This window comes from Bubalus bubalis, chromosome 20 (assembly GCF_019923935.1).
Source record: "Bubalus bubalis isolate 160015118507 breed Murrah chromosome 20, NDDB_SH_1, whole genome shotgun sequence".
Classification (NCBI taxonomy): Eukaryota; Metazoa; Chordata; class Mammalia; order Artiodactyla; family Bovidae; genus Bubalus; species Bubalus bubalis.
This window is the reverse complement of record NC_059176.1, coordinates 34,840,728-34,912,816: the sequence shown is the minus strand read 5'-3', so window position 1 is coordinate 34,912,816 and position 72,089 is coordinate 34,840,728. Positions and strand designations below refer to the sequence as shown.

Below are 72,089 nucleotides of genomic sequence, written 5' to 3'. Positions count from 1 at the left end.
AGAACCAGACATGGAACAAAAAACTGGTTCCAAATTGGGAAAAAAAGGAGTATGTCAAGGCTGTATATTGTCACCCTCCTTATTTAACTTCTATGCAGAGTACATCATGAGAAACGCTGGGCTGGAGGAAGGACAAGCTGGAATCAAGATTGCTGGGAGAAATATCAATAATCTCAGATATGCAGATGACACCACCCTTAATGGCAGAAAGCAAAGAACTAAAAAGCCTCTTGATGAAAGTGAAAGAGCAGAGTGACAAAATTGGCTTAAAACTCAACATTCAGAAAACTAAGATCATGGCATCTGGTCCCATTACTTCATGGGAAAAAGATGGTAAAACAGTGGTAACAGTGTCAGACTATTTTCTTGGAAGAAAACTTATGACCAACCTAGACAGCATATTAAAAAGTTGAGACATTACTTTGCCAACAAAGGTCCATCTGGTCAAAACTATGGTTTTTCCAGTAGTCATGTATGGATGTGAGAGTTGGACTATAAAGAAAGCTGAGTGGCAAAGAATTGATGCTTTTGAACTGTGGTGTTGGTGAAGACTCTTGGGGTCCTTTGGACAGCAAGGAGATCCAACCAAATGAAATTTCCAAAGGAAATCAGTCCTGAATATTCATTGGAAGGACTGATGCTGAAGCTGAAACTCCAAAACTTTGGCCACCTGATGCGAAGAACTGACTCATTGGAAAGGACCCTGATGCTAGGAAAAATTGACGGTGGGAGGAGAAGGGGATGACAGAGGATGAGATGGTTGGATGGCATCACCAACTCAATGGACATGAGTCTGAGAAAACTCAGTGAGTTGGTGATGGCCAGGGATGCTTGGTGTGCTGCAGTCCATAAGGCTGCAAAGAGCTGGACATGACTGAGCAACTGAATTGAACTGAATGAATGTTTTTAATAACTGTTATTCATTAAGATCTGTTATTATTTTGCTTATTATTACTCTACGAATGTTGATATTTTCTTTGTAAAGAGTTAGCTCAAGTGTGATTTTAGAAAAATATTCTGGAGCCTATTAGTTTTTTCTGCCTTGGAGCAAATATTTTATGAAGCCATCAGAAAAATAGAAATTATATAGAAAACAGAAAAATAGAAATTATATTCTAGACTTCCACTTAGTTTTCTGGGGAAATATATATTTATATATATATGATATTATACATGTTTTAATGCCATTCTCCCAAATCCTCCCCCCCCCCCCACTGGGGAAATATTTTTTAAATATGCAGTGACACAGTCCTTATATTGAATAAACTTAATACTTAGGATAATTTTTAAGGTCAAATATTCCTTGCAATTGAGTATATCATACATATCAGATATTAAAGTCTGCTTTTCAAGCAGTGAAAACCTTTAAGCATTGCTGATATCTTTTAAATGAATATGTGTATTTCATCTTTATTTCCATCCTAAAAGTAACTGAAAAACTGTTAGGCTCCATGACCAATTGTTGTAAAATCGTCATTGCCCCCATTTTTGTTTGTCGTTTTAAAGTATAAATCTGTGAAGATGTTTGAATATAAAGATGACCTCTTTACAACCTACAGTTCTTAAAGGAATATACTAGAATATTAGAGAAAAAATAGTATAATGTTGAATTCTTATCTAAAGTGTTGGAGGAGAAAGTGAACTTAGGAATAAGGTAATATGATATCGAAGTGTGAGGTAGGAAAAAAAAAATTAAGCACTGGGCCAAGAGAATAGATCAGAGCAGTTTCCATTATTTCCTGGCAACAATTCTTTTAATTAAGGGGAAAAAAATGAAAACAGCAAACCGTGGAAGCATAGCTGCTTTAGACTGAAGGTAAAAGTTAGAGAACAGAAGCAGAATGTGCTTAGCAGACAGGCCATTGACTTGTCTGTAGTAAATCTAATTTTAAACTTCATATTCTTTCCTGAATTGATAAAATATCTTTGTATTACGAGCTAGAAAAACAAAGTGACTTTTCTTTAAAAATCCAAAACATTTTATTTCTTATCTGGTATATAGAAAGTTTAACCAAAAACATGGAAAGCTTAAAAGCCTTAGAACATTTATCTAGTGCACACCTGATTGTTAGACATAAATGTGCTTTCTAGTCATACGGTAAGTAGTTTTATGTAGAGATTTTATTCATTTCTAGGCTCTCAGTCTAGTATCCTTTGTCCATGGTTTTGTTAGTTAATAGATCACTTCTTGCCTGAGGCTCCAGACCCTCCAGACCCTCCAGACCCCTGGGATCCCTTTCCCACATCTTTATGCTCCTCCCCTGGCCAGTCCCTGATGACTTGCTTGCTTGTACATTGGCTACTGAAAACTGCCCACAGCATCTGTGCTGATGTGTGTGTTAGGGAACGGACATACACATATACACACACAGAGCTGAAAGCACTGGGAAGTTTATATCCTCCAGGGCAGCCCCTAGGTCATGACTGAGGGCTCTGAAAGTCCAGCTCCCTTGCCTGTAGCTGAGACAAACTCTGAGCTGAAATTCACACCCCAGAGCTTTCCTGGAGGTCAGGCTAAAGGCAAGCACTTTATCTTTCTCTTTTCTGTCCTGCTTCCTGGTCTCTTCCTGGTTTCCTCTAGGAGAAGTTCCTTAGTATACCACCAGCATGAAAATCTCACGGTTTACTTGCAAGCAACCTGATTTAAGAGATTTAGTTGAGTCAGACTTTTTCTTCCTGCTTTCCCTTTTTGGACTCCCTCAGTTAATAAACAGTGGTACCTTACCCATGAATGACTGAACTACAATGTCAGATTTTCTTGTTGGTAATCTCATTTGGAGAATTATGCAGTCGATCAAAGGGGACAGCCAGTTACCCACCGTGCTCACAGGTAGGAAACAATGGGCCAAGTGACTTGCTCAAGCTCATGGAGCAAACAGGAATGGAATGCCCGTTTTCTGATGTTTCATTTTGTGCTCTCTTCACCATTTGGTGTCTCTAGAACTACTGTGGCCCAGACCCCTGTAGGCACAAAAGAAAACAAGTTCCCCTTTTGCTTTTAGACCTGCATTGGCCAATGTTGTTGTTTAGTCTCTCAGTCGTGTCCAACTCTTTGTGACCCCATATACTGCAGCACGCCAGGTCTCTGTGTCCCTTACCATCTCCCGAAGTTTGCTCAAGTTCATGTCCGTTGCACTGGTGATGCCATCCAGTCATCTCATCCTCTGACACCCTCTTCTCCTTCTGCCCTTAATTTTTCCCAGCATTAGGGACTTTTCCAGTAAGTCAGCTGTTCACATCAGACACAGCTTCAGCATCAGTCCTTCCAGTGAGTATTCAGGGATGATTTCTCTTAAGATTGACTGGTTTAATCTCCTTGCTGTCCAAGGGACTTTCAGGAATCTTCTCCAGCACCACAGTTTGAAGGCATCAATTCTTCTCTCTGCCTTCTTTATGGCAGCTCACAACTGTATGTGACCCCTGGGAAAACCATAGCCTTGACTATATGGACCTTTGTCAGCAGAGTAATGTCTCTGCTTTTCAACACACTGTCTAGATTTGCCATAGCTTTCCTGCCAAGAAGCAATTGAGTTCTGATTTCATGGCTGCAGTCATCATCTGCAGTGATTTTAGAGCCCAAGAAGAGGATACCTGTCACTACTTCTACCTTTTTCCCTTCTATTTGCCATGAAGTAATGGGCCCGGATGCCACAGTCTTGGTGTTTTTAATATCTAGTTTTAAGCTGGCTCTTTTACTCTCCTCCTTCACTCTCATCAAGAGGCTCTTTAGTTCCTCTTTGCTTTCTTCTATTAGAGTGCTATCATCTGCGTATCTGAGGTTGTTGATATTTTCCCCACCTGTCTTGATTCCAGCTTGTAACTCATCCAGCCTGGCATTTGATGTGCTCAGTGTATAGATTAAACAAACAGCGTGACAGCAGATGCCCTGTTGTACGCCTTTCTCAATCCTGAACCAATCAGTTGTTCCATACAGGGTTATAACTGTTGCTTCTGGACCCACATACAGGTTTCTCAAAAGACAGATAAGATGATCAGGTATTCCTATCTCTTTAGGAGCTCTCCACAGCTTATTATGAATCACACAGTCAAAGTCTTGGCATAGTTGATGAAACAGAGATAGATGTTTTTTCTGGAATTCCCTAGCTTTCTCCATGATCAAGCAAATGTTGGCAATTTCATCTCTGGTTCCTCTTCCTTTTCTAAACCCAGCTTGGACATCTTGAAGTTCTTGGTTCACATAATGATGAAGTCTAGCATGCAAGATTTTAAGCATAACTTTACTAGCATGGGAGATGAGTGAATTGTCTGATGATTAGCATATTCTTTAGTATTGGCCAATATAGCAGCCCATATCCACATGAAAGTGAAAACATTAGTTGCTTAGTCGTGTCTGACTCTTTGTGACCCCATGGACAATAGCCTGCCAGTCTCCTCTGTCCATGGGATTCTCCATGCAAGAATACTGGAATTAGTTGCCATTCCCTTCTCCAGGGGATCTTCCTGACCCAGCGATCGAACCCTGGTCTCCTGCATTGCAGGTGGATTCTTTACCATCAGAGCCACAAGGGAAGCTCCCATATTCAATGAGGCTATTTAAATTTAATTTTAAATTAATTAAAATTGAAATAAATATTCAGTTCCTCAGTTGGACCAACCACATTTCAAATACTAAATACTGCACATCATCATAAAAGGTTCTATTGGACAGCAGGACAAGATAGTTCTGGACACTTTACACATAAAAAGTTGAAAGAATTTTGCTCTTTATGTGATTGATTTATGTTCTTTCTCCATCTCCTTTGCCTTTCCTTCTCCTCTTCACTTTGCTCTGTTTGCACATATAGGCTGACACAGGATGGTTTTCTCTGTGTAAACAATCTTGGGATTGATGCCAGGGTGAATTGCTACTTTTGTATTTACCATTACTAGCATCTGAATTTTCATAAAACACATCATGATGGTTCTTTTCATCTGTCAATTTGACTGGGCTAAGGGGATACCCTGCTAGTTGGTAAAACATTATTTCTGGGTGTGTCTGTTGAGGGTGCTTCCAGGAGAAACTAGCGTTTGAATTAGTAGATAGAGTAAAGCAGATGGCCCTCACCAGTGCTTATGGGCATCACCCATCCCCTTGAGGGCCTGAAGGGAACAAAAAGGCATAGGAAAGGAAGGCTTGAGCTGTCTGCCGGAGCTGAAACACCACTCTCCCCCTACTCCCAAACATCAGCGCTTCTGGTTCTCAGGCCATTGTATTTGACTAGGTCTTGGATCATTGGCTCCCATGGCCCTCCAGCCTTGGGATTTAGAAAGGAACTACACTACTTGCTTCCTTGGGCCTCCGAATTACAGACGGCAGATCATGGGACCTCTCAGCCTTCAGAACTGCACGCACCAATCCCTAGGAATAAGTCTCTTTCCGTGTTTCAGTATACATCTCGCTGGTTCTGTTTCTCTATAGAAACATGACTGTTACACACAAACTAGATGGGTTTTTAGTGACCACAAATCACATGTGATTAGAAAAGAAACTTCCCCAAGGACCTAATTTTTCTTTGTCTGGAATACTTGGGAAATAATTCCTGCTTTTTTACCTTCCACCAAGATGTAGAATTTGAGTGAAATTATGGAAATTTCATGATTATATTCTTTGCAAACAAAGATGGAGAAGCTCTATACAGCCAGCAAAAACAAGGCTGGGAGCTGACTGTGGCTCAGATCATGAACTCCTTATTGCCAAATTCAGACTTAAATTGAAAGAAAGTAGGGAAAACCCCTAGACCATTCAGGTATGACCTAAATCAAATCCCTTAAAATTATACAGTGGAAGTGGCAAATAGATTCAAGGGATTAGATCTGATACAGTGCCTGAAGAACTATGGACAGAGGTTTGTGACATTGTATAGGAGGCAGTGATCAAGACCATCCCCAAGAAAAACAAATGCAAAAAGGCAAAATGGTTGTCTGAGGAGGCCTTACAAATAGCTATGAATAGAAGAGAAGCTAAAGGCAAAGGAGATAAGGAAAGATATACCCATTTTGAAGAACAGCAAGGAGAGATAAGAAAACCTTCCTCAGTATTCAATGCAAGGAAATAGAGGAAAACAATAGAATGGGAAAGACTAGAGATCTCTTCAAGAAAATTAGAGATACCAAGGGAACATTTCATGCACAGATGGGCACAATAAAGGACAGAAATGGTAGGGATGTAACAGAAGCAGAAGATATTAAGAAGAGATGGCAAGAATACACAGAAGAACTGTACAAAAAAGAGCTTCGTGACCCAGATAATCATGATGATGTGATCCCTACCTAGAGCCAGATATTCTGGAATGTGAAGTCAAGTGGGCCTTAGGAAGTATCACTATGAACAAAGCTAGTGAGGTGATGGAATTCCAGTTGAGCTATTTCAAATCCTAAAAGATAATGCTGTAAAAGTGCCGCACCCAACATGCCAGCAAATTTCGAAAGCTCAGCAGTGGCCACAGGACTGGAAAAAGTCAGTTTTCATTTCAATCCCAAAGAAGGGCAATGTCAAAGAATGTTCAGACTACCACACAATTGTACTCATCTCATATGCTAGCAAAGTAATGCTCAAAATTCTCCAAGCCAGGCTTCAACAGTACATGAACCATGAAGTTTTCAGATGTTCAAGCTGGATTTAGAAAAGGCAGAGGAACCAGAGATCAAATTGCCAACATCCGTTGGATCATTGAAAAAGCAAAAGAATTCCAGAAAAGCACATCTTCTGCTTTATTGACTATGCCAAAGCCTTTGACTCTGTGGATCACAAGAAACTGTGGAAAATTCTTCAAGAGATAGAAATACCAGACCACCTGACCTCCCTCCTGAGAAATCTGTATCAGGTTAAGAAGCAACAGTTAGAACTGGACATGGAACAAAAGACTGGTTCCAAATAGGGAAAGGAGTATGTCAAGGCTGTATATTGTCACCCTGATTATTTAACTTATATGCAGAGTACATCAAGCAAAATGCCAGGCTGGATGAAGCACAATCTGGAATCAAAATTGCTGGGAGAAATATCAATACCCTCAGATATGCAGATGACACCACCCTTATGGCAGAAAGTAAAGAGGAACTAAAGAGCCTCTTGATGAAAGTGAAAGAGGAGAGTGAAAAAGCTGGCTTAAAACTCAATTAAAATAACTAAGATCATGGCATCTGGTCATATCGCTTCATGGCAAGTAGATGGGGGGAAAGAATGGAAACAGTGAGAGACTTTATTATTTTTGGGCTCCAAAATCACTCAGATAGTGACTGCAGCCATGAAATTAAAAGACACTTGCTCCTTGGAAGAAAAGCTATGACCAACCTAGGCAGCATATTAAAATGCAGAGACGTTTGCCAACAAAGGTCCATCTAGTCATATCTATATGTCCATACATAGTAATGTATGGATTTGAGACTTGGACCGTAAAGAAAGCTGAGCACCAGAGAATTGATGCTTTTGACCTGTGGTGTTGGAGAAGACTCTTGAGAGTCCCTTTGATTGCAAGGAGATCCAACCAGTCCATCCTAAAGCAAATCAGTCCTGAATATTCATTGGAAGGACTGATACTGAAACTCCAATACTTTGGCCACCTGATGCAAAGAATTGACTCATTGGAAAAGACCGAGATGCTGGGAAAGATTGAAGGCAGGAGGAGAAGGGAACGATAGAGGATGAGATGGTTGGATGGCATCACCGACTCAATGGACTTGAGTCTGAGCAAACTCCAGGAGTTGGTGATGGATAGGGAAGCCTGGCATGCTGGAGTCCATGGATTCGCAAAGAGTTGAACACAACTGAGCAACTGAACTGAACTTGTGGAAATTAATGAAAGCATGGAGAGTGAATGTAAACAGTTCTAAAATGTGTCTTTGAGTTTGTTTTTTCACACACAGTATAAGCCCATGGAATCATTTTTTGATTTTAATGATATGTTGTCATTTAAGAAACAGAAAACTGTCATTTCTTAAAAAATCAAGAACACATTTTTTTTCCTGAAAAAACTGCAATTTAGAAAAAATGACAAACATTTTGGTGTTAACTTTTCCATATGCATTATCAACTAAGACAGTCAATTTTTCTTTCTCTGAAGTAGAGTGAAACAAAGAACAGCATCAAACATGGGTGGAGTGACAAAGATCCCAAATGAAGAGGAGGAGGGGATACTTGTTCATGAGAATTTGGAGGCTGTCTTAGAAGGCCACAGTCTTCCCATGTGCTGCAGCGTTAAAGAACCTGCCTGCCAATTAAAGGAGATGCAAGAGATGCAGATTTGATGCCTGTGTCAGGAAGATCCCCTGGAGAAGGAAGTACAACCCACTCCAGTATTCTTGCCTGCAGAATTCCATCGACAGAGGAGCCTTGTGGGCTAGAGTCCATGGGGTTGCAAAGAGTCACACATGACTGAGCACACACACACAAACCCTCAGGCCCCCAGGGCTGGAAAGGTTTCAGGAGAAGGTGGGAGAATAAGAGGTTGAAAGTTGTTTCCTGGTGCACTGGGACGACCCAGAGGGATGGAATGGGGAGGGAGGAGGGAGGAGGGTTAGGGATGGGGAACACATGTATACCTGTGGCAGATTCATTTTGATATTTGGCAAAACTAATACAATTATGTAAAGTTTAAAAATAAAATAAAATTAAAAAAAAGAAAATAGGAAAAATAGAAAGCAATAATTGGCCATTTAGATTATCTACCTACTGTGAGAACTCTGAACATTTTAAATAATTATCTCAAAATATGTATCTTTCTGATTAGCATAAGAATGCAATTAAACTTGTTGAAATTAAAAAAAAAAAAGTTGTTTCCATCTCTAGTGGCAGGTATTTTTTGATAATGGAAGTAAATCTAGGTACTAGTTGTTGTTCAGTCACTAAGTCATAGGTACTAGTAGCTTAAAAAATTTAACGCTAAAATGAAAAGGAATTGTTTATAGTCAATTTAGATCGAAGTTCACCCTCTTCTCTCTACAAGCACTTTTAAAGTGAGATGCAGTTGAATATAGCATACAGCAATGGAGCCAACAGAAAACGTTATGTGTCTTGGAAAAAACGTAGATTTATTTATTTTTAGAAATCCTACAACACCCAGAAAAGTTACAAGTAGTTTCAACTACATGGTTAGAGACCTATTATTCAGATCAGATCAGTCGCTCAGTCGTGTCCGACTCTTTGCGACCCCATGAATCGCAGCACGCCAGGCCTCCCTGTCTATCACCAACTCCCGGAGTTCACTCAGACTCATGTCCATCAAGTCAGTGATGCCATCCAGCCATCTCATCCTCTGTCATCCCCTTCTCCTCCTGCCCCCAATCCCTCCAAGCATCAGAGTCTTTTCCAATGAGTCAACTCTTTATTAGGACAAAGTAATTTATCTTAAGGCTTGGTAAATATAGCACAATAAGTTACAGAATGCTAAAATGAATAAGGGTAACTGAAATCACATTTCTCTGTTGAGAATAATGCTGCATAATGAAGACAAAGAAAAATACATTAAAAGAAAATTATTTTTCATATTTGTTTACTTTTTAGTTTAATGAGATGACTCACTTGCTTGTTTACTTTTAATTTGGTTTAATGAGATGGCTGTAAGAGCAGTCCTTACTCCACCTAAGTAAATTTGGGACCTGAAAGTGCTAGTGAGATCATTTCCAAGTCTTAATTGAAGATATTAAGAAGTAACACCTCTGTATGCAAAAGGAAAATAAACTAATGGGGAGATCACTTGATATTATTAAAGAGAAAGGGTACTATTTTTTTTGTGTGTGTGTGTGTTTAATGTGGACCATTTTTAAAGTCTTTACTGAACTTGTTACAATACTGCTTCTGTTTTATATTTTAGGTTTTTGGCTGTGAGGCATGTGGGATCTTAGTTCCCCAACCGGGGATCAAACCCTCACTCCCTGCATTACAAGGCAAAATCTTAAAACACTGGACCACCAGGAAAGTCCCAGGTACTATTTTTAAGAGAAAGGACAGCTGTATCTGCTAAGAGGAGTGAGAAAGCAGGGAAAACTACATTGTTCTGAATAAAAAAGGTAGAGTTGGAGGGATGGGGTCAGGAGGAGGAGTGGTATTGCTTCTGAGAGTTCAAGAGGCAGAAAAAGGTGTTCAGGAGTCATGTGGGGAAGAGGTGCAAAGGGGGAAGGCGGTGGTAGTCAGAGGAGTTGGAGGCGGGAGTGTCACGTCTTCGTTATCTAATGTTGCGTACAAACCACTCACGTGTAGTATAGTGACATAATCACTTCTTAGGCTCCCAGATTCTGAGAGTCAGGTTTGGTTGGACAGTTGCCGCTCTGGTCTGTGTGGTTGTGGTCATCTGTAGGCTGGGGCTGTGTTCACCTGGAAGCCTGACTGTGCTGGAGGACTTGCTAGCATAGTCGGTATATCAGTGCTGGCTGTTGGCTGGAGGCCTCGTTCGCCACATGGGCCACTCTGTGGAGCTGCTTCAGTGTTTGCATGACATGAAAGTGAAAAGTGAAAGTGAAGTCGCTCAGTCGTGTCTGACTCTTGGGTAGCCTACCAGGCTCCCCCGTCCATGGGATTTTCCAGGCAAGAATACTGGAGTGGACTGCCATTTCCTTCTCCAGGGGATCTTCCCAAACCAGGGATCGAACCCGGGTCTCCTGCATTGCAGACAGACGCTTTACTGTCTGAGCTACATGACATAGTAGCTGGTTTTTCCCAGGACAAGCAATCCTAGAGGCCACGGTGGAGCTATAATGGCTTTTATGACTTAGCCTCAGAAGCAGCACACCAGTACTTTCACTACTGATAGCTCAGAAGCAGCTCTAATTCAGTGTGGGAGGGGAATACACAAGGGCAGAGGTGTGCCCAGAAATATGGATCCTTGCAGGAGGCCACAGGAGGCTGCCTACCACGGGAGGGAACTACAGAGATACTTCATAGGCATTTAGAAGTCAGTTGTACCTGTAGTACCATGTAGCTGTTTCCCAGACTTCTCACCCAATTTTCAGTAAATCTAAAACACTCACGGATGGCTCATGAAGCTGGGTTTGCTTTTGAGGCCGGCTTTAAGTGGGCTGGAGATGAGAAGTGAGGCTGCCCACAGATTTGGCCACATCTCAGTTACATATATACTTTGACATTTTTCCTTACATGAAGTGGTGAGTCTGAATTATATTTGTAGAAATGCTTATAAAAGTGGTGGGAGTATCTGATTTCTTTCTTGTCCTCTTCTAAGTCACAGATCACTTTTGTTGTGTTGCCTGAAATTACAGTGAGAGCATCTAGTTGTTTTCTTTCTCCTGGGCCATGTGTACCTGAAGGTGAAGACATATTCTTCTATATTTGACCTTTTATATTGAAATCATAAAAGCAGTGGGGGAAAATTCTCTCCAACCCCATTTTGGCCATATTGACATCCTCGGAGAGCCTCTTCTTCCATGAACACTTCCTCTCCCACCTCCTTTCGCTGACATGAGGCGGAGGAGAATTAAGAGACTTGAGGAGTCAGAACAAGAGATCTGAAGAGCAAAGGAGGCCGTGTCTTACTGGACAGTGCTCTGTATGGGTGGAACCTCTTTCTCCAGTTCATGTTCGTCTGCTGTTTCATGGGCAGACGCTTAATTCTGGAGAATGAGCTGCTCATCAAAAATAAAACTAAATAAAGGTGAACGTAGGGGAAACAAGTTTGATGCCATTGTGAAAAGGGCTGGGTGTCTGCCATGACTGTTTCAGGTTTAGTCGAGGATGATTTGCGCAGTTACGGGGCTTTGTAACTGTGCTTGGTGGCACAAAGCTCTGTGAATAGTTTCTCCCCAAACTGTTGTTGTGAACTGATGAAATGCTTAATAGTGTTTCCCTTTGGAATTCATTTTAACAGAGTTATTATTGTGATGAGGAGAATGTACTAAACACATAGTCTAATATCCATTTGATTTTCTGCTGAGGAGAATTACTGCAAAGGTACCAGAGCAGTTTGATCATCACAGGGAGACTTATTTTCAGCTTTGTCAAGCTGTGTATTGAGTTGCTTTGCCTTCATTTAAACGTTAAGTTCTGAAGTTAATTTCCAGTACATCCAGGGAAAAGACTCCTTGGTGTAAAGCAAAAAGCTACAAAAATGTGGTAAATTTAGTTCCCTCAAAGACTTTGAATTAAATTTAAATTCAATTAACACATTGAATGTCTGCAGGGAGCATGGCACTGTACTAGGTACTAGAATTTGAACTAATGCAGAGGTTCAAGAGGGTTTTCAAGTTAATGTGATGAGTTTGGATAGAGAAAAATCAATCATTTAGACTGCAGTCTTTTTGGAATCTACATTTCCTTGGGTAAATTCTCAAAATACTGTTCAATTTGGGCACTCCCTGGGAATGGAGTGAGGAGAGCAGAAACCATTCTTTCTTGGGCCTTAAATTTAGAATGAAGGAATATTTAGTATTGCTTTAATAAATGGTTTAAATAATAAAAACTTGAGCAAATGATAGCGTTACTTTCAGAAAGACACAAGGAGGACTCCTGCTATACACAGAAGTTAACATTTCAGATTTAGAACATATTTACGCTTTAAAATATTATTCTAAAAAATAAGCTGAATAAAGGGTATTTCTTTTAGTATCATCAGGACCCAGGAATGCTTTAGGAGAAGAGCACAGTGAGTCTTAGAACTACTAAAATTTACCAAGAACCGTGCCAAATTTTAGCAAAATAGTTCCACCTAAATGCCTTCAGAGCCCTCCTTACCTGAAAATGTTTTAAACACCTGCAGGTTATTTTTCCCTGCCAAAATCAGACAGGCTTAAAAAGAAAGCAGGTGTGATGAGTCCCTTTCTTGGGATGAAAGCCCATACTTTGCTGCTGACGCCAGCATCTGTCCATAGCCGGTCCCCAGACACTATGCACTGTTTCTTTGTCTCTGTTATGTTCTCTGTCCTGTTGATCCTGTGGGATTCTTTCAAAAGGTTTTAACTTAAGTCAGTATCATTTATTGAAAAGAACTTGCTTTCCCACTATACTCGAGAGGCGCTTTTGTTGTAGCTTAGGGGACTATATGTTGGGTTGGCCAAAAGTTCATTTGGGTTTTTCCATAACATCTTAATGGAAAGACCTGAACAAACTTTTTAGTCAACTCAGTGTTTGTGGGTCTGTGGTCTGTATTCTGTTTTGTTTCATTTTCTTGTTAGTCTATTCCTGCATCCATCCTATACCACCTTAATTACTGTGACTTCATTTTAATCCTTGCTACCTGAGAGACCTCTAACAATTTTTCTCAAGGTGGTTTTGAGTATTCTTAGGCCTTTTTAGGTCGATGCAAATTTTACAGCTTATCAGTCTCATCAATGACAGTAAAACCCTGGTGGGATTTTAGTTGGAATTGCATTTAATCTATAGAGCAAGTAGAGGAAATCTGAAACTTAACAATAATATCTTCCAATCCACAAACAGGGTACATATTATCATTTATTAAATAGTTTTCATTTCTCTCATAAATACTTTCTAGATAGAAGTCTTGTATAACCTAGATATATTCCTGGTATTTTGTTTTTTTCCATGCTACTGTGAAGGGTAGAATTTAAAAACTTATTTTCCAGTTCTTGCTCAGAAATGGCAATGCAAAATTTTTGTATATTGACTTTGTGTCTAGAGACTTTTCTAAATTCACTTAATTTTAATATTTTGCATTTAGACCCTTTTGGATTTTTCTATGTAGAAAACTATGTTGCCTACAGATAATGGCAATAAATGCTTTCATCTTCTGATCTTGATGCCTTTTATTTCTTTTCCTTGCATTATTGCACCAGCTAGGATCTCCAATTCAAAACTGAGCAAGTGAGGTGGTTGCAAATATGTCCTGCTACTGATTTCAAGGACAATGATTTTAATATATTGTTGTTGTTGACATCACTAAGTCACGTCTGACTCTCTTGGGACCCCATGGACTGTAGCCCACCAGGCTCCTCTGTCCATGGGATTTCCCAGGCAAGAATACTGGAGTGGTTTGCCATTTCCTTCTCCAGGGGTTCTTCCCAACCCAGGGACCAAACCTGTGTCTCCTGTATTGCCAGATAGATTCTTTACTACTGAGCCACCAGGGAAGCCCCAGGACAATGATTTTAATATTTTACCGTAAAGTATGATGTTTATTCTAACTTTCGTAGATAAGGGGGTAATTTTTATGGTATTTATTTCAATTATAGTATCTTCATTTTTTTCCTGCAGGTATTTTTTTTTTCTTTAGCCTATTTTTCTTCAGTGAAACACTGGGTCCTCCCACACACTATAACAATCTTATAAAATGCTTCTCAATACAGTTTTTCACATGGTCAAATCTGTCAGTTAATTAGCTCAATTTTTTTTTTTTTTTTTTTTTATCTTCCTGAAGACTGCATTCCTGCTGGTTACTTCTGGTCCTTCCTTTTACCATCATTCTGGGGATTCTCATGCCTTCTCCCGATTTTCAGATAATGCATCTGGTTCCTTGGTTCTCTTTTTTCTGGGTTCCCTCCCTGGTTTCTGTGTAGAATAATTTTAGCAGTTGCCTCTGGGAACCTATGCTCACCAGATAGCCAGTGCCAGGGCAGGTCTGTGGGAGCCTTGCTGGAGAAAGCTGAGTTTACTCTGAGCCAAGGGGCTTTAAGACAGAAAGTGTGGGTGGTGGCGGGAGGTGGAGGGGAATCAGGAAGAAACCAAGGAAAAGTGGAAGCTGCCATGCTCAATTCATGACAGTTCTGAGGCTGTTTTGATTTGTACAAAATCTCATTAATACCATATTTGACTTTGTATTTTGTGTACCATTTTCCAAAATGGCGGAAGCATATTTTAAAAATGAAATTCAAGCAAAGCATTTGTGAAGTTTCTGAAAATCACTATGCTTCTTGAAAGTTTGTAAATAATGAGTATTCATTCAACAAATAGCTAGCCAGTCTTTTGTGTGCCAGGCATCAATGAAAAACCTGGACATAAATCTCTGTCTTCATGAAGCAAGACTGACAATAAACATGATAAATTAGTTCTATAGAATGATAGATGGTGTGTGAGTGATTAGGAGTCCTGGACAGGATACAAATGCAAAGTGCAATTTAAAATAAGGTGGTGAGGGTGAGCTTCACTGAGGAGGTGATATTTGAGCAGGGATTTGAAGGTGGCAGGTGAGTTAGATATGGATGTATCGTATCTATGGATGGAGAGGAGCACAGCAAGCAGGGGAAGCATGTCTGGCATGTTTGGAAACAGAGGAAGCCAGTGTGGCTGAAGCTGAGTGGGCAAGAGCATGCAGTTGTCCAGGTTCCAGGACCATCCACAGATGCTCAAGTCCCTTATATAAAATGGTGTAGTACAGTCAGCTGTCTGCATCAGTGGGTTCTGCATGCAAGAGATGAGGTCAGAGAGTTGACGGGTGGTGACCCCTGTTGAGTCTCACAGGATATTATAAGTACCTGGACTTTCATTCTGAGTCAAACAGGAACTCTTGGTAGATTTGAAGCAGAGGAATAACATGATCTGACTTGTGTTTTTGGAGGAGGAGATTTCATTTTTTAAAAGTGAAGTATAGTTAATTTACAATGTTGTGTTTTGGGTATACAGCAAAGTGATTCATATATATATATACACACACACACACACAAATATATACAGATACAAATATATACAGATTCATATATATATGGATATATATATCCACAAACATACATATAGAAACACAGACATGTGTGTGTGTGTGTGTGTGTATATATATATAAAATTCTCTTTCAGATTCCTTTATTTTATAGGTTATTGCAAATAGTAGTGTGTATGTGTTAATCCCAAATTCCTAATTGATCCCTCCTCTCTTTTTGGGAACCACAAGTTCGTGTTCTATGTCTGTGACTCTACTTTTGTTTTGTAAATAATTTCATTTGTATCATTCTTTTTAGATTCCATGTGTGTGATATCATGATATTTGTTTTTCTCTTTCTGATTTACTTCACTCACTATGATAATCTTTAGGTTGGGTCTACTTATGTTGCTGCAAATGGCAATATTTCATTCTTTTTACGGCTGAGTAATATTCCACTGTGTGTGTGTGTATGTGTGTATAATCTTATTTATCCATTTATCTGTCCTATTGATGGACATCTGGTTTGCTTCCATGTCTTGGCTGTTGTAAATAGTGCTGCTGAGAACATAGGTGTGTGTGTATCTTTTGGGATTCCTGGATCATATGGCTACTATTTTTTGAAGCGATCACTTTGGATGCTGTGTGGATAAGAGCCAATAGGGGCCAAGGGCCAGAAGGTAGATAGGGCTGGTAAGAAGCTACTGAAATAATTCTGATAGGTGGCTCCAATAAAAATGTGTGGCAAAACCCACCACAATATTGTAATTAGCCTCCAATGAAAATAAATTAATTTAAAAAATGGCAGCAGCGCAGGTGGTGAGAAGTGGCTGGGTCACCCCCCAAACTTGGTGGCTTATCATTATCCTTTATTCTGTGGGTTGGCCAGCTGGTTCCTCTGATAGTTTCTTCTAGACTCACTCATGTGGGTGCATTCACTAGAAGACTGAGTGGTTTAAAGGTCCAAGACAGTCTTCTTCACTTGTTAAGGATCCTTGATTTTCCTCCACCCGGTTGGTTGCTCATCCTCCAGTACTAAACCAGTCCTCTTATGCAGTGAGGTGGGGGGTTTCAGGGCAGTGTTCCAGAAGAGAGAATGCGGTGCTGCGAAGTCCTCACCTAAAAAGTCTCATAATATCATTTCTGTCACATCCTGTTTTTTCCAAACAAGTCACAAGAGCAGTCTGGTTATAATGGATGGGAAAATAGATCCATCTCTAGATGAGAAGGGCAGCAAAGTCACATTGCAAAGGGACCTGCATTGCAGGATAGAAAGAATTTGTATCCATATTTTCAGTCCACCAAAATGCATTTAGTATTTTTGAGTGTAGAGGCTGGGTATGTAATGTGAGAGTAAGAAACACGAAGTGTGGCTCTAAAATTTTGGGTTTAAGCAACAGGCAAAAAGGAGTTGTCACAGTGAAGATGGGGGAAGACGGGGTAGATGAAATTTGTGAGAACAGCAGCATCCAGGCAGGGAAACTGGGGGACAGGCTCTGTGCATCAGCACTCAGTGTGCAGTTCCATATGAAGCCAGATTCTGTCTGAGGCAGATCTCCTGCCCTAGGCAAGGACTAGCTTTCGAGATGGGGAGTCTGAGCAGGAAGAGGATCATTCGTGGGTAGCGTTAGCTCAGTGAAAAGAGGGCAAGAGAAGGCCTCTGCATGGAAAATGAACCCTGATGTAGAGATGGTTTCCAGAGTGTGGACAGGAAGAAGCAAATAGGCCACAGGCAGGTTCCAGGAGGGAGTTTCACAAGACAGCCTACGGGCCCAGTGCTGCAGAAGTGGACAGAATAGCCTTGAGGGAAGATTGAGAGGAGTGCTCAGATAACCACTCCTTGGAAATAAGGATCAATACTTGTCATGTTCACCCCACACTACTGTTCCCCTGTGGATCCAGAGTTCTTAATGAAAAGATAGAGATGAGAGCGTGATTCTTGTTCAGTTGCTCAGTTGTGTCCAACTTTTAGTGACCCCATGGACTGCAGCACGCCAGGCTTCCCTGTCCTTCACCATCTCCTGGAGCTTGTTCAATGCCAAGCTAAGGTCTACAACAAAGCTGCTCTTGAATCTTTTAAATGTGGAATATGATCCACAATTTAAAGCCAACTTATTTTTCTTTGTTTGAGTGGGGAGAAGTCTCATAGAAGAACATCCGATTCTGCCCTAGGCATAAAAGGACTATCAATAGTACCCAAGAAAGAATTTTGAGAAGATGTGCACTCTATCCGGGCTTCCTTATGAAACTTTATGGCAAACCTCTGTGTGTGTGAGGGGTGTGTAAGTTGTGCCTGTATGTATCTGTAATATATTTTGTATTGGCAACAGTTATTAGATCAATGACTCAGATGGCGAAGAGAGAGAAATGTGCTGATCCCCAGGCTGGTGCACATTTTGGCTACAGTTTACAGCATTCCATGCTGTAAAGCATTCCTGCTTCTCAGGTGGCGTTGGTGGTAAAAAAAAACGGCCTGCCAATGCAGGAGACATAAGAGATGCAGGTTCGATCCCTGGGTTGGGAAGGTCCCCTGGACGAGGGCATGGCAACACACTCCAGTATTCTTGGTGGGAGAATCCCATGGACAGAGGAGCCTGGTATCTACAGTCCATGGGGTCGCACAGAGTCGACCACTACTGAAGCGACTTAGCATCCAGGCACACACGCATTCTACAAAAGATGGAATGCATCTCTGCTAGCTTGCTTTACAGTCCACCCAAGAGTAGGGGGACGAATTCTATGACCTTTGAAAGTCAATTTTCATCCCAAGATTTTACATTCCAATTACGTCTGATAGACTATTTAAATAAATGATGGTTTTTCTATTAGAAAAGAAAATTGACTGGAATTCATTCTATTTGAGCTGCAAAAATTCGAAAATAGGTCAACTCTTAATTATCCAGGGTAATAGGGAACATCTTGAATGGATTATCCTAAACCACAGGTAATTAACAAAATGTGCAAATTAGGCACTGATTCATAGCATTCATTAAAATTCCCATTTAAGCTACTACTTTAAGCAGCATACATTTGTAGATGAGCAAATCAACATGGTAAAAATAATTTTAAGATGGAAACAGGCTTTTTATTTTTTAAGGTAGAGTTGAAAATATATCCTGAGAGACTGGATGATCTGAAATATTTTGTCTTTTGAGATTCAAAACATTTATCTAGAGTTCCAGAGGCCGTTTGGCAGGTTTTATGATCTCATATTTGTAAAAGTGGGGGAGAGATTGATATTTTGCAACTCCTGGAAAATCTGCCCAGTGCCCTGAAACCACACTCTGCATGTTGGTGATCAGGCCTGTGAGGCCGTCTCTTCCCCTCCCCCAACACGTCCATGGATGAGCTAATAGCAGAACAAAGGCTGGAACAAGTGGGGAAATGAGGAAGAACTAGAGACATGCATACTAATAGCAGGGGTCCCCAGCCTCCAGGATCTAATGCCTGATGATCTGAGGTGGAGCTGATGTAATAATAATAGAAATAAAGTGCTCAATAAACGTAATGCACTTGAATCATCCTGAAACCACCTCCCCTACCCCCAGTCCTGTATTAGTCTTCATTTTAAACAAAACAAAAAAGCCCATCTGGTCTAGAAAGATCTGTAATTCTGCCAAATTAAATCTCTTAAATTACTGTTAAATATCTTTAAGTACTTTTTGTTATTCTAATATTATTTACTGAACTAATCCATGATATTAGTGATTTTGTTGATACGGATGATAATTTATTGAAACCTAGACTGTGCCCAGTATGACACAGGGCTCCTTGCTAACATTATCTCCTCCTTTACTTACAACAGCATCGTGCAGTGAGAATTACTCTCATTGTACAGCTGATTGGTGGAAATGTTAATGATAGCATGTAGGAGATCTGGGCTTTAAACCAGGGCCTGACGGTCTGATGCTGAACCCATGCTCTTCCCTTTGGGCCAATGGATTTCAAAGCATGCTCCTCTGTCTTGGTCCCTCTCCCCTCATCTTTCAGCCCCCATTTTCCCCTGACCATCCAAGTGTGCATCTCCTGGGAACTTGTTGAAAATTTAAATTCTTAGGCCTAACCCTAGACTTTGTGAATCATAAGCTCTGTGGTGGGGGCCCAGCAATCTGTGTTTAATGAGTTGTTGTTCACAGGATGTTTTGAAGCCTGCTCAAATTTGAGAACCACTGTACTATGCCATGTGTCCTTATTATGAGACCTTTATTATTTTTAACTAGAGACGTGGAATTAATTGCAACTGTTGTTAGATGAAGAGGGAGATCAACAGTCTAATTAAATTGGACTTTTTAACTGGACTTTGTTTCCAATTTCTTCCACTGTCAAGTTTTCTTGCTTAAAGCAGCCGAGAAAATCTTCCAAGTCAAAATCATTCAAGGAGAATCTGCTGCTGCTGCTGCTGCTAAGTAGCTTCAGTCGTGTCTGACTCTGTGCGACCCCATAGACGGCAGCCCACCAGGCTCCCCCCTCCCTGGGATTCCCAGGCAAGAACACTGGAGTGGGTTGCCATTTCCTTCTCCAATGCATGAAAGTGAAAAATGAAAGTGAAGTCGCTCAGTCGTGTCCGACTCTTCACGATCCCATGGACTGCAGCCTGCCAGGCTCCTCCGTCCATGGGATTTTCCAGGCAAGACTACTGGAGTGGGGTGCCATTGCCTTCTCCTCAAGGAGAATCTTGTATAGTCTAAATCAGTGATCTCCAAAGAGGACCACATGCAATCATAGGGGTGGATAAGACTGTTCACTGGGCTGTAGGAAGAAACTACTAGGATTTGTATTTACATTAATTTTTCCCTAAAAATAAGAGCAAAATAAAATGTACTGATATTTACCAGGGATTTCCCAGGTGGCTTAAGTAGTAAAGAATCCACCTGTCAATGTAAGAGATGCAAGTTCGATCCTTGGTTTGGGAAAATTCCCTAGAAAAGGAGATGGCAACCCAGTCCAGTATTCTTGCCTGGGAAATCCCATGGACAGATGAGCCTGGTGGGCTACAGTCCAAGGGTCACAAAAGGTTGGACATGACTGAGCATGCACTCAAATACTTTCTATGGGTCCAGAGTAACACATGAATTTCTGTATGTGTGCATGTACACACCGGCCCCCTGCCTTGTGTCCCGGCTCTCACACTTTGGCTCACCTTTGTACTCTAGCTGCTGTGTAGCAACCAGCTGTGTACAGGCATCACCTGTCAACCCCATCCTTCGGTGGTATCCCTCTCTTACCTGCAACTCTGGGCATATTCTACCTCTGTCCAGCCATTCTGATGCATTCACAGATCTGGAAGTGTAAGCTAATTGACTCATTGTAAGCCAGGAGCCAGTGGATAAATGCTTGCCTTTTCTATGTCCCAGATGAACCATCCTGAAGTACATTCTGCGTGACTTCTCATGGAATCCCTGTGTGGCCATCCTCACTGATGTTCAGTACTAACCAGCCCAGTTGTGCTTCTTTGCCTCTGATTCCTCCATCTCTTCCTTTATCTGGCTCTCACTCCTGTTCCCTTTGGTGGGATCATTTCTGAAAACAAACTCCCTACATAGATGCCAATGTCTTACAGATTATTTTCGAGAAGAAACCAGGCTAAGTAGGGTGCATGCTAAAGCACCTTAATGAAGAATATAAGAAACATTTTGGAGATGACTGGTCTAAAGCTTTAATTCTCAACAACTTCTTTTCTTATTTTTAAAGAAATGAGCCTGTCAGTTGATATTCTAATGCTTGTATATGTGCTACATCTTGACGCATGTTTGCTGTTTTCATGGGCATATTACCTATCATATAACTCTACCTCATCTTTTTGGACTCTAGGAAGCATATTAGATGCAAATCAGTAAGGGTGTATTTATTTGTAATATTCTTAAATTTACTGCAGTTAATAGATAGAGCCAATTATGTGTAGGCTTTAGTACTTTGTCGTTAATATCAAATATTTTTTAACACCTCAATGACTGCCTGTAATGCACAGACATGATGCAATCCTTTGGTTGAAATCCCTGTTGAAGGCCAACAGACCTGGGTTTAGAACCTTTAACTTTATTGCTAAAAGTAATTTTGCATGTTTATGTAAAAATTTAATTCATTTATTTGTAAACTGTTACATCTTTATGCTAGAGGATAAGGTAAGACCTTTTTACCATTTTATTTCTTGCTCAAAAATACCTCAGGGATGTTATGAGAAGGGCACCTCATTTCTTTTTTCCCCCACAAAACTCATAACCTTAGTCTAGTCACAAAAAAAATCAGACAAAACATCAGACAACCCAAACTAGGGACACTCTACAAAATACCTGTCTGGTACTCTTCAAATTTTAAGATCGTGAGCAAGAAGAGACCAAGTAATTGTCTAAATGCACCGTGGTATCCTGGATTGGATCCTAGAACAGACAAAGAATTCCAGTGGAAAAATTAGAGAAATAAAGTCTATAGTTAATAGCATTCTGCCAATATTAATTTCTTAATTTTCACAAATATACCTTGGTTTTGTAAGATAACATTAGAGGGAGCTGGATGAAGGGGATATGGAAATACTCTGTACTATCTTTATAACTTTTCTGTAAATCTAAAATTAAAAAAGAATTCAAATTTTTATACAGTTTTTAAAAATTACTTTGCATTTACAGCTCTTACAAAATATGTGCTGTATTCCCTGTGTTGTACAATATATCCTTGAGCCTGCAGTACACACGATACTTTGTGCCTCCCACTACCCTGCCTCTGTTTTGCCCCTCCCCCTACTGGTAACCACTGGTTTGTTCTCCATATCTGCTTTTTTGTTATAGTCACTAATTTATATTTTTTGGATTCCACATATAAGGAATACCATACAGTATTTGTCTTTCTATGTCTGACTGACTTCACTTAACATAACGCCTTTCAAGTCCATCCATGTTGCTGAAAATGGTAAAATTTCATTCTTTTTTATCGCTTAGTGCTATGAAATAGAAGCGATAAAAAAGAATGAAATTTTACCATTTTCAGCAACATGGATGGACTTGAAGGGCGTTATGTTAAGTGAAGTCAGTCAGACATAGAAAGACAAATACTGTATGGTATTCCTTATATGTGGAATCCCAAAAAAAAAAAAAAGAGATACCCCTCGTCCAAGGTAAGGAGCAATGGCTGTGCTTTGCTGGAGCAGCTGTGAAGAGATACCCCACGCCCAAGGTAAGAGAAACCAAGTAAGATGGTAGGTGTTGCAAGAGGGCTTCAGAGGGCAGACATACTGAAACCATGCTCACAGAAAACTAGTCAATCTAATCAAACTAGGACCACAGCCTTGTCTAACTCAATGAAACTAAGCCATGCCCGTGGGGCAACCCAAGACGGGCGGGTCATGGTGGAGAGATTTGACAGAATGTGGTCCACTGGAGAAGGGAATGGCAAACCACTTCAGTATTCTTGCCTTGAGAACCCCATGAACAGTATGAAAAGGCAAAATGATAGGATACTGAAAGAGAAGCTCCCCAGGTCAGTAGGTGCCCAATATGCTACTGGAGATCAGTGGAGAAGTAACTCCAGAAAGAATGAACGGATGGAGCCAAAGCAAAAAGAATACCCAGCTGTGGATGTGACTGATGATAGAAGCAAGGTCTGATGCTGTAAAGAGCAATATTGCATAGGAACCTGGAATGTCAGGTCCATGAATCAAGGCAAATTGGAAGTGGTCAACCAGGAGATGGCAAGAGTGAATGTCGACATTCTAGGAATCAGCAAACTGAAATGGACTGGAATGGGTGAATTTAACTCAGATGACCATTATATCTACTACTGTGGGCAGGAATCCCTCAGAAGAAATGGAGTGGCCATCATGGTCAACAAAAGAGTCCGAAATGCAGTACTTGGATGCAATCTCAAAAATGACAGAATGATCTCTGTTCGTTTCCAAGGCAAACCATTCAATATCACAGTAATCCAAGTCTATGCCCCAACCAGTAACACTGAAGAAGCTGAAGTTGGAACGGTTCTATGAAGACCTACAAGACCTTTTAGAACTAACACCCAAAAAAGATGTCCTTTTCATTATAGGGGACTTGAATGCAAAAGTAGGAAGTCAAGAAACACCTGAAGTAACAGGCAAATTTGGCCTTGGAATACGGAATGAAGCAGGGCAAAGACTAATAGAGTTCTGCCAAGAAAATGCACTGGTCATAACAAACACCCTCTTCCAACAACACAAGAGAAGACTCTCTACATGGACATCACCAGATGGTCAACACCGAAATCAGATTGATTATATTCTTTGCAGCCAGAGATGGAGAAGCTCTATACAGTCAGCAAAAACAAGACCAGGAGCTGACTGTGGCTCAGACCATGAACTCCTTATTGCCAAATTCAGACTTAAATTGAAGAAAGTAGGGAAAACCACTAGACCATTCAGGTATGACCTAAATCAAATCCCTTATCATTATACAGTGGAAGTGAGAAATAAATTTAAGGGCCTAGATCTGATAGATAGAGTGCCTGATGAACTATGGAATGAGGTTCGTGACACTGTACAGGAGACAGGGATCAAGACCATTCCCATAGAATAGAAATGCAAAAAAGCAAATTGGCTGTTTGGGGAGGCCTTACAAATAGCTGTGAAAAGAAGAGAAGCGAAAAGCAAAGGAGAAAAGGAAAGATATAAACATCTGAATTCAGAGTTCCAAAGAATAGCAAGAAGAGATAAGAAAGCCTTCTTCAGTGATCAATGCAAAGAAATAGAGGAAAACAACAGAATAGGAAAGACTAGGGATCTCTTCAAGAAAATCAGAGATACCAAAGGAACATTTCATGCAAAGATGGGCTCGATAAAGGACAGAAATGGTATGGACCTAACAGAAGCAGAAGATATTAAGAAGAGATGGCAAGAATACACAGAAGAACTGTACAAAAAAGAGCTTCATAGCCCAGATAATCACAATGGTGTGATCACTGACCTAGAGCCAGACATCCTGGAATGTGAAGTCAAGTGGGCCTTAGAAAGCATCACTACGAACAAAGCTAGTGGAGGTGATGGAATTCCAGGTGAGCTATTCCAAATCCTGAAAGATGCTGCTGTGAAAGTGCTGCACTCAATATGCCAGCAAATTTGGAAAACTCAGCAGTGGCCACAGGACTGGAAAAGGTCAGTTTTCATTCCAAGCCCAAAGAAAGGCAATGCCAAAGAATGCTCAAACTACCGCACAATTGCACTCATCTCACACGCTAGTAAAGTAATGCTCAAAATTCTCCAAGCCAGGCTTCAGCAATATGTGAACCGTGAACTTCCTGATGTTCAAGCTGGTTTTAGAAAAGGCAGAGGAACCAGAGACCAAATTGCCAACATCCTCTGGATCATAGAAAAAGCAAGAGAGTTCCAGAAAAACATCTATTTCTGCTTTATTGACTATGCCAAAGCCTTTGACTGTGTGGATCACAATAAACTGGAAAATTCTGAATGGGAATACCAGACCACCTGATCTGCCTCTTGAGAAATTTGTATGCAGGTCAGAAAGCAACAGTTAGAACTGGACATGGAACAACAGACTGGTTCCAAATAGGAAAAGGAGTTCGTCAAGGCTGTATATTGTCACCCTGTTTATTTAACTTCTATGCAGAGTACATCATGAGAAATGCTGGACTGGAAGAAACACAAACTGGAATCAAGATTGCCAGGAGAAATATCAATAACCTCAGATATGCAGATGACACCACCCTTATGGCAGAAAGTGAAGAGGAACTCAAAAGCCTCTTGATGAAAGTGAAAGTGGAGAGTGAAAAAGTTGGCTTAAAGCTCAACATTCAGAAAACGAGATCATGGCATCCGGTCCCACCACTTCATGGGAAATAGATGGGGAAACAGTGGAAACAGTGTCAGACTTTATTTTTCTGGGCTCCAGGGTCACTGCAGATGGTGACTGCAGCCATGAAATTAAAAGACTCTTACTCCTTGGAAGGAAAGTTATGACCAACCTAGATAGCATATTCAAAAGCAGAGACATTACTTTGCCAACAAAGGTTCATCTAGTCAAGGCTATGGTTTTTCCTGTGGTCGTGTATGGATGTGAGAGTTGGACTGTGAAGAAGGCTGAGTGCCAAAGAATTGATGCTTTTGAACTGTGGTGTTGGAGAAGACTCTTGAGAGTCCCTTGGACTGCAAGGAGATCCAACCAGTTCATTCTGAAGGAGATCAGCCCTGGGATTTCTTTGGAAGAAATGATGCTAAAGCTGAAAGTCCAGTACTTTGGCCACCTCATGCGAAGAGTTGACTCATTGGAAAAGCCTCTGATGCTGGGAGGGATTGGGGGCAGGAGGAGAAGGGGACGACAGAGGATGAGATGGCTGGATGGCATCACTGACTCGATGGACATGAGTCTGAGTGAACTCAGGGAGTTGGTGATGGACAGGGAGGCCTGGCGTGCTGCCATTCATGGGGTTGCAGAGTCGGACACGACTGAGCGACTGATCTGATCTGATTGTGTGTACGTGTGTGTGTATATACTTACACACCATGTCTTCTTTATCCATTCATGTGTTGTTGGACATTTAGATTGTTTCTTAAAGTTTATTTAAAGTAAAGAGAGAAACAAAACAATTCAGTGATTCCTGGCTCATGTGGGCAGAATCTTGCCTCCAGGTCACAGTGGGGATATCCTTAAGGAAAAATGATCTGTGAAAGTGTTTGTACAGAGAAGTGACATCTACCCAGGCAAATGGAAGTGTTCCATAATTTGTGGTATGAAGGCCCCAAACCTCCTTTCTCCCCTCATTTAGAGACATTTTGATACGAATTACTGAATTACATTCAAGATGCCAATTGGCATTACCAATGAATCTAGTTCTGTTTCATCAGGGGATTAAATGATGGGGTGATTGTCTTTTTAATTATCTTTCTATTAGTAACTCTCAGTAAGTATACTTCTGCTGTTGCCCTTAGGGTGCCAAACACTGGAGAAATGTAGCCCTAACTCTAAAAAAGGAAACCCTATTTTTGAATCAAGCATTTAATAAGTAAGAATTCAGCAAAGCGGCAGAATCTGCCCTTAAGAACCCCTGACAACTAAATATTCTGTTTTCAACTGATAATCATGCTGTCAGTTAAACATTTTGCGTTTTAAAAACAGCTGGATATATATTTTTTTCCTCTATGAGAGTTGGATGCAGAACTTTTTAAAAGTTGGTTTGCCACATGCCAGGATGCATGAGCAGTCACCAAACTGTTGTTTGGTAACTACCTCTTTTGCCTGAATTAAAGGGTATACGTATCTCATGTGAATCATTGCACCTCTCATGAGCTCTGCCAGCTGTATTTTTTGACTCATTTCATATTAAACCCAAATATAGGCTTAAAACCCTTTTGGGGTCATACTTAATAATCACAAAAGCAACATTTCTGAATCATGAAATTAGGTTAAATGGGAGATCAAACCTGGTTCAAATGAAAGGTGTTTTCCTTTTTAATCCTTCGTTTAGAAACCTGGCTGTGATAAATGCCAAGCAAGTCTTTGCCAGGTCACAGCAGTAAGAGCACAGAGGTGCCACGTTAGTATAATGTGATCATTATGTCATGGGACTAGAGGTATATAAATAAATCTGTCAAAATTTATCCATCCTTAGGTAGGTGACAAAATTTGGTGCCAGCTGATTTGTTTTCCCTTCTCTATCACAAAATTGATAGCAAAGTTTGAATGGAACTTGATTGTAGTCAGTTTTTTAAAGATGGAATTATGGAGAAGAAAGATCTTTTAAATCAGAATTCTGATTTCTTTCAGATAGAACCGAAACTGAACTAGGAAAAAAAAGCTATGAAATCTTGCCAATGATAACTTGTCTTTTTATTTTATTTTATTTTTATTTTGGAGTGTATTTGATCCACATTGCTGTGTTAGTTTCAGATATACAGCAAAGTGATTTACTTATACATACATCTATTCTTTTTCAGATTCTTCTCCCATATAGGTTATTACAGAGTATTGAGTAGAGTTCCCTGCACTGTACAGTATGTCCTTGTTGATTTAACTTTTATTTTTAATATTGGGTTGGCCAAAAAGTTCATTTACAACAGCTTACAGAAAAACCTGAATGAACTTTTTGGCCAACCCAATATTCAGTGACTCTTTGAAAATAGCACAATGATGTTTGTGGTTTTGACTTATGAAAATCAAGAGTGGAGCTGCTGTGTTGCAGGATGAGATGAGAATGGCTAACGGAAATTGCCCCACACAGCCCACCACGCTAAAGCCTGTGTCGCTCATATCTCATCACTGCTGAGAGACAGATTGGAGTCATGGGTGCAGCGGTGAGACTCCTCGTTCACCATCCAGCAAGCACATCTCAGATGACTTGTCATATGTATAGACACACTTAGGAAGTGATTGGACAAGTAGATATAAAAAGGAATCCAGTTGCTGGTACTAGTGATGGAAAAGCAAGTTTAGAAGTTGGAGGAAAACAACTGTGAAAATGAGTAGGTTGTGACGATCTCAAGTTTCAACCCTGACAAATGGTAAGAACTTCCTCTTCAGAACATGAAATGGTAGAATAGGATTTCCTTTGTAATCTAAGAAGACTACCAGTTGATTAGTAAGCATATATGGAACTGCTCATGATGGTTTTAGCAGACTCTAGTTGCCAAGGAGCAAGGGAGAGAATGACCAGAGATGATATCCATCATTAAAGGTCTTTAGACCTCTTGGGGGAGACAGAAGTAATCTAGAGGAAACAATTCAGGTACAGTAACTGGGCTATTGGAAGAGGCCAGCCAGGAAGACACACGGGATTAGGGGTCAGGAGAGGTGAGTGCCACCTCTTACAATCATCCCTCTTCAGTACTTCAAGAGGTAAAAGGGCTCCAGCATCATGGGCCCCAGTTTAAACACAAGCCCCTCACATATCGAGTGATGATGATGTATTGGTTAGACAAGGATACCTCTCAGAGTGATAGGGGGTTTCATGAATAATTATTCCAAGACAACTAGAATAATGGGGACTGTCCTGGGCAAACCAGGAGGCAAAGTCATCCTGACTCCTATACTTCTGGGCCCCTGGTTGATCCTTTTCATAGATTTTTTTTTTCCCAGTGAAAATTTTTTGTCCTTGTAGCACATGTATGGTTCTGTTTGGAATACACGAGTATACGTATCCTCATGTTGAGGATGAAGGATTCTCATGTATTAAAAATAGATAATCTGGTTGCCCTGCCCTCACCCCCTTACCACACATGTGTGCATGCACACCCACACACACTCTTCATGTAAAACCTATCTACTTTCCTGGACCAGATGGAATTCAAGCTTTCTCTCTCCTTTTCCAGGTCTTGTGGTTCTTCTTTTCTCTCACAAGCATTTAGCATATGTTACTCCATGTTACTCTTTTTTAAAGTTTCATATCTTCACTGCTCATATATAAACTATGTGCAATATAGTTTATATTCAAATATACATAAATATAGTCCTTGCTTATATGTAAGAAAATAAAGCTGAAAAGAAAACCCAGCAATCCCCAGAAAGATACATTGATCCAAGCAAAGTCTTCTGGTTACTTTCAAATGCTCCTGCCTTCACAGCATCTGGGCAGCCCATTTTAAATAATCACTGGTGTAGATTCAAATAAAATAAATCCAAGGAACTCGCTTTTTAGCTTTTATGTTGATGACAGTACCCTTATCTGTAAATACCAGTGTGCTTACTTGGCACATAGATATGTGCAGAATATGCGTACAGCATGCTATGTGTACAATGCGCTGCACATAGCTTATGTATGAGCAATGAAGATATGAAACTTTAAAAAAGAGTAACGTGGAGTAGCATATGCTAAATACTTATTGGAGAAAACAAGAACCACAGGACCTGGAAAAGGAGAGAGAGCTTGAATTTCATCTGGTCCAGGAAAGTAGAAAGGGTTTACATGGAGTGAGTGTGCGCGCGCGCGCATGCACGCGCACGTGTGTGTGTGTATGTGCGTGCGCTTGCATGCGTGGCAGGGGGTTGAGGGCAGGGCAACCAGGTTGTCTATTTTTCAGTTAATACATGAGGACATGAAAAATTTTGTTCTCTAATTTTGACTTGCCAAGTTCTATAAAACTCGAATCATCTTTTCTGCTTGTATTACCTCAGAATGTGAAGGTTCAATCTGTAAGACAGATGTGATTAAAACTCCATTCACTTCAGGGGTGTGTCACTCATACAAGTAAGTGTGCTTGAGGACAGTTGAGGGGAAATGCCTTTGTCTAAATGGTGCTCGGGCATAGCACAGGGGTCTTGCTGAAGCACTTTATTTCAAGGTAAATTTGTAGAAAAGCTTCATTTGTGAATGTGTTTTGTAGTAAATCCACAGCCAACTGCAGATTTATGGGCATCGTTATCCTGCTGTACAGATAGCTCCACCGTTGAATTTAATGAGCTGAAATAGGTGAACAGTTCATTCTAATCTGCTGGTGCCTGGGACTCCTGTAGTCCCTGGAATCGTAGAACATATGTCCTTCTCTTGTTTCAAAAACCAAAGGTGTCTTTCTGATAAACAAGTCTCTCTTGAGGGTAATAACATAAGAAGTCATTTTGAAGACATTTCCTTTGGTGCGTGGATTGGATGCTAACCTGAAGCAGCTACCTGTTGCGAAGCTGAGAGGTGATTTGTCAAACCCAAGATCCATGGCAGATTTGCTTTAAGTGATTCTTGTTCCTTTGCATGAGTTTATTACCTTGAATACCTTAGATTCTCTCATCCACATTTCCTTTACCTTTAGGAACAAACATCGGCAAGAAAATTCTGTAGTCCTAACGTGATAGCTCTGAGCTGATTCAGTTGTGTCTGTTCATAATTAGATAAAATGCTCATGAAAGACATTTCTAAAACCTAACTGGAAGTTCCACCATATTTTTAAACTGCTAGTAAGTGAATTCAGGTAAAGAAGTATATAGAGAATAAAACTATTAAGGGCTCTATTAGAAGCTCTGTAATTGCACGGGGCTGTGTTTATACATAGAAAGCACATTGGTAAAGTAAAATAATTGGTATATTTCAACATTGGTGCTCCTGGCATTTTGACTGGGATATTGTGTATATACGTACACACACACACCTGTCTAGCTATTGCAAGACTTTTTGAATCACTGGACTCCACATCATAGATGCCAGGAGTATACCCCAGTTGTTGCAGTCAGCCAAACCATCCGAACACAATTCTCCAAATGACTCTTAAAGTATAAATCACGGGAAAAGAGTAAACACTAATTGTCACTCAGTCATGTCCGACTGCATCCCAGACTGTAGCCTGCCGGGCTCCTCTGTCCCTGGGATTTTTCAGGCAACGACACTAGGTGGGTTGCCATTGGATCTTCCTGACCGAGGGATCAAACCTGCATCTTCTGCCTTGGCAGGCAGATTCTTTACCACTGAGTGACCTGGGAAGCCCCCCAAACACTGCCTACATATAACAAATTTCCTATTTGAAAAGTTTGTTTTCAAAGGTGATCTTGGTGGGTTAAAATGTGGAACCCACTTTTCTCTAATTTATGTAGAATTCTAATTATAATTCTATAGTTTATGTAATGAAAGATATAAATGATGACTATGTCCCTAGGCGGCTAATAACTTGCCTGGCTTCCAGGACTTGTATCCACAACTCCTACCCCCAAGGTCTTGGACTAAAGCCACTTAATTCCAACATTTAGATCTTTTCTTAAATTAGATTCTAAAATTAGATGTTTCTTAAAGTCTCTTTGAACAAGGAAACTCTAAGGAGTTATATATTTCAGGAGTCTATTAAATTAGAACTAGATTTTGGTCCGATCAAAACTTGTTACGGGCTCCAGGGAACTGGTTCTTCTTTCCTGCCAATTGCTGACATGATCCCTGTCTGGCGCTTGGATGCTTTCTCTCCTGTCTTGCTTCACTATTTGCTGCCACTGCTGGAAGCCTGGGTTCTAGTTCCCACTGGCAGATGGGGCCATTTGTTTTCTATCAAACATCACCTGGACATCTGGTTATTCCTACTTCTAGGCTGAAGATACCACATCCACAGGCTTAATATTTCTTCCTAAAGATTGTTTGAGTGCTTCCACTTTCCTTCATTATTCTGAGAGGTCTCAGCCCCTGCCTATTCTAGGATAGGCTTGCCTGAGCACTGGGCTCCCCAGCTGTCTCATTCTACAGTTGATGTGATGCAGCCAGAATTGGGTACCAGGCTGTAAGAAACAGGGAAGCAAGGCTGTTGCTGTGCAGTAATTAAACCAAACTAAAAACAAATTGAATAAGAAATACTTGCTTAATATTTAAAGCTGGTGCTTAAAGTGAAGTAGTTTTTTTTTTTTTTCAAAGTAATCTTGATGAAAGGAAAAGAGGACATACATGGAAATTATTTTAAAATTTTGAATTATCTGAGCCTTTAAGGCAAGTTCTTCAGATATGATGGCAATGACTGTTATGGTTAATTTCCCTTCAGAACTTTTGGATTTACTCTTCCTTGATATGGAAATATCATTAACACTACACTTAGGCTGATCAACTGTAATTAAGATAATTTTTTGCCTTACAAATGAAAAGATTTCCCCCGCCCTAGGATAATTTGGCAAAAAAAGAGTAGTGAATAGAATGAAGGAAAGCATTAAAAATAAATGTGTATGCATGAGTAAGCAAAACCGTAAGGACCTCATGGGAATAGCAGATCATGCACTTAAATGTTTATTATTTGGGAAGAGGAAACATTTTGTTTACTTAATATATGCTTGCATTACAGAAATCAAAATCCAAAGACAAAACATAAATAACTAAACAATTAGAAGTGACTCCTTTATGCCTATTTACTCCTGCTGAGCCAGTTGTCTTCCCCAGAACAGCAAATGTTAGACTTCTTGTATATCTTTACAGATAAATTGTATGCATATACTAGCATTTGTAGGCCCATGCATGAATTAACACATATACATATATAATCTATGAATTAAATATGTACATAAATTTGTGCTCAATGGGTATTGATGTTGGCCTCCAGGAATTAACATATACATATACATATATAATCTATGAGTTAAATATGTGGATAAATTTGTGTTTAATAGGTATTGATGTCTCTAAGGACTGGAAGGCTCTTGTCAAGATAGTAAAAGTAATGAGGTTAGGCTTAACTGTAAACCTTGTTAGACACACTTCTTTATAGTCCATCTTTCAGTCCTATGCTGTCATTATTGTAGACAACGTCAATAAAGGGATGGTTCTGTTGACATTATCTATGTCTGCCTGTTCCCTCTGGAGAGACAGCTGCCTACTGATATAGAGCCTTGTGCTGTCCTTGGCCACACATTTCCTGATCAGCTTGATTTTTTTTTTTTTTTTTTCAATTAAAAATTTTTTTTTGCTGCACTGGGTCTTCCTTGCACCATGTGGTCTCTTTGTTGCAGTGTGTGGGGTTTCTCTAGTTGCGATGCAGGGGCTTAGTCGCTCTGAAACATACAGGATCTTAATTCCCCAACTGAGGATCAAACCCACATCCCTTGCATTGGAAGGCAGACTCTTAACCACTGGACCACCAGGGAAGTTCCTTAATGAGTCTGATGTAAACCAGTTTTCCTCTGTGATTTCAGTACAGCAGTTATCCTGTGATTTCTCCTCCCCATCCCCCTCAAAATTCTCTCCACTGTTCTCTTGGGTTGGACGTGTTATTTCCTATGTTTTGTATATTCCTCTTACTTTACTTCCTCATTTTGGTGCAATACACTGACCAGTGACTTCCCAAGAAGGGATGTGTGCCAGGTGATTTTGGTAGATGTGACATCTTGTATCTCTGCCTATGTCTTTAGTTTACTTTTCCACCTAACTTGTGTGAATCTGTGTTGGAAGTTATTTCCTTCAGAATTTTGAAGATGTTCTATTATCTTCTATCTTCTAGTATTTCTGATGAGTCCCTTTTTAACTCCAGGAAGCTTTTAGGATCTTCTGTATCCTCGGTGTTTTGAAAGGAAGACAGTGATGTGCCTTACTGTGGGTATTTTTCCATCTATGGTGTTGAACATTTGATGATTCCCTTCAACCTAGAAACTCAAGTCTATTAGTCCTAGGGAATTTTCATGAATGATTTCATTTATGATACCCTCCCCTATTTTTTCCTCTCTGGAACTCTTACTCAGACTGTGCTAATATTTGGCTATTACATCAGCTATATTTGTTCAATATTTTTCCTCTCTCCTATTTCCATCTCTTTACTTTTCTACTCTTCCTTTGTGATTTTCTCCAGTGTGTCTTCTAATTATCCTATTGATTTAAATTGTTTTTGTTACTTTTTAATTTCCAAGAGCAGGATACTTCATGGATGTAATATCTGCTTATGGTTCTGAGGCTATTAACCATAGATTGTTATTAACTTTTTTTTCTCTCTGAAAAAATCTCTTTATTTTTTTCCAATTTGTGTTTGTCTCTCTCTTCTTGTTAACTGATTTTTATCAAATGTTCACTGATCCTTGGTTGTCTACTCAGGATTAAAATTGAGCCTACAGCCCTTGAACGAATGGGACTTTGAGTTTCAGTGTAGGCTGCTGCTGCTGCTGCTAAGTCACTTCAGTCGTGTCCGACTCTGTGCGACCCCATAGACAGCAGCCCACCAGGCTCCCCCGTCCCTGAGATTCTCCAGGCAAGATTTGACACTTATTTCCTCGCTATCTTGTTCTCTGATGTTACCCAGAGAAGTTGGCCCTGCTTGCCGCCTGCTTGGGGAGTAGAGGTTTGGCCCCCAAAGTTGTGGGAAAGTAAAGCCTGGGGGTGAAGTTCTCAGCACCTAGGACAAAGAATTCTTTATGCTTTGGTACCTTCAGTTCAGTTCAGTTCGGTTTAGTCTCTCAGTCATGTCCGACTCTTTGCGACCCCATGAATCACAGCACGCCAGGCCTCCCTGTCCATCACCAACTCCCGGAGTTCACTCGGACTCACGTCCATCGAGTCAGTGATGCCATCCAGCCATCTCATCCTCTGTTGTCCCCTTCTTCTCCTGCCCCCAATCCCTCCCAGCATCAGAGGCTTTTCCAATGAGTCAACTCTTCGCATGAGGTGGCCAAAGTACTGGACTTTCAGCTTTAGCATCATTCCTTCCAAAGAAATCCCAGGGCTGATCTCCTTCAGAATGGACTGATTGGATCTCCTTGCAGTCCAAGGGACTCTCAAGAGTCTTCTCCAACACCACAGTTCAAAAGCATCAATTCTTTGGCGCTCAGCCTTCTTCACAGTCCAACTCTCATATCCATACATGACCACTGGAAAAACCAAAGCCTTGACTAGATGGACCTTTGTTATACTTTTTATATGGTTCCCAATGCCTCAACTGTGCTCCAGTTGGTCCAAGGTTCAGAAACCCCATTTTCCTCTCTTGAAGATGAAACTTGAGGATTCTTCTGGTATTAGGAAGAGATAGTTATCTGTCAGCATGCTGTGCAAAAAGGGTCTAATTGCCACTCAAACAGCTGTAATAAAGTTTTCCTCATTTTATTCTGTGTCTCCATCACTCACAGTTCGAGCTGTAGCTGGAATTTACAATGCATATTATGTTATTTATCAGCTTTCCCTACTGTTGACTTCAGATTCTCCTGCCTTGGGCCTGTAAGTTTTGTCTCATGATCTGTGTTTCATCTTCTCAAATTATGTTACTGTTTTCTACAGTACTTCCCATCCTTGTGGATTTATGTCTTTAAAAAAAAAATCCCTTTACTGTAGTTAAATGGGGTTGGATGAGAAATTGGAATTATATGTATGTATTAAACCTTCTATTGTATGTATGTATTAAACCTTCCATTGTATGTATGTATTAAACCTTCCATCTTCCAGGGAAGCCCATCATCAGTCGTTATTTGGGATGCTGGGTTTGTGTTAGAATTCACTTTAATTTGCGTATTTTATATTCTGAAACTTCTATACTTGTTAAGGTTTTAGCTTAGTATAAAACAAAACACAATCCAATAAATAATTATTTTGAATATTAGAATTTTTTCTACTCCCAAAGATAGAAATTAGGTAAAATAAACAGAGTTACATGTAATGAAAGAGTGGAATATGATCTGAGGAAGAAATGAGATAACTTGGGGGTGTGTTTATAGCAACCACTAGATGGCGCCATTGACCAAAGTCAGCTTGGTTGTTTAGGTTTGGGTGGTGTGGGGTGGTGTCTGGGAGGGTAGAGGGAAATCAGGTATCAATAATCTTTCTGTGTATGGCCCTTATTTTTTTATTTACTTTTGTTATGTTTGGTCTGTCCATTCTTGGATATACAATGAGTTTTGGCGGGATTTCTGTTGTTGCTTGTATCAGCTACTCTGGGATTTTTGCCTTGAAGGTAAAATTTAAATAATAGATTCAGGGGAACACTCTTAAATGTGGTCAGAGAGCTTTTTTTTTTTTTTTTGATTAATCATGGTAATAGTAAATGCAGGAGAAAAAGCTGGTATAAATCTACCCACAATTCCTAAATTCTCATTGGCTAAAATCTGGTGTTTTCTTTCTTGATTATTTTATTTCTGCTGGGGATATCAGATAGTTCTTGAATTGCACAATAATGAAAAATACAGCAGGTATAGGGGAAAAAGGCAGTTCTTGTAGCTGGTGCTAAATATAATCTGAGACTTATGTCCTTAAAGTGAGATGAGCACTCCAGGTTTGGGAGCCCAACTGCTCACTATCTTTTTACAGGTATCTTTTTGTTTTGTTTTGTTAAGAGCTTCTTTTTGTTAAAAAATTAAGATAGCTCCTGATGTCTGTCTATCTTTAATTCATTTTCACTTGGTTAAATGCTGGTTTAATTAAATGTAATTAATGTTAAGTTTATATAAATCCACACAGGGTCACAAAAAGGGTTCAATACCTGTATAAAAAGGCCATGACTGAGGCTGACCATTTCAGGCTCAGTTTTTATAGAAACTGATAGCAACATGCTCCATGTAGAATCACAGAATTCTCTGAATCTCAACAATTTATAAATTTCCCTTTTGATTTGTTCCCCCATCCTATTTTTTATGGGAGAATGAGCTAATGTAGCTAGTGAGAAACAAATTAACTAAAAGGGGTGAAAAGCAGGTTGTGAGAGTTCAGGTCATACTCAGGTGCATAGAGGACAAAATGCATCTGGGATTACACAGACCAAATAACAACTGAAAGATGAAGAACTGAAACATTTGAATACAAATTGTGCAGTTTATGTTGTTTATTGAAACTATTGTTTTATGTTATGCTTTTCCTTGCTCACCTTCTCTTTTACATTTATAATGGAAATTATATGCAAATGAAATGTTGGTGAGGTTGCCTGAAATGAATTAAATTGAAAGGATAAGAAAGATATAGTTCCTACGTATTTCCTGATTAAAACTTAAAGGAAGTGGGAACCGAGGAGAGGAATGGGAACAATATATTTGGCCTGTTCTTTACATGAAGCTTATTTGAGATGATTGTGGTTTGAGGTACAAAATTTTATCCCCCCAAACATCACTATTTCCTTTTCTTATGTTGTCCATTTTTTAATTTTATTCTACTTTCTGGGACAATATTTAAAATTTATTTTTCAACCAGCCTATGGAAATTTTTGTTTCTGCTATCATATTTTTAATTCTTAAAAGCAGTTCCTTGACCCCTCCCACCCCCAATAACATACTCTACCTACCTCATCTGAGGATATTAAGGGTTTTTTTTTTTTTTTTTTTTGTAGAATTTTCTTTGGATCCCTACATTATCTCTTTTCCACCTAAATTCCCTATGTGTGTGTTGCGGGGAGGGCACAATTTTATCTTTTCTCACTCTACTGATGATTCTGAATACTTTGAGTCCAGAGTCATCTTTTCAACAACCTTATGAAATAGAAATCTTACCACTCTATTTAATAGACAAGAACAGAGAGCTGAAGAAAGGCTAATTAACCCGTCTGCAGTCACACACTTAGTAAACGTTGGAGTCAGGGTGTGAGCCCAGGCCCATGATCTCAAACATCCTGAGATTTTTCTGCCCATGTGTATCTAAGTATGAAGTGCCAAGACATGTGAAAACTGCATAGCTGGGCCTCTTAGCTGCTGGGCTTCTGTTGGAGTGAAGGGCAGGAACAAGATAATTTGCTGAAGGGTCCTTTCTTGGCATCTATAGCTGGATGGCATCACCAACTCGATGGACATAGGTTTGGGTAGACTCTGGGAGTTGGTGATGGACAGGGAGGCCTGGTGTGCTGCAATTCATGGGATCACAAAGACTGAGAGACTGAACTGAACTGAACTGGATAGCTGTCTCCTTGGAGAGAAACCTTTTGGTTGCTTGTGTTGTGGAGTTCTGAATTTAGGGAAGAGACTGGTGTCTCCACTGTTCAGGATGTAGATGGCTTTCAGACTTGTGGCTTAACCCTTCCCTGCACTGAGCCTCATTTTCCCAAATTTGGAGCCTTCCTTGTCTTATTTTTCTGAAACATAAAATGTTGCGTTTCTGTGGTGTTGGGATGGGTTGTCACCTGCTTACACAGGGTGACAGAGGAGAACCGGTAGTACACATCTTCCATAGACTTTCAATTAGCCCCATTTTCTGCCATATCTCACCCTATCTTTAGAGGTGTGTGCTGCTCCTAATTCCTGAGTCTACCCTAAGTTAAGAGGAGTGAATTGGTGTATTAGTTTTCTATTGCTGCTATAATGTGTGTTACTCACTCAGTTGTGTCTGACTCTTTGCAATCCCATAGTCTGTCCATGGAGTTCTCTAGGCAAGAATAGTGGAGTGGGTTGCCATTCCCTTCTCCAGGGGATCTTCCAGACCCAGGGATCGAACCAAGATCTTCTGCATTGCAGGCAGATTCTTTAGCATCTGAGCTACTGTAAGTAACCACAAACCAGTTCAGTTCAGTAGTGTCCAACTCTTTGTGAGCCCATGGATGGCAGTCCGCCAGGCTTCCCTGTCCATCACCAACTCCCAGAGCTTGCTCAAACTCATGTCCATTGAGTCAGTGATGCCATCCAACCCTCTCATCCTCTGTTATCCCCTTCTTCTCCTGCCTTCAATCTTTCCCAGCATCACAGTCTTTTCCAGTGAATCAGTTCTTCCCATCAGGTGGCCAAAGTATTGGAGTTTCAGCTTCAGCATCAGTCCTTCCAATGAATATTGAGGACTGATTTCCTTTAGGATGGACTGGTTGGATCTCCTTGCAGTCCAAGGACTCTCAAGAGCCTTCAACACCACAGTTCAAAAGCGTCAATTCTTTGGTGCTCAGCTTTCTTTATAGTCCAACTCTCAGATCCATACATGACTAATGGAAAAACCATAGCTTTGACTAGACGGACCTTTGTTGGCAAAGTAATGTCTCTGATTTTTAATGTGCTGTCTAGGTTGGTCATAGCTTTTCTTCCAAGGAGCAAGTGTCTTTTGATTTCATGGCTGTAGTCACCATCTGCAGTGATTTTCAGTTCAGTTCAGTCGCTCAGTCCTGTCCGACTCTTTGCGACCCCATGAATCGCATCGCGCCAGGCCTCCCTGTCCATCACCAACTCCTGGAGTTCAGTCAAACTCACGTCCATTGAGTCGGTGATGCCATCCAGCCATCTCATCCTCTGTCATCCCCTTCTCCTCCTGCCCCCAATCCGTCCCAGCATCAGAGTCTTTTCCAATGAGTCAACTCTTTGCATGAGGTGGCCAAAGTAATGGAGTTTCAGCTTTAGCATCATTCCTTCCAAAGAACACCGAGGGCTGATCTCCTTCAGAATGGACTGGTTGGATCTCCTTACAGTCCAAAGGACTCTCAGGAGTCTTCTCCATCACCACAGTTCAAAAGCATCAATTCTTTGGTGCTCAGCTTTCTTCACAGTCCAGCTCTCACATCCATACATGACTACTGGAGAAACCATAGCCTTGACTAGATGGACCTTTGTTGGCAAAGTAATGTCTCTGCTTTTCAATATGCTATCTAGGTTGGTCATAATTTTTCTTCCAAGGACTTTGGAGCCCCCCAAAAGGAAGTCTCTCACTGTTTCCATTGTTTTCCCATCTATTTGTCATGAAGTGATGGGACTGGATACCATGATCTTAGTTTTCTGAAGCTGAGTTTTAAGCCAACTTTTCCACTCTCCTCTTTCACTTTCATCAAGAGGCTCTTTAGTTCTTCTTTACTTTTTGCCAAATTGCCGATATCTGTTGGATCATCGAAAAAGCAAGATAGCTCCAGAAAAACATCTACTTCTGCTTTATTGACTATGCCAAAGCCTTTGACTGTGTGGGTAACAACAAAATGTGGAAAATTCTTAAAGGGATGGGAATACCAGGCCACCTTACCTGCTTCCTGAGGAATCTATATGTAGATCAAGAAGGAACAATTAGAACCAGATGTGGAACAACAGACTGATTTCAAATTAGGAAAGGAGTATGTCAAGGCTGTATAATGTCACCCTGCTTGTTTAACTTCTATGCAGAGTACATCCTATGAAATGCTGGGCTGGATGAAGCACTAGCTGGAGTCAAGATTGCTGGGAGAAATACCAATAACCTCAGATATGCAGATAACACCACCCTTATGGCAGAAAGTGAAGAAGAACCCCAATTTTAGTAGCTTAAAAATACACAAATTTATTATCTTACAGTTCTGGAGGACAGAAGTCTGACGTGAGCCTTAATGGAACTGAAATCAAGGTGTTCGCAGGGCTGAATTCCTTCTGAGGGCTCCAGGGCAGAGCTCATCTCCTTGCCTTCTCTGGCATGTAGAGGCTACTTGCATTCCTTGGCTTATGGCCCCTGGTCATTCCAACTTCTGCTTCCTTCTTCACATCTTGCTCTGCCTCTCCTGTCTCCACTGGGCCTACCTGGATAATACAGGCTACTATCTCCATCTCAAGATCCTTAATTGCATCTGCAAAGTTCCTTTTGCCATGTAAGGTAACATATTACGCTTCTGGATGTTAGAGTGTAGATGAGGGAGGGGGAATTTAGTTTCCCACAATCTACTGGTTTCTCACTGACTTTCTCCTCTGAGGTCAAATTGGTTGCAGTTTTGCTTGCCTGCCATCAGTTACTGCTCTTTCTGCTTTTCATCCTCTGCAGTGTTGTAGACATGTCCTGTCTTCTGTCATCTCCTCTTCCATACTTTTTTTAAAAAAAGTTTCTTACATTTTATAGCTTCTTCTATCATTTTCCATGGGTGTCACATTTCCATTTTTAATTGGAAATCCTTACTCACTTTACTGATAAGAAAGTTCAGATGCAGAGACATTACATGACTTGCCTGAAGTCATATAGATAATTAGTGGCAGAAATAAACCTTTGTTTAAGAACAGAAACAATTCCAGTAATACAAAGAACATGGGACTTCAAAGCTGAAATAGCTTGCTGGAAAGAAACCACATTAGTTCCTACTGATAGATCTATGGTGTTATATTCCTAATCAAGAGATTTTCAGAGCTGACTTTTTTGTTATCATTTCAAAGATAGGAATGTGGCCCATGTCTCACAGAACTGTTGAGAGTTAATGATAACAGTTTCTTTGAAAGACTTAGAGTGCTTCCATATGAATATAAGCAAGCACATTGCTATTTAGTGAAAGCTAGCAATATCTTTCCAATGTTTCTCTGAAAAATAAATCAGACAAATGTGAGTTATATATGGGCAAGAAAAAAACTTGGAATTCAATTTAATTAATTCATAGGACATTATTCAGAGGACTGTGGTAGACATTTTCAAGCCTAGAATTGACCAATTTCTCTGTTCTATAATTCAGTAAATAAACTAAGTCTTCACTTGAGAGAAAGAAATCTGTAAATTGGAGGAAGAAGACAACAAAAAGTATTTCTAGGCATCTGTTCCCTTTGCTGTGTTGTAAAATAGAATTTCCAGGCAGATAATGCAATTATAATTGGTAAGGGCATGTAGAACCCTATACTGAAACAAAAATACTAATTAGCTTTCTCCCCTGTCCAAGTGCCTTTCAGTCTTGCTCGTGAGAAAAATGAAAGACTTATGTCTCTATCTGCCTAGGGACTTGTGAAGAAGGGGAGATAAAGCCACACACAGAAGTAGTTCTCATATCTCAGGGGAGAGAGAAAGTGTAAGTGGGAAGAGGTGGAGCGGTAGCTATTGAAAGTATCTCTGAATGGAAAAGAGTTCATTAATTTGATCTTAAACTTTGCTTTTGGAAGTCTATAGCACTGTCTTAATGAATGATAATATTTTCTCCACAAAAGGTTCCTTCACTCTTGTTTCCCTTCTCAGATGATGATGTCACTTTCTATAGCCCGTGTTTGTGCAGCAGGAGGCCACAGTTCAGAGCACGGCTCGTCCCTCATTGTGGGGAAGGAGAAAGCCCGGGAGTCCTGGGGTGAAGCAGAGCTGACTTTGTACTTGACTTTAGTGTCTTGCTAAGCACGTACTCCATGGCTCTTAGGTTATGTCTGTAGGTTACTACTGGTCACCCTACTCCTGTCATATTCCAGAAGGGATCAGTACTAAAAATGACCCTAGGACTCAAACTTATTTTTAAGTCGAGACTTGACTCTGCTTCTGTTGTTTAACTGTAGCCTATGTTTCTTGCACTAAACTAACAGATGAGGAAAAGAAAAAAGCAGCATGCCGAGAGAGGAAGGAAAATAAGTTCACAAAAATCTCCTTGTTTTTATTCCAAGTCCATGTGGTGCTAGTGGTAAAGAATCTGCCTGCCAGTGCAGGAGACATAAGAGACGCAGGTTCGATCCCTGGGTTGAGAAGATCCCTTGGAGGTGGGCATGGCAACCCACTCCAGTATTCCTGCCTGGAAAATCCCATGGACAGAGGAGCCTGGCAGGCTATGGTCCCTAGTGTCACAAAGAGTTGGACATAATTGAAAGACTTAGCAGGCACACATGTACAGAGGAAAGTGGAAACCAGGGCTGGTTTGGGTTTCTTTGTGGAAACAGAGGTAAGTAGTGGACTGTGCTCAGCTAACTAGTGTGTGATGCAGTTGAAGACTCCCTACCCCCAAAATATGGCACCTTGGCATATTGAATATTTTATGCTGAAGGAGTTTGAGGAAATGGCAGAAGCAGGAAGGTCACCTTGCCCTTCTCATCCTTCTCCCTTGAGACAGGTCATAAAACCCTCACGTGAGAGGTGCCCTCCCTGGAGGAAAGGAACTTCCTTCTCTAGAGAAAAGGACACTGAGAAGAATCTGAACAAATAGGCCTTTGCTAAATTCTCCCCCCACCCCGCTGTTTGCTACATTTCCATCACACTATTTGACTGATCAAGTTTCTATACAACTGTACACTCTATTGCCTAGTATACATATTCTCAGGTTTAACTGTTCCTTTAGGTCTTCATTTCTTCACACGGACTCCCTGCCATTAAAACATAGGGAATAAAATTTTATGCTTTTCTCCTGTTAATCTGTCTTTGTCAGTTTAATTTTCAGACCCAGCCAGGGATCCTAACAGGGTTAAGGAAAGCCTTTTCTATCTCTGTTGGTGAATCTTTGAGTTGGGACACACTTGGGATTTTTGAAGAGGCCAATGCTTCTGGCTAAGGAAGAAAGCAAATAAATAAACACACATAAAGTAATTCCCAACTTTAAACACTTTGCTGTGAAACTAGCTCTTTTTTGATTTGCCGTGTTGCATTAATAGAGTGAGCAAGTACAATGAGTTTTTTTGCTTACAGTTGAAAAGAATTATCAGAGGAGCTGTTTTATCTTATGTTTTAAGAACTTGAATGCAAGAATATCGGGTTATTTAATGGTTAGTTCTTAACTTCTGCTCCTCCACCCCCTTTGTAATTTATTACACAGGCTTTCTGTGTAATAAATTACAGAAACTAGTTTGATGAAGCTGGGAGAAAAGATTAGAAAAATTTCTTTAAGGTCTTCCATGTCTGCAGAGTCCCTAGATAAGAGGGATAATAACCAATAACACTAGTGTTTCTCATGGGCCATGGATTCTTCTAAAGTCTCTGTTTCTTGTAACAACACTATTAAATACATGTCCATATAATCCTCAATTTGCAGAGAGGAAATGGAGGCAAAGAAAGTACATTTGCATGCCACAGGTCACACAGCAAGGACTTGGCAAAGAACAGATTTAGATCCAAGCATTCTGGCTCCAAGAACTATACTTTTGAGCAGTATCCATACAGCCTTGTTGAGAGAGGGAAGAAGTAAGCAGCGTTCTTTAATAGATCTGATGCTTTAGTAATTAGCGTGAGGCTCACAGGGACTGCTCAGTTGCCCTAACTGGATTAGATGTTCTTTCTGTACACAGCATATAATTTCTCAGCTCTGTACCTTTACTCAGGTTTTTCTCTGTTCAAAATGCCTTTCCAACTATATTCACCCCCTCCCCCCCAGCTCAAACAATATCCAGTTTAAGAGCTTTTCTAAATCCCTTAATAGGAATTAATCTCTTATGGACTTCTAGGGCATTTTATATTTCACTTTAAAAAATATATATATTTTTAATTAAAGGGAAATTACAATATTGTGTTGGTTTCTGCCATATGTCAACATGGATCAGCCATAGATATACATATGTATACATATATTTTTCTCTTTAGTAGTAGTATTAATAGTAGTCTCTCTTTTTTGTTTGCTTGATCCTCCCCATAAAACTGTAAATTATTTGAAAACAGAGCCACTTACTTTTGCATCCCTTTATGTTCCTGGCATAGGCTGTGCCCATGGTAGACGCTTATGAGTTTCTTTGATGTGACCAGTAAACATTTGCAAACTGTGCATAATTGGCTTTAGGGAAAGTTGAAGCCACAGGCAATGATTCACAAACACTCCTGTATGTGTCTGGACGTGATTGCTTCCTGTGTTGTTGTCAGTGGTGTGATCTTTCAGAAGGATGTCTATGGGTGTACAGTTATAGGCCTGAAATTTACTTAATGGCCAAAAATAGATTTTCAGAGATGGTTATATAAGGCAAAAAATAGCACAAGGATTAGGGATTCCCAGTTTCCCAGTCTTCTAAAGTTTCCTACAGGCAATGGCTCTTTCACAGAGCATAGAAGAGGTAATAGAGGAGGCTTGTAGGGACTCAATTGCTGTCTTTGTAGAGTGTTGCCAGTTAAAGCAAGGAAACAAATATTAGACAAATGATGAAACTCTAATAAAACAGAACCCTAGCCTCCTCAATTGTTGGCTTCATTTCATGCAACCCATGTTTTTAACTGAGGAATTGTTCTTTTTTGGTTTGTATTCCCTTTTCAGTTCTATTCCTCTTTATCCCCTTTCTTACACAAAATTTTATTTTCATTCTAATGACCTTTCCTCCACATCCATCGTGTTTATTCAGAGGTCTGCTGCTCTTAGGACTATTCCATCATGCCAGCATCTTGGGGATATTCTTCCTCTCTGGTTTTTCTCCTGCTTCAGTCTGTCTTCTGTTGCTCCCATTACTTTTAGTTTATTTATTTTTAAAGATTAGAGCTTGAGTCGATAGTGGAATAGTAGAAACATTCTCTTCTTTGCAACTTTCCTGGTTCCTTCAGAAAAATATCTCCTGGTTTGAATACGACCAAGGTCTGCAAAGAAAAACCTGCAACTTCAAAACATTCAGGAAATGAGTAGGGAAGAGCTAGTTGGTGATCGGGAAGGCAAGTAAACAATATTCTGAAAAACCTTCAGTAATCATAGAGCAAGTGCCTATTTTGTGACAAATGACACTGGAGGGATGAGGAGAGAGGGTACTTAAGTCTTAAAATATTGCCTTGATTCCATGCCATCAAAATAAAAAAAGACTATATATCTGGTCTATGGAAAAGAGATGATTTTGTTGCACAATGCAATATATTTTTGTCAAGTGCTCTAAACTTCTGTAGTTTTAAAATGAATTGCTGTGTTCGGGAAATTTCTTTTGAATGGCCATACTAAGAAAACAATTAATATAATCAGTTTCTTCTTATTTTTTAAATTTTTATTTTATATGGTAGTTTAGTGGATTTGTAATGTGTTACTTTCAAGTATATAGCAAAGTGATTCACTTATGTAGATACCATATGATGTCACTTACATGTAAACAGATGATACAAATGAACTTATTTACACAACAGAAACAGATTTAGAAAACAAATTTAAGATTAACCAGTTTCTTCTTTAATCAGGTCACTTTTCTACCATGACTAAAGTAAGTTTCACCTTAGGGCAAGCATACTTCATTTTCCACTATAGTAGAATTCTTTATGACTTGATTTGGTACATGAAATTGGCTACAGTTGAGTTCAATCCACCTGCCTAAAATGAAGCCATCACAAATAATAAAAGGTTGATGTGATATAACTGACTTTTCATTATGTTTTGTATAGGTTGGTGCAAAAGTGTTTGCGGTTTAACATTGTTGAACTTCTCTGATATTGGAATAGATTCTTAAATGTGGTTATGTTATACATCATTTAATGCATGTTTCTTGCTTTATGGTTTTTACTTAAATGACTTATTTGGTCATTTTACTTAATGACTTATTACTTGCTGTTTATTTTATATTTATATTTTAGAGTATGTTTATATTTATATTTTAGAGTAGAGCAATGATGTTAGACAAAAAGCAAATTCAAGGGGTTTTCTTATTTGAGTTCAAAATGGGTTATAAAGCAGTGGAGAAAACTTGCAACATAAACAGCACATTTAGCCCAGAACTGATAAGGAACATAGATAGGGTGCATTGGTGGTTCAAGAAGTTTTGGAAAGGAGACTAGAGCCTTGAAGATGAGGTGCGCAGTGGCCAACCACTAGAAGTTAACAACAACCGAGACCATCTCGAAGCTAATCCTCTTACCTGAGAAGCTGCCGAAGAACTCAATCTCAACCATTCTATGGTCATTTGGCATTGGAAAGCCAACCACTGGGGTAAGCCTGGCATGAAAAAATGGAAAAGAAGCCCAGCTGAGGCTGATGAAGGAAACAGGCTGTGCAGAGCTTTTAACTTTCAGATGTCTGGCTGATTTTATAATAGAGAGTGAGAGGCTTTCAGCAAATTCTGGATTCAGAACTAGATTTCCATAAGGCTGGCTGGAATCTTTATCAGGGTCCAGGAATTGACTGAACTCCTTTGTAATGAAAGATGTGGACAAGTTTCATATCATTTTAATGGAAGTCAGAGGTCACTTAGTGGGATACAACTCTAATGGATAAAAAACACACTTAAAAATTACTTTTAGTGAATATCTCTTATTTTTAAGGGCTTCCCTTGTGGCTCAGCTGGTAAAGAATCCACCTGCAATTCAGGAGACCTGGTTCAATCCCTGGGCTGGGAAGATTCCCTGGAAAAGGGACAGGCTACCCACTCCAGTATTCTGGCCTGGAGAATTCCATGGACTATACAGTCCATAGGGTTGCAAAGAGTTGGACACAACTGAACAACTTTCACTTTTCTTATTTTAAAAAAATTGTCCATTTTCAGGATTTTACTTCATCATGAACATTATAGAGTTTGGAGAATTTCATCATCCAGATATTTAAAAAATATTCTTTCTAGTATTTAACATTTTTTCTTGTGTGTTTATACATATGTAGGTATTATATATTCAACCAATTATTCTTTAAATTCTACTATATATAGAAATTTAGGTTGATTTTTGACTTTTAAGTAATACTAAGCACAAGTATTAAAATACAGTGGCATGAGCAACTTTGCATAAAGCTTTGTGTTTAAAATTATTTCTTTAGGCAGGATAACTATAAATAGAAGCACCGCTCTAAAGGCTAAAAGCAATCCCCTGATGCATATTGCTGTTTTTTCTTTCCCAGAAAGGGTAAATTAATTTACACTCTATCAGTCAAAGAGAATTGCCCATTCCACTGTTTCCTTATCAGCAGTGGGCATTATCTTCTTTTTAAATTGGTGCTAATTTGGTTATTATCCTTTTAATTTGCATCTTGTGTTCTTATTTAGATTGAATATTTTCCTATGTTTATTGTTTATTGTCCCCTTAAATTTTATTTTTCGAAAAATTTTACTCCCTGTTGAAATGTGGGAAAATTGTCCTGATAGATTTCATCTGCTCATTAAGAGTTCTTAGATTTTTTTTTTAAGAATAGGAAGACTAGTTCTTACAATGATTTTGCAAATCTGAAAATAGAGGGGATTTTAGCTTAATTCTGATTGATGTTACCTTAACTCTCATGACAATTTAAATCTATCTCTAGGATGATCAAATGCCTGCCTTCACATGATGTTGTGTTAGGGGCAAAGTAAAAAGCAGTTGATCCAGCCATGTGCCCTGCCAACTCTCAAGCTTGGTCCTTTTTGAACTAATAGCTGGTGAATTATCGCATTCATTTTGAAAATGAGTTTTTCAGAGCCCAATATCTGAAGATATTAATGAGTACTTTGGTGACCTTGAGAGTCAAGTGACTTTACATTCTTCTCCTATCTTTCCCCCACTTTCCAGTTTTTTCACAGAACATTCTTTGTGACCTGATGGGCAGGTACAGACTGAAAGCCATCACCAGACATCCACAATTTCCTGTCAGTCACCCTCCCACCTAAAGACATGTTACTCACCACCCAGAGTGAATCAGGAACAAGAACATTAAATAAAACAATTCTTTGTTTCAGCTTTGACAGTGTTTCCCACTTAAACATTCCTCAATATCCACAGGGATGAATAAGAATCTGGATTATGAGAACTCTAAGTTCCAGCCCCTTGACTTTGGGCTGCAAGCTTCTTCAACATTGAACTGAAAACTTCCTCTGGGTTGTTGGCTACTGGCTGTCTTTCCAAAGCCATCCAAGCAGTGCTGCCACATGGGAGCTATTTTAAGATTTCTCACGGAGCCCAAGATGCATTTCTGTGCTCTAGCAGACACTCTCAGAACCTCTGTGTTTGTGGCCAGACAGGTCACCCTGTGCCTGGGATCCCATATTGTTAATATAGCAAACAAAGATGCTGACTGCTCTGGAGTGTGCTTGCTGGGGCTGCTGGCCCGAGCAGGAACCCACTGAGCCAGATCACTGGGTACCCTGACCCCTGCAACTACAAGACTTCAGCCATGTTGCTTAACCTTACTTTTCTTATCTGCAAAGGAATGGAAGCAGCAGCAGATGGAGCAAAGCTTTATCCCATCTGTACAGATGAATGAATCTGACTCTCCTAGCCTTTGTAAACTTTTTTTTTTTACTTCTAATCCTTTTACCTCAGAACATTAATCATTTTAATAAACAGTATGGACTCCCTAGTGTGTACCAACCATAAGCATCAATTAGGAATTTACTCTTTCTTCTCCAGGAGCAAATAAAATTCCCTCAAAATATAAAGAATCAAAGAGGCTCAGCAATCACATGGTGAAAGTCACCGTTTTCAGCTTTGGGCTGTGAGCCTGGATGAAGCCACAGCAGTAGATACAGCCAGAGAACGTTAAGGTGTTGTCACTGAAATTCAGCCTCTCTACACAGGTACCAACTTGAATCTTTGAGACAGAAGTTTTGGGTGAAGTAGAAAAGAAAAGCTTTGCTGCTTTGCCAGGCAAAGGGGGCTACTGGGCTAATGCCCTCAAAATTGTGTGTCCTGATCTGGAGAGGGTAGTGAGGGGTTTTATGGCAATGGTTCAAAGAGGAGGACATGATCAGCTTGTGGACATTCTTCTGATTGGCTGGTTTTGAGGTAGTTGGGAGTTACCATCATTCGCCTCCTGATTCCAACTGTCTTGGATCTCTGTGCTTGTGGGCAGTATCCAGTTACCTTCTCCCATTTGATGGGGATGTCAGGGTCCGCAAAACAACTCAAAGATATTGTTATGTGTATCCCTGAGGGGGAACCAGGACTCTGCCCCAGGGTAGCACTGTTGTTTCCTGACTCTTCCTCCCTTGTCTCTGTATCCCTTCCCTTCCCTTCCCTAACTAGCAGCTGTTTCAACCTGCTCTGTTGGAACTCAGGAAATGTCTTGGGGGCTGAATGAAGCCTATATCCTGCCAACAAGAAGTGGGGGACACAGAAAGGCTTTTGTGCCCAGGAGCCCCACAAAGTCCTGCTTGATTTCAGTATGAAGGTACTGCAGACCTCATAGACAAAGTGTTGGAGGAGGGCATCAAGAGGATGTTACTGATGGTTCGCTCTTGAGTTGAGCCCAGGGAGTTGGAGACTCCTCACTCCTACCCCTGCCCTTACCCTTGCAATGTACCTTCTGCCCACCAGACCCACACATGGAGCTGTGTCCTTAAGAGACTTGTTGAGATTTGTTGTTGAGACCATCTGGCTGAATGTATGACTGAACCCAGTTAAGGTCTCTATGCAAACCTTTAAGATTCTGGTGGGTGGGGGTAGAGATCTACATGTCTTGTGGTCACACAAATCAAGCCTCATATGTAAGTTCCCTTGTTTATTAAAACTACCACTTCCAGTCTGGAGTGGTCTGCCTCTTTCTTTGGTTTCTCCCTTCCCTCTGTGTTTGGGCACTAGTTTACAAACCAACTGTAAACCAAGTGTAAACGGGGGGTTTCCCTCGTAGCTCAGCTGGTAAAGAATCTGCCTGCAATTCAGGAGACCCTGGTTCGATTCTTGAGTCAGGAAGATCTGCTGGAGAAGGAATAGGCTACCCACTCCATATTCTTGGGCTTCTTTGGTGGCTCAGCTGGTAATGAATCCACCTGCAATGCAGTGTTGGGAAGATCCCCTGGAGAAGGGAAAGGCTACCCGCTCCAGTATTCTGACCTGGAGAATTCCATGGATTGTATAGTCCATGGGGTTGCAAAGAGTTGGAAACAACTGAGCCACTTTCACTTTGCAAAACCAATAGCAGTTCTGTTTTTTCTCATTAAGACAAGGCAGTTTTGTATTATGAGAGGTGTTTTGCTGAAGTAAAAGACTGGTAGCCTTCCTCCCCAAAGCTATGGAGAAGGCAGACCTAGGAGTACAGATGACACATTGGAACTAGAACAGCACTGGGAAACATAGCTGAGCCCTGCTGCCAGAACTCTGCAGTTTGTTCTGAATGAAGCAGGAAATGATTTGAAATGTTTGGGTGGGTAACGAATTTGTCACTAGTAGATCTAAGTTGTGGTTTGGTTTCTTTGTTTATAAACTGCCAATGATAGAGTTCTGTTTAAATACAGCTGGAGCGGAGAAATGCAAACTTAGGTAGAACCAAGCCTTTGTCTGATTTGTACTAAGTTCCAGTGGTGACCGACGGACAGTGGACATCTTGGACACTAATGTCATCCAAACCAGAGACCCTCCTTAAATTGGCATCTGCCAAGATGGTCCCATGAATCTGTCTGAATGCACACTCTCCAGCTTTATCTTGTCAAGACAATATTTGGAAAATTAGTCAACTATGAAGAGAAATCCGAAGTGTAAATATCTGGTAGATAAGCAAATGTTTCTCTTCTCTGTACTTCTTATATATCTGTTGTTAAGATAGTGAACTAGCATGGACTGCAATCTCTTCACATTAAAATCAACCCCTAGGAATCTATAAATGTGAAAGAAGTGGAGAGTTCAGGAACTGAGAAATGAAAACAAATGTGAGAACCCCGTAGAGAGGCTGAAGTCTGTATGGAGCTGGTACAAGTGGAAAGAGTGTCTGAGGATGGAGGGCTGCAAGGGGCAGGGAGAGCATGAGAGAGGAAGCTTTTTCAGTGCAACTTTGACTTTTCCCTGCTTTTGAGACTAGGGCTACTTCACGGAAGCCAGTGGCTGCAGCTGGACACTGATATCCTGTGCCCCTGGTATAGTGTCCAGGCAAGCATCAGCTCTGCTCATGGAGCAGTTGCTGAGAGCAGATGCTGGGAGCTTGAATCATCTAAAGACTCATTCATTCTCATATATGATGGTTGATGCTGGCTGTCAGCTTGGACTGTTGGCTGGAATGCCAGCATGTAGCCTGAATCTTCCTCATAATATGGTGACTGAGTTCCAGTAGAGAAATCCAGGCAGAAAGTTCATTACCGTTTATGGAAGTCAGATCTTCTGCTCCATTCTGTTTGCTGAGACAGTCACAAAGTTCTGCTTAGGCTCAACAGGTTGGGAAATAGGTTGCACCTCTTGATGTTAGAGTGGCAAAATTCTAAGAGAGTATGTAGAACTGAAAATATTATTGCAGACATTTTGGGAAGATAAACTTGCCACATTCAATCACTTCTAAATAAGAATCAAAAACTAGCTAACAGTGTCATCTATGTCAGGGGGTTAGAACCAATAGAAGAATTTAAATTTAAATTCAGGGGAAGGAGCCCACCAGAAGTCTATTGTAAAGATGAGGAATACAGACATCTCCTAGAAAAAGAACTTATTCCAAGGGGAGAATATCAGGCAGACAAACGACTCAGGAATACACTACTCCCCACGGTGATTAGAAACTGATTTTGAATGCAGTTTCATGGATTGTTCTTGTTGAGGGTGACTCAGGGATAAAGTATCCAGAAAAAGAGTTTACTTGTTAAGATTACAAGGAAGAGCAGGCTTTAAAAGGACCAGCTCACAAATTTAAAAATACAGTGAGTATTTAAGGAAAAAAATTCCCCACATGATTATCAAAGTGACTATGTTTATGAATCAGCTCTTGTCAATATGCTGTGTACAAAGTTCTACCAGTCCCAGTGGCTTAAGAAGCATACAAGCTGGTCAGCTGGGGCTAGTTAGCGTTGGTTTGGATCTGACTGTTGGCTCCAAGTTTTAATATGGGCTCAAGTCCCTTCCAATTCTCTCACATCCTGTCCTCCTTGGTCCAGTGGGCTAGCCAGACATGTTCTTCTCAGGTGATGCCAGAAGCTCGTGGGTGAGTGGATAAGGGTGATGTCTCTCAAGGACTGGGATCTAAATTGGCCAAGTGTCACTGGCATCTCGATGGTCAAAACAAGCTATGTGGCCATTCCCAACATCAACAGTGCAAGAGACCGTACTCGCCTTCAGATGGTGAAACTCCAAAGCCACTCACTGGTCAGAAAGCAAGGATGGAGGGAAGGATGAAGACCTAAAGACAGTAGTATGTTCTACCACATTGACCGTTCATGGTGGAGACGTTTTTCTCGCTTTATTACCAGACCCACAAACATTGTGGTGTGTGCAGACACATACAACACACAACTTCCAGACATCGGTATTGCAAAAGTAAGAAATAACCTTGTTTCAGTTAGTGAGTCAGCATCTTACGGACAAGACTCAAGGTTTTACTTATTTTGGAGTCTAGAACTAAACAAGGCAACCCTTTAAAATGTTTTCTTTCTGATTTATTTTGGAATCTATTACTTTTTTTTTCTTTTTTATGACCACAAGATGTGATGGTCATGCTTCTTCATAAAGGTGGTAGGTACCTTCTGTTCCATGCAAAGAATGCCTGTCTAAACCTGACAAGGGAGCTAGGGGCAGTATAACATAAAAAGTCTGGAAAAAAAGGTTGGCTGGAATCAGGTTGTGATTTTTATGTGTATCAGGTTAAGGAGGTTGACTTAACCTTCTGAGAAGGCATCAGAAAACTTTAACTACATCAGACTGAGTATATGAAGTTTAAATTTTAGAAACCTGACCCTAGTGGCAATTGAAGAAAGACCAATTGTAGCTTGATACAAGGTAAAATATGATTATTGTTCTCTAGAAGAGAAATATAGCAATGGGAGATCCGATAGTGATCAATCCCAACTGAGAGATTTGGGGAAGACCAGTAAATAAAACAGGAATCAGAGGACTTTGATCAATTGAGGATAAGTGATGGGAGAGGGAAGGCAAGCAAGGAAGAAGGTAGAACATTCATTTATTCAAAGTTATCTATTGAGTGCTACTACATTCTGGGTACTGTGTTAGGTATTGGGGAAAAAGGTAATGTTGTATAAAACCAAAAATATTTTTTTTACCATTAAGGAGTTTTACATCTAGTGGAGAGTTAGACATAAACCAGACATTAACACAAATAAATTTGAAACTGCAGCTGTGACAAGCCCTGTGATGGACGGATACACGGGGCTAAAGGATTCCTGACAAGGAGTTTGTCCTGGTAAGGTTGGGGAGATCAGGGGATTCTTTCCTTAGGAAGCAACACAGAAGCCAAGATCTGAAGGCTTAGTAGGGGTTAGCTAGGTGAAGAGAGAAGGGATGGCATCTGATAATATTGAAGGCTCACTATGTGCCAGATAGTTCCTAAATGCTTTAAGTGTATCAGATCTTGTCACTTTCAGGGTACCTCTGATATAGACTGTTATTTGTCCCCATGTTACAGATTCTGAAACTGTGGTTCCCAGAGACTTTAAGATCAAACAGCTAGTAAAATTGTGCACCTGGCATATGAACCCCAATTGCTGTTGCAATGCTCCGGCTCTCATTGTTCTCATTATACCATCTCCTTAAATAAGAGAATCCAGGCAGAAGAAATGACATGCTTAAGGCCCCAAAAGAGGCATGCCTGTCTGGAGTGAGGGGCTGACACTAGACCATGCGATACAAGCAAAGGTAGCAAGGTATGGAGTGAGCTAGGAGAGCTGGATAAAATCCAGGGCTTTAGAATGCATGCGAAGGACTTTTGTTTTATGAGCACTTGTGAAATATTGAAGCATTTTAAGCAGTGAAGTCATATTTTGGGTATTAGTTTTTAAAATATTGCTAGAAGAGGTTGGAACAGAGTAGATCTACATGGACCAATTTGGTGGCTGTTGTTTGTCGAGTAGGACGTGATGGTGGTTTAGAAAAAGCTCCTGTTGCAAAAGATGGGCAGCTGTGGGTGGCTATTAGCATTTTAGCAGGTAGAATTGCCTGGGCTCTGAATGGAATATCAGAGGGATCAGGGAAGAGGAAGAAAGGTATTAAAAATGACTTCTTGTTTCTAGCTTGTGCAACTGGACCCCTGACTCCAATGAGTACAGGCTTGCTTGATGGATTACTTGGGGGATGGGGTGAGGTTAGTGCTGGCATGTGTGGGCTGGGATTGGGGAAATGAGAATCAGTCTAGGATGACAATAGTGGGCAGTGCCCTGCTGTCTATGGCTTTTCCTTTTAACTGCTGCAGATTGGCAATCAACAGTTGCCACAAAATTATGGAAGCAACTAAAAATAGGAAAAGAAATTGCCTTCTTGTCAATCAAATTAGATATAGAGACAAGAATCACTTTGTTAAGCTTAGATTTATTCCTAGATACATTAGCTTGTCTGGTCTTGGCAACATAATCCAAATAGTAGAAAAATCATAAAGCTGAATAATGTCAAGTAATTTTGATTCAAATGGGAGTTGTATGTTTTCGTTGCCTAGAGTTTGATGAAATATAGGGGTCTAGGATTAGATGGTATCTCAAAGGATTAAACATTCTTCTTTTTCTCCAAGTTTAAATGCCTTCATATTGCCACAGACTGTCTTAATTTTTCCCTTAAAAATAGCCATGGGAAACTATCATTTATTTATAGGCAAATAGTATTTGCTTTCCAAAAATGAGAAAGTAAATTTTGCAGGCTCTTTATTTTTGTATTAAAATCATATTGATTGGAAGAAATATCTTGCCTTAAAGGGCAGACCTGCTGTTGCAAAAATTTAATTAAGCTTAAAGGTGCCATGAAATGCAATTGAACATTTCAAGCAAGTAGATTGGAAGAGAAGCTTCAGGTAATAAACAGGATGCTAAATGTATTTCAAGGTGAAACTCAGATATAAAAGAAACTGTTCTACTAGCAACTACTTTTAATTAGACTTTACTTTTGACTCACTTACAAACGAGTTAGTAAAGGTATTTAAACCCATACATTTAATTTTGTAATGGGTAACAAGGCCCTAAAGTGCCACCTTTTTTTTTTAAACTTTGGGTACGGTTAAAAAAAAAAAAAGGCACAGGCTTCCCTCTGGCTCAGCTGATAAAGAATCTGCCTGCAATATGGGGGGGCCTGGGTTCGATCCCTGGATTGGGAAGATCCCCTGCAGAAGGGAAAGGCTTCCTACTGCAGTGTTCTGGCCTGGAGAATTCCATGGATTGTATACTCCATGGGGTTGCAAAGAGTCGGACAGGACTGAGTGACTTTCACTTGGGTGCGGTGGGTCCTCGCTGCAGCAAGTGATGTGCCCTGTTCTTGAGGCAGAAAATGATCATGAACTGTAAACACATGGAAGCTTATTTTCTAACTCTTGATTATATTCACATAACTTTACAGCTCTGTCAAAAATAGGGTCTGAGCAGTTTTTTGATGAATTTGGGTCACACAGATAGATAATCAAGATGATTTAGGCCGTTGGTTCTCAGCAATGCCATTATGGCTTTTTTTTTTTTTTTTTTAAATTGAGGAAGCATTTAGGTTGTTGCAGTGACTGTGGGACCTTACTGATGTTTGATGGGTGGGGCTGAGATGTGCCCTATCCTGCCAAATGTGGGACAGTTTGATAAACATATGATCTCCTCATGCATAGACTGTACTACCACTGAAGAGTCTATTGGTAGTTCACATAAGGGTGAACCTCCTTTGTAATTACCTGCTCCTAGAATGTAACTCTGGAGAAGGACATGGCACCCCACTCCAGTACTCTTGCCTGGAAAATCCCATGAACAGGAGGGGCCTGGTAGGCTACAGTCCATGGGGTCGTGAAGAGTCGGACACGACTGAGTGACTTCACTTTCACTTTTCACTTTCATGCATTGGAGCAGGAAATGGCAACCCACTCCAGTGTTCTTGCCTGGAGAATCCCAGGGATGGGGGAGCCTGGTGGGCTGCCATCTATGGGGTCTCACAGAATCGGACACGACTGAAGTGACTTAGCAGCAGCAGCAGAATGTAACTGTTTCCTGTATTAACACAAAGTTTGATTTTTTTCTTTTCAGAGCTTTAATATAAACTGAAGTTTCTAGAAATGCTATTGTAATATATGTTAAAGAAAAATTGTATGCTGTCTTAATTTAATAAAGATATGATTTCTGCTTTGATAAATCATGTCATTGTGGGAATGTCTGCTGCTTGTAGTAGCTAAATATGAGCAACACAGTATGCACTTACTACTGCTCCCATTCATGGTGATTCTGTGTGCAGGAGCAAGAACCTGACTTCTTCATTATGTCTTCCAGGGTGGTTGCAATATTGCAGTGTAGTTGTGCCCAAAAACTTATATTTTGAAATTTGTTTTTGTTTAGTTGCTAAGGCATATCTGACTCTTTTGCAGCCCCATGGACTGTAGCTCACCAGGCTCCTCTTTCCATGAGATTTCCCAGCAAGAATACCCAAAAGAGTCAGACACAACTTAGCAATTAAACAGCAACAACAACAATATTTTTAAATACCAGTTAGTTTATTGTATGTTGTTTGGTGTGTGTGTATATAAAATTTGAAAATGATGGGCATATTATATTTTATTATCTATGAGAGTGTTCATAACAAAATTATGTTATATAACTTGCATATGCTCATCATTATCAAATTTTATATATATATATATATATACACACACACACACACACACACACATACACACACACACAAGTCCCATAGGGTTCATTGAGTTTGAATATCATACAAGTATATTTGTGAATTATATTATTTTTTAAAGACCAAGAAGAGACATTTGAATTCATACTCGTCAGAGATTAGGTTATAAACAAAAGGCTGAGATTTGAATATGAGTATTTGGTTGAAATAGCATATTCAAGTAAAAATTAGCAATGCTTTACATTATACCATAAGTATATATTAATACATCAGAAGATTTTAGAGGTGAGAAAATATTTGGCAAATCATACATAAATCTTCAAGTACTCAAATTTGGACCATTAAGTAGTAGACACTATGTAAATTTGGTTTGTACACTTTGGGTTATTTTTAAAGCGGTTTATCTAAAGTTGAAACTGATTATAAAAAGTTTAGTGTTTGAAATAAAAATATTGAAAATGTACATATTTACTTGAAAAATATTGAACACAGGGAGCATTTTAATTGTTATAAATATCACACCACACCAAAGACTTTGAAAGACTGGACTTTTTAGCCAAGTTATCCAAGTTAAGTCCTGACTTCATGACTTAGATGTTTAATATATATTATGTGTTATATAATAATAGATTTTAGGTTAGACAGTAGATTTGGAATATTTAAGACAAAATCTCCCTTCCTTGTGCCAGATTTTTCTTTATTAAGTGAACCTCACTAGTAATCTCAATGTACACTGGGCTTGCCTGAAAGATTCAGGTACTGAACAACTGGGTAAGACAAATGGGCTCTGACATTTAAGATCTGAATTATGTGAAATTCTAAAACAATAGTTATAATTATTTAAGAAAATATGTAGTTCTTAGCTCTCATATATTCAACATTCGTGTAATCCATGTTGATATAATCTACACCCCTAAACTTGCTTTCCTACACTAAATTCACATTTTCAATATAGCAGCTGAACAATCAGTTTTTCTAAATATTACACAGGGGTGACCGGTAATCATGCCATCTTTATAAATGGTTCATCTGCTTACTAGCTCTGAAATCATATGCAATTTACTGTACTCTTCAGCTTTGGTTTCAAATTGGATAATTATAGCATCTTACAATATTATAGTATTAAATGGATTAATGCATACAACGATGTTTTATTCAGTCCTAACATAAAATAAGTGTTCATAAAAATATAATCTAAATATTAATTATTAGCAACAGCAAATGTCACATTACTTGGAAATTTTATTTTTACCCTTTTTGAAAAATAGGAATAACAAAAATTAAAATGTTCATATTCACTAAAATGCTTAGTCTCTCAAACTGAAATCAGATAAAGCTGGAAATTGTTATCTGAAGGCTTAAAATGTTGGATATTTAGGCTAAAGCTCACACGCTTTGAACCCAAGCTCAAATCCACAGACACTGAATTGATATGTGATGGAAAATGACAAAATTACAGCTCATATATAAAATACTGAGGTTTATTTTTAAAATATTATTTTTGAAAGATAATATTTACCTTGTGATTTTATAAAACTTTTTAACTCTCAGAATGAAAATTTCTCCTTATAATATCACATTTTTAAACAAATTTTTCATATTTTTAAGGAATGTATAATATAAAAAAACCAGGAACAGCTTATAAACTAATTATTAATTTTCCTTTTCATTTTTAACTCATGACTGTTCCAACAATCAAATTCTGTTGCTATTAGATTTGAGATCACACATGGACAGAGGAGCCTGGCAGGCTACAGTCCATAGGGTTACAGAGAGTTGAACATGACCTAAGGGACTTAATACACACACAAAAGGAACCAAGATAACATACATGAACAGGCAATTTCTTCATTGCAAAAATTTTTAAAACCAACTATTTATGTGACTCTCTTATTTACAGGCTTTCCATCTAGATGATGTTACATAGGAGAACCTTTTTCTCATAATCCTGCAACATATTATTCCAAAATTCTGTATTTTACATAATGTGAAGCTTTCAAAAGCCTTAAAAAATGTGATTAGCTATTTCTCAATCTGCTTTTATCTTCCTGAGGGATGAAAATGGAATTATCCTTATAATTCAAAGCAGTACATTTTCCCCTATGAATTTGTTTCTGCGTGGTTTACAGTGTGCCAGATTTTGCTTTATATTTGCATGCACTAAGAGAGTCTATTGAAAATCTATTGAACATTCTTCCTATTATTGAAAATCTATTGGAAACTCTTCCAGACACTGGAGATATTCTGATTCTTCAAGTCAGAATTCTTACATGGTGGTTTAAAAAATTGCTGAGAGGGATAATAAGCAATTATGTATTATCCACTCATTCTTTAAGTAAAAGGACACAATTAATGTGACTTATGGTCCTGTTGGAAATAATGTAGTTTGACAGAGAAAGTAAATGGTCAAGGTTTAATCAGTGAACCTATTTCTAAGGGCTACAAGCAAGTAGACTGACTTAAAATATGAGATATCTAGCAGAGATAGAAGAGCAGAAGTCAGAGATGTTAGCTGTCCTTGGGGATGAACAGCAGAGATTATACTGAGGCTGTCATTGACGATGGAGTGATCAAATGCTGGCAGATTTTCAGTGCATAGAAATGAGAAGAATCTACTTCATTGGCTCTGGTGTCAGGAAGTAATTCCTGTTTCATATTTTAAAGCATAATTGATTGAGGCAGTGCTATAAGCATACTATTTGAAAACTTGATATTTTGGTAAGAACTAAATTTTCTTAAATAAGATCCATTCCAACTTTTATGTATTTTTCCTCCATCCCTATGTGTGTAGATATTGGAAGCCAATGTGAAAATTCTGCCAAGAGCTAGACATGTCTACTTCAGTTGCATTTTTAGGAACTGGGGATAAATCATAGGTTCATCCATGGACCAGTTGGGCCTATTGCAAGAAGAACTTGAGGCAAAACTCCATATATCACTGGCCAGTGTTAGCCCCAACTTCAACTGGTGGTCTAGCGTGGGGCTTACTGCTGCTGCTGCTGCTAAGTCGCTTCAGTCATGTCTGACTCTGTGCGACCCCATAGACGGCAGCCCACCAGGCTCCCCCATCCCTGGGATTCTCCAGGCAAGAACACTAGAGTGGGTTGCCATTTCCTTCTCCAGTGCATGAAAGTGAAAAGTGAAAGTGAAGTCGCTCAGTCATATCCGACTCCTAGCGACCCCATGGACGGCAGCCCACCAGGCTCCTCCGTCCATGGGATTTTCCAGGCAAGAGTACTGGAGTGGGGGTGCCATTGCCAAAATCCTAGAAAACAGTGTTGATTCAGAGCCTGTCTGTGTCTAGAAACCCCTGAAAGGACTTGGTATTTCACTTTCTCCCATATGTGGTCACTTTAGAAAATGACCTGCAGTCACTCTAGGGAGAGACTTGAAGAAAGACTTTCAGTACATATCTGTGCAGTGTTGCATGGTCCTTCCTCAAGGAGACCTATAAAATTTTTTTCTCATTCAAGAGGCTTCAAGTCCATAAACTAGCTTTATTGTAGTCTGTGAACCTTCAAGTCTGGTTTCTGGTCTGAGTTTTTCTTTATACAGATCAGGGAATATTTTAGAGGTGAATTGCCCATTTGTTTTGTTCCTAGGAAACCATAATCAATGAGCCACTGTTACATCCATTAGGGTCAAAACATTCAGACTCCTGCATTGTCTGCTTTCTGCTGCCCATGACGGAGGATATATCCTTGCTTTGGTTAGTTAACCACTGCCACTTGGCCTTTGCTTCTCCAAGATCCCTCATCTCATGTAAAATCACGGAGGACATTTCAGCAGTGGCATATTCCACCTGCATCCTGACATATACAGACAAGCCCCACAGAGCTTTTAAAAGATATTCGTACTCTTATCAGTGATGTATTTCTCGATGTCTTAATGAAGGAAGTATCTTTTGATCTTTCCAGAAAGATATAGTGGTTTGGGGACCTATTTTAAGTCTCTCAAGATAAATTTACTGCACCCTCCCTATAGTTTTAACTTTTGGTTTCCGTCTTTTAACATTCTGCGGAAGAAGTTCCCGTCTCTCAACCCCAGTAAGCAAACTGCTACAGGTACTGCTAGCTACTAGAACTAGAAGATAAAATCCAGAAATGTTTGGCATGTGGTAAACTCCACCTGATCCAGTGTTAAATTCCATCCTCCTGGGTTTAATACTTAGAATCCATTCACTTCTATATCCTATACCAGGTTCTTGCTGGTATAAATTGGCATAGCTTTGTAATTCCTGATCTGACTCTACTTATTCATCTAGTGGCCATGAAGAATGATGTGAGCCTTGAGAAGAAAAGGCCTCCTTTTTTAAGGATAGGGCTGGAAAGCAAGGATCAAGACCCCATATAGAAGAAGAGCTGTTGTCTTGTCCTGGAAGCCTTTTCCTTATTCTGGGCAGAGACCCTGAGCTCATTGAGGTAACCCTGGACTTTAGAAAGGGAGTCTTAGAGCCTTGAGGTTTCAGAGGATCACCTAGATTAAGAGTGACACAAATCTCTTGAAGCAAAATCTAAAAGGCTGACTCTACTGGCATTGTCAAAGGCGATTTGTTCTTACCTGCAAATAATTGGCTTTTAAATAGCTGTTGTATGTTAAATTCACAGCTCTATTAAATACTCAGGACGTGCTGAATCAAGAAACTTTTAAATAATAACAATTTAAAGGATGTCATTATAGAAAGATAATATAATTATCATCAACTAATGTTCATGGCGCCCTGGGAGTTTAAAACACTGAGGCAGATTTGAAGGAATACATCAAAGTTTCCTGGCTTAAACTCTGATTGTGTGTGACTTTGGGCAGGTCACCTAATACAAATCTTAAGTTCCTTCTTTTTTCATGTCTGATGGATAAAATAGTACCACCTGACTACCCACAAGGCTGTTATAAAGAGAAAATAAGTAGGAAGTTTGCTTGAATGGTACACAACACCAGGGAAGAGTTTAAGGATGAAAAATGTGAACATCTACAGAGAAGACCTGTTCTTGTATTTGTTATTTTCTCGTGCAAGAGGAGAATGAGTTCATAGATGATTGCAGTAGTCATGTATGGATTTTATTTTATTGTGAAAAATATAGCTGCTTCTTGAAGCATATGGGATTTTGTTAGAATACTCTGTAGTTTAGTCTTTGTATGAGTTTTTCATGATAAAATGTTAATAATTAAAAAAATAAAGATTCCTAATTTAGAAAAATTTGTATTTAGAATAGTGCTAAGGAATAAGCCTTTTGTTACAGAGTTAGAATCATTAGAAACAAAAAAAAAAAAAAATAAGGAAGGGGTAAAGAATGATCAAAAAGTAAGAGTTGTACTTAACACTGGAAAGGAGTTGAGAAGAGGCATGAGAAAAGCTAGCAAATGAAATATTTTTGCTTAAGAAATAAAGGTAGAAAGTAGCGATGAAAGGGAAATAGAAGACAGGCAATGGACAGTGGATTCATTAATTCAGTAGAAGGACAAGAAGAGATTCCTCATTCATGCCAAGACTCCTGCTACTTTCTGCATATGGATGCCTTCAAATCTATGTGACAGTAGCTTTGACTGTGGTGTGATGTTCCAGGTCCACGTGCCCAGTGGCCTGCTTAACATGTCCTCTTAGATTCCTGCAGCCCTTCACACTCAGCATGCCCACAGCAGCAGTAATTTTCAATTCCTTTCTGCCCCCAAGCGTGCACCCTTGCCTCTTCTCATGCACTTACTTCCTTATAACTATTATTCTCCCTCTCCTGGTTAATGTCACCCAAACAGCCACCCAAGTCACACACTTCTTTCTTATTCATCCCTCCCTACATCCAACTGATTGCTATGTCTTACTTTTTATGCTTTCTGAACATTGCAGCATATCCTTAATTTGTACTCTTGCCAAGAGTATTACAGACTTCTCTTGATTTTTCCACTTTTGGTGTTCCCCAACCTAAACCATGCATAGTTCTGCTGCCAGAGATTCTTCTAAAGCCCAGATCTGATAGTGCTACACCACTGCTTAAAACTTAAATAGCTTTGCTTTACAGATTAGACCTTCTGTGATCCAGCCATTGTCTACCTATTTGGTCTTACAGGGTGATCCCCACTTGCCACCTTTCCACTCATATCAGGCTGATTGCAGCTTCACAGAAGCAGTATGCATATTTATGCTTAGCCTTTGCACTTGCTCTTCCTTTTGCTTGGAGCATCTTTCTATCCACTTAATGGACTTTTTTGCTTATATTTTAAGAACAGATTTAAGAACCCCCTCCTCTGGGCTTCCCTGGTGGCTTAGATGGTAGAGTCTGCCTGCAGTGCGGGAGACCCCTGGGTTCAATCTCCGGGTTGGGAAGATCCCCTGGAGAAGGAAACGGCAACCCTCTCCAGTATTCTTGCCTGGAAAATCCCATGGATAGAGGAGCCTGGCAGGCTACAGTTCATGGGGTCATAAAGAGTCAGACATGACTGAGCGACCTCACTTTCACTTTCCTCTGGAAAGCCTTGCTGACCCACACCCTGTGACAACATAAACATAGCATAGTTAATATCCCCTCTCAACCCACCATTGTCCTTGTACCTGTCATTATGATCCCTGATATGATTTGTTTGCATGTGCGTCTCATCTATTAGATTGTGGACTTGCCCGGGTCAGTGGTCATGTTTCATGTCCTTCTGTGTCTTCAGTAGCCAGCTCAATACTTGGCAGATAGAAGGCATTGCAGCAGGTATTTTACTGTAAGGAATGAGAGAGGACACACCTGAGTATCTGGTTACAGGAGCTTGACGTTAGCAGATCCATTGGTGTTTCTATGTCCTGAACATAGTGTCATCTATGAGTCCAGTATGTTGTCTTGACGCTGAGTTCATCTGCTTCCATCACTGGCAATCCTTGGCTGCAGTTTATTCCATGGACAAAATAACATGCATGGTTTGGATAGCGGAAGTCTCACATCGTAAGCCCTCAAAGCTAAAACCCTTTCACTGCTCATCCTGCCCATCTCTATGTTCATTGATGGGTGACTGTTTCAAGTTATTTCCAGTTATGAATCTCTTGTCACTCTCATTCAGGGATTTATTGTTTTATGATTTATTGTTCTGGATTTTTGCTGAGATAGGGAGAACCCTCATATTTAGTTAGAGAAAAATGCAGGTTCTATAGATAGCCAAAGAGAGTTCCGGACCTAACAGTTAACCCTACCCCTTTTCTAACCCTTCACTCAAAGCTGACCTCAGTTGTGGTGAAATGTTTCGCTGCATTTCCCTAGCCCCACTGGAAATGTTAATCTAATCATTAAATACCAGTGAGGTCGGTGTTGTAGCTCTTTTTGCCTTGGCATATGTGCTTTTCATGTTAAGTTCTAGAACACCTTTTCAAAGGAGATGTAAAGAAACTATGAAAAGGGTTTTGTTTAGCAAGCTGGCTCTACTGCTTCCCTGTGTTTCTTCTGATTTGAGCCTGTCTGACTTTACAAGCAAAAGTTAGCACGCAACAGCACTTCTCTCTGTGGCCTGGAATATCTGTTTTATGAGATATTAATTCAGTGAGGGTATGGTTTAAACGGAACTGTTTTCCTTCAATGGCTCTAGTGTATATGCTCATTAAAGATATTTCCTCATTGGATCAATAAACTAATGCCACCTGATGTGGATAATCACTCTCTGTGGACAAGTTGTACGATATCCTTAGCAAGCACAGTTAGGAGAAGCTAGAGGTTTTTTTTTTTTTTTTAAGGAATTTGCTTTCTAGATAACTAGTTTTCAAAGCAGTTATTTGTTTAACCAAAGACTTTCTCAATAAAAACAAGACTATGGAACTTGTAGTACATGCTAATATTTCATTTCATGTATTGCTTCTTGGAAGCACCTAGCTAAAATTTACCATGGAAAGTAATCTTGTCAAAGATTCTGAGTTGGAAAATACAAAAATGTTTGAAAGTATGTAGAGTACAAGATACTCTCTAGTCAAGACTTTAAGATCCATGAAATAAGGTGGCCTTGTATATAGACTTTCAGTTTATTTAAAGACCTTTTTAGTATTCAGTGCTTTGAGGAAGCAGAGGAAAAATGTGGAAGAAGAATTTGTTAGAAAATCTTTTCAAAAGGATGACGGTATTAATAAGAGAATGCAAAGGGGATACTACTTATGAATCTGATCCAAAGAGAAAGGCAAGAATTCACAGTGCATTGTCAAGGGATGTTCAGTGTTTTCCAAGGAGGACATCTTGACTCAGTCCTACAGAAGTTTTAATAAAAGCTCAGTTTTATTAAAATTGGTGGTGTTGAGGATGCTGTGTTGTAGTATTTATGGTCTCACGTCCCTTTCCGGAGAAATAAGAGAGCAGGACACTAGCGCTAAATTGAGTCAGTATGGGCTTGAATGGCTTTAAAGATGCACAGCAAGAACAGATGCCAGGGTGAAGCCTAACGAGAAAGCAGCATAGGAAGTGTATCCTAGATACTGGCCCTCGGGAGTTAGGCTAATAGGAAGCCAAAGTTTGAAGTCTCTGGCAGAGGCCAGGGATTTTAGAATATAAGATAGGAATCCATTGAGAGTCCCTCAGCCCTGTGAGTAAAGTTGACAGTGACTTTTATAAGGAGTCCTTGGATTTGGGTGGTATATGGTGATGTATTAGTGAAAGATCCATGGGCACTAAAGGTATTAATATTGTAGTATAGTGAGGTTCAACTGAAAATTAAATAATTGGGAGGAGAAGCGGGTGTCAGAGGATGAGATGGTTGGATGGCATCACTGACTCAATGGACATGAGTTTGTTCAAACTCTGAGACATAGTGAGAGAGAGGGAAGCCTGGCGTGCTGCGGTCCATGGGGTTGCAGAGTTGGACATGACTGAGCGACTGAACAGCAGCAAATATTTCACAATGTGAAATCTCACAGTGAAAAGTGTAGACTCTTGAGAATAAACAGTAATAGCAGCTGGCACACGTAGACGCGGCCTCTGTGAGGTGAGAGTTGGGTGTGTGTAAATCAGTCTTCATCAGGTGTACTGGATTAGCCCCTGTTGACAGCTGTAGCACAGATAGGTCATAAGGTCTTCAGAGGTGACAGAGAAGGGCTTGAGATCCAGGCTTTAGAACCTATGCTTTCAAACATTCAATACATCACTAAATACAGAATTTCAAATCCATGACTATTATTCCAATGACTGCCAATACTGACATATATCCAGTTCCCAAATTATTTCCCAATTATCCCTCTCCCTTTTCTCATCACACCTGAAAATATGGTTTTTAGTAGATAGTAATTATAAAATTTTATGCTTAGTCTTAGGCTTAGAGACACCCCCTGAAACCTCAGCCCCATTTCAACAGATGCTTGAAAACATACCCAGGGTAGAGTTACCAATAGACTGGGAGAGTTTAGCCCCAATTATAGAGAGAGACAAATGGTGGCTTCAGAACTAGATGGAATCCTCCAGAAAGTTAGAAGCAAATTCTAGCAGAGAGGTTATTCAAAGTCCCAGGATCTAATCTTACATTACTTGCTAGAGTGTTCACTTCAAAAAGCTACTAAACCTCTTATCCAGTATTTCTTAAGACAGTACGTTGTGGTTTGATCATACATTCAGCAAATAGTTTTTAAGCACCTGTGATGTACAGTAAACAGATCACGTCTGTGCCCTCCTTCAGCTAATTGTCTAATTGGAGGAAGACAGAAAATAAATGTCAGCAAATAATTTTAGAACAAGAAATACTCTGAAAGACATAGAGCAATGGGGTGAAGTGATAATGGAGGAAATCAGGGGTGGCTTCCTAGTTAAGTGAAACATAAATGATGTGAAGGAGCCAGGAGAAGACTAGGCAAGCAGAAGGAAGAGCCAGAAAAAAGGCACCAAGGTGAGGATGAGCTTGACACGCTCAAAGCACAAAAATAAAGCAAGTTGTCTCAGAGGAAGTGAAGCAGATGGAGGCTGGAGTCGGGTGAGGTTGAAGACAAATCCAGAGGCCAGATCATATCAGGCTGGTTCAGCAGTTCTTATTTGGGTCAGTGGAAATCACTGAAGGTATTTAGTGAGAACTTAGGGTAATATATCAGAGAAGGCAATGGCAACCCATTCCAGTACTCGTGCCTGGAGAATCCCATGGACGGATGAGCCTGGTGGGCTGCAGTCCATGGGGTTGCGAAGAGTTGGATGCGACTGAGCAACTTCACTTTCACTTTTCACTTTCATGCATTGGAGAAGGAAATGGCAACCCACTCCAGGGGAGTTGCCTGGAGTTCTTGCCTGGAGAATCCCAGGGATGGCGGAGCCTGGTGGGCTGACGTCTATGGGGTCGCACAGAGTCGGACACAACTGAAGTGACTTAGCAGCAGCAGCACGGTAATATATACTGTGAAATCATGGTATTCTTCAGGACACAGAACATGGTACATTTCTTAACAACTTTATACAAAATTTGGGCTGGAGTGTTGGAGTGAGTGCGGGGTTGCACAACTTTGCTTGTGTGTTGGGATCCTTTGCGTAACATCAGAGGTTCTTTCATCTATAGACCACATGTCTCTGCCTTTGAGCATTTATTGTTGCTGTGGCCTATACCATTATATTTATTTTGCATGGTTCCTGCTACAGTGCTTCACAAAATTCATAGAATTTTAATACTGATGGGGGGAAAAAAAAAAAAGAAAAACAAAAAAAAACTTTAAAGGTCAGCTAGGCTGATTTCTTTTATTTTACAGTTAAGGAAAAAGAGACCCAAAAGAGAAACTTTCCAGCATTGTTTAGGCTACCTGTGCAGCTTCTTACTAGTGTGCTCAGCAGATTTTAAAGGAGTTCTGTTCTTCTGTTTATGATCTTTTTAGTCCTTCCTTGGCATTTCCATATCCCCTGGGACAAGCACGCTGAAGACTGATTCTTTCAGGTACTTTGCAAACTCAATTCCCGTTTTAAAATGGGATTACTAGAGCACTTGCTCCCTGAACAATTTACTTCCTTCTATTGCAGCTGCTTTTGCTGCAATTCAGCCGAGCCTCTTGTGATTGGTAAATTTGCAGGGCCTCAAGGCTGCCCCTTCCTTCCTCGCTCTCCCCCATGATATGGCCACTCAGTGAAGGCAGAGCTCATTTTTGTAGAGGTCTGTGAGATTTATCAGCTTTCTGTAGGAAAATTTGTATTCACTTTACTTTTCCTGTCTGAGGGGTGAGCTATAAATTATTGTAAATATTTGAAGTCTCTGGCCCAGGGAGTGAAAAATAAAGCATCTCTCCGTATCTGCTCAGTCTGACTCTGGCTGTTTGCCAATTCTGGGTGAAATGTTGCTTAGCGGGTTTCTTGTTTTTGTTTGTTTGCTTATTTTTGTTTTTGGCATTGCCTGAAAGGCACAGTCCAGGCGAGCTGTATTCCAGTGCAGCTTTTTCCTTGGTTCTCTTGTGTTGAAGGCAAGCTGACACTGACTCCAACATAAATGGCCTGCATATGGAACTGTTGTTTGGAAGCTGTTTAGTGTCTTTTCTGGACTCATTCCACCTGATGAACTTCTCTAAACTCTGTGCTTTAGGCTTGATCCTCATGCTTGTCAAGTAGTGAGAGTGCTGTTCAAATAACTCAAAAGCTGTTCCGAATGTTCAAATGTTCAAAAGCTGGTTCTGAGTCCAGCTTTCAGGGATTTCTTACAAATAAGGACGAAAGACCTTGATTATTACTTGATGTCCAATACCCCAAATATATCAGAAGTGAATTCTTATACAAAACTTGCAAGAAAATGGAATGACTTTGAGTAGGGGAAATAAGATGTGCCCATATAGGAAAAAAAATCCTGATTTGGTTGGTCCTTCTCACATTGTATTTCAATTTCCCTTTGCTTCTTGTCTCTGCATCTTTTATTTTAGTGCTCATAGGAGTTCAACAAGAAATGTTTAATTAAGGATTGAAATTTTAATTTGTCAGATAATCTTTCTTCTTTTATTTAAGTTTTGCCTGTTCTGCAAGGCCTGTGAAAAGGTCTTCTGTAGTTCTGTGAGCTGTTCGTAACTGCTGTGGTGTATCTCTGTGGTTATTGAAGTTTTTTTTTTAATGCACAAGCCTTCCTCTCTAACTAAAATATAAGCTTCTGTGGGGCCCATACAGAAATGGATCAAACTTTATGCCTTAGATGTAAGAGGCCCTGTTTTAGTTGGTGCTCAGTAATGCTTATTTTGGGCTTCCCTGGTGGCTCAGATGGTCAAGAGCCTGCCTGCAATGTGGGATACCGGGCTTCTATCCCTGGATTTGGAAGATCCCCTGGAGAAGGAAATGGCAACCCACTCCAGTATTCTTGCCTGGAGAATTCCATGGACAGAGGAGCCTGGTGGTCTTTGGTCCATGGGGTTGCAAAGAGTTGGACATGACTGAGTGACTAACACTAGGTCATATAATGCCTATTTATGATTAAAATAAGCAAACACACTAAAAATTGTACCAAGCAAACTCTTTGGATAAAAAGGATTTGGGGACAAACATTGGGTGTCGGTGGAGTGTACTGTTATGGAAAAATTCAATTAGAAAAGGGGATGAAGAGGACTTGGACCAACTTAATCATAGTTGTGTGGGCCCTTCTACTAGGTAAAAATGGTGAGTATGAAGATACTATAGGAATTTGGGAGCCTTACGATGTTCCCTGTGCTGGTTATTCTGTTCAAAGTATACTTACTTAGGAATGAAATTGGATGCAGTGACTCATCCTTTAAATGTCTCAGTTGTCAGTTATATTACAGATAAACCTACCTCTATAATTTTTTCCCTATGGGAAGTTCAGGTGTGACTTTATTTCATTTTCTTAAATTAAATTTTTAAAACAATTCTTAAAGTTTATTTTCCATTGACAATTAATATAAGACATTGTCTGTCTTCCCCATGTTGTAGGATGTATCCTTGAGCCTATCTTACACCCAATAGTGTGTACTTCCCTCTCTGTGATATTTTATATTGCCCCTCTCTCCCAACCACCAGTTTGTTCTCTATATCTGTGAGTTTCCTTCTTTTTTTTGGTTATATTCACTTGTTTGTTGTATTTTTCAGATTCCACAAATAAGTGATATCATACAGTATTTGTCTTTATCTATCTGACTTATTTAATTTAGCATAATACTCTCCAAGTCCATCCATGTTTTTGCTAATAGCAAAATCCCTTCTTTTTAATGGCTGAGTAGTATTCCATTGCATTTATTTTTAAAAAAATTTTATTTTATTTTTAAACTTTATATAATTGTATTAGTTTTGCCAAATATCAAAATGAATCCACCACAGGTATACATGTGTTCCCCATCCTGAACCTTTATATACAGTACTACATTCTTCTGAAGTCTGTCATGTCATGATCATCTGATATGATTTAATTTGTATTATCTAATTTATTTCAGTAGATATTATATTATCATTTGGATGCTTTCCTTCTCCTTCCTTCTGAGTATAAGACACTAAAGACAAAGGATATGGTCTGACATTGGACATGGTTGAGAGCATATAATATGAAGTTAGACAGAACTGAGTTAGAATACAGCTTCATTATCATTTACTGGTATGTTACCTAAGCAAGTTACTTAAGTTATTTGCCACCTAGTTTTCTCTTAAAATTTTTTGGGGAATTAATAACTTTATATATGTGCATATATGTAGAGAGAGTCTGTACTAAAGATGTTCAATAAAGCATTTCAAAAAAATATTTTATACTTTCCATTTGGTAGATGCTTAGTTGCAATTTGGCAGATGAGTTGAGCTGAAGCTGCAATTTGGCAGATGAGTCGAGCTGAATTTGTTCTGGTAGAATGTATGTCATGCATTGTGTGTATTTTTGCTGTTAGAGCAAACATGCCAGACATGAACTAGTTTTTACAAAATCAAATATAAGACTAAATTGCTAAACAACTAAGATGTTTCCCTGGGCTTTAATTATCTATGCCTTTCAAACTCTGAAATATTCCATTTAGATTTATTCAAGAGAAATCAAATCTTCTCTTCCAAATCAATGAAAGGAACACAGTCAATAGATGCCTTTCTCAGGTCACCAGATCTCAAATCTATTTTCATTTGAGGAAGAAGAGAGACTGGTAATAAAGGTTAGGTTTTTGTTATTTTTTAACTTTATCCTAAGTTTATTCTCCTAACTAAAAACCTTTATTTGGAGCCTTGTTCTATTCATCTCCTTTGTTTAGCTAGGGCATCTGTTTATCTTGGTTATGATAGACTGATATTCTATTCCTGTGTTCTCTGAATTACAGTAAAACTTTGAACCTGTTGCTCTCACGGACTTTTCTGTGACTCTGTTTTTCTCACTCCTAAAATTCTCAAATGCTTACTCTCATTCTTACCCAAAATGACTTCTATAAAAATTTTGATCAGTAAGTTTAGCAGCTATATAATGAATATCCATTGAGTATGTACTTAGTACAAGTCTTTCACTTGTAGCATATAATAGTACCATTAAACATTATAACCTGGAGGAAGTTAAAAAGCACCCTATAAGTCACGCTGATATCTGAGACATTTCTTGCAAATTCTAACAATAATTTTCTTGTGTGTGTGTGTTAGTCACACAGTCATGTCTGACTCTCTGCGACCCCATGGATGTAGCCCATCAGGCTCCTCTGACCATGGGATTTCCCAGGCAAGAATATTGGAGTAGGTTGCCATTTCCTCCTACAGGTGATCTTCCCAGCCCAGGGATTGAACCCAGGTCTCCTGCATTGCAGGCAGATTCCTTACTTTCTGAACCACCAGGGATGTATTCCTCTTATGTTACAGAAATACAGTGAGGGATGTTTTTGATGTGTAATTTATACTCTGATTCCAAAATTAAGGGGGAAGGGAAACTTGGCACTCATTGGTAAATTTTATTGATGTCAACAGACACTTTTAATCATTTGAAAGCTCAAAAAAATATGTCCTCTCTTGGGCTGATTTAGCTGACTGAATGATGGAAAAAACATAATTGTTACTCATTAGAAAGCTCAACTGAGATAATCTCTAATAAAGGATTTTGTGGCCCTCAAATTGAGTTATCACTGACGTAACTGGTAAAAGCAGTTTCCTCCTCACCTAATCCACCTTCAGAAGTGTTCCTGGAAAAGCCAAGCAGCGGGTGGAGAGGGTACTGATACTGCTGGTGACAGCTTTGCTTTTGTCTTTTTCCCCCTCCTGTTTTGGGAATGTGTGTGGTCCCACTTCTAGAAAGAAGATGCAAAAGGCGAATTTTTGTCTTATATGAGTATTTCTCTTTTGTTTGTATTTTTCCAGTGGTCATGTATGGATGTGAGCGTTGGACTGTGAAGAAAGCTGAGTGCCAAAGAATTGATGCTTTTGAACTGTGGTGTTGGAGAAGACTCTTGAGAGTCCCTTGGACTGCAAGGAAATTCAACCAGTCCATTCTAAAGGAGATCAG

At 39.7% G+C, this 72,089-nt stretch overlaps 1 long non-coding RNA gene across 1 annotated transcript; it reads right to left on the bottom strand.

Moving 5' to 3' along the window:
* Positions 1–40,027: 40,027 nt before the first annotated feature.
* LOC112580890 lies at positions 40,028–64,484 on the bottom strand. Its single transcript, XR_003105227.3, has 3 exons — positions 63,295–64,484; positions 46,208–46,284; positions 40,028–44,977 (listed from the first exon to the last, which is right to left on the bottom strand). It is a non-coding gene; the product is annotated as an uncharacterized LOC112580890 (long non-coding RNA).
* Positions 64,485–72,089: the final 7,605 nt, after the last annotated feature.